The sequence below is a fragment of the Astyanax mexicanus genome, chromosome 6 (genome assembly GCF_023375975.1).
Source record: "Astyanax mexicanus isolate ESR-SI-001 chromosome 6, AstMex3_surface, whole genome shotgun sequence".
Lineage (NCBI taxonomy): Eukaryota > Metazoa > Chordata > Actinopteri > Characiformes > Acestrorhamphidae > Astyanax > Astyanax mexicanus.
The window spans coordinates 42,470,936-42,529,870 of NC_064413.1; the positions used below are offsets into that span (position 1 = coordinate 42,470,936).

The 58,935-nt window shown below is 38.0% G+C and overlaps 2 protein-coding genes across 2 annotated transcripts; both read left to right on the top strand.

The window, feature by feature from the left end:
- The first annotated feature begins 27,535 nt into the window (after positions 1-27,535).
- On the top strand, positions 27,536-31,803 carry cbx3b (chromobox homolog 3b). The gene is made up of 5 exons (XM_049480597.1): positions 27,536-27,771; positions 29,125-29,270; positions 29,548-29,713; positions 30,647-30,807; positions 31,002-31,803. The coding sequence occupies exons 2-5, from the start codon at positions 29,131-29,133 to the stop codon at positions 31,117-31,119; spliced, it is 585 nt and encodes a 194-aa protein (XP_049336554.1). The 5' UTR covers positions 27,536-27,771; positions 29,125-29,130; the 3' UTR covers positions 31,120-31,803.
- Positions 31,804-31,869: 66 nt separating this feature from the next.
- snx10b (sorting nexin 10b) lies at positions 31,870-35,796 on the top strand. The gene is made up of 4 exons (XM_049480598.1): positions 31,870-32,836; positions 32,972-33,072; positions 33,813-33,914; positions 34,796-35,796. The coding sequence occupies exons 1-4, from the start codon at positions 32,741-32,743 to the stop codon at positions 34,998-35,000; spliced, it is 504 nt and encodes a 167-aa protein (XP_049336555.1). The 5' UTR covers positions 31,870-32,740; the 3' UTR covers positions 35,001-35,796.
- The last annotated feature ends 23,139 nt before the right edge of the window (positions 35,797-58,935 follow it).

Here is a 58,935-nt window from a genome sequence, read left to right on the forward strand (position 1 = left end):
TTGTGTAATTTCTGTTTTTTTAGTGGTAAAATGAGCGTTTAATTTGGTAACACTCACCAACAGGGTTACTGCAGTCAAACCTCTTGCCTCCACTGGACATCCATCTAGACAAAGACAAAGACAGCAGCCACAGGGTTAATTATTTTACCATAGCTACACCACTGTCAATCACTGTGCTGTTTCACAACAGATTCACTTATCAATTATAATTAAGCAATGATGTTGCTCTAATTGAATTATACCTTAGAACTGCTAATTTAATAATTTTTAAAACTACTTTTACTGTCATTAAACATCTTTATGGCAGGGGCAGCCGTAGCTGCGGTGCTCTGGGAGCAATTGGGGGATGGGTGCAGACATTTGTTAAGGCTTTTCGCTCAATCAAGCTGATAGATAAAGCAATTAAAACTTTTGTTAAGTTGTTTTGTTAATATTTCTTAGAGATTGTATATGGTTACACATTACAATGGAACACTGCTGAGCTAGATTTTTAGTTTAGTAAAAGACAAAGGACAGTGCAAAGGCAATTAACAAGCAAAATGCAAGGATAGTAAATACAATAAAAGTATGCACATACAGTACCAGTATGTTTGGACACACCTTAAATGTATTTTTTTCATTATTTAAAAAAAATCAGCATTGCAGTTTATTACTAATGTCATCCAAACTATGAACCAAAACTTAAGTGTGGTAATTTCTACTCAAGATTTTTTAATAGAGCACTTGTACCTTTACTCAAGTCTGTGTATCTAGTACTTTATACATGTCTGAAACAGATCTGCATTTTGTACTACATTTAAATCAAGCAAATTCAGTGCATCACATTTATCCCCAATGCTTCCATTACATCATTTTATTTCAGAGGGAGATAAGTAGGGCTTTCCTTCTGCTTTCTTGGACTGGCCTTGCTGCTCCGAGACTGAGAAGCACTTGAGTTGCAGAGTCACGCATGCAGCCCATGAGCCGAGAGGCCACAGAACGCGCCCATTCCCAAGGTTTATTATTACAAATAACCACTTCCATCTGCAGCCTGACACTCAGTGAGGCACAGGGCCAGGGTAGATGCATGCCAGCCTCCAGCTCTGCTCCAGTCTGGAGAGAGGCTCTGTCAGCAAACCCCGCCCTTCAGTTCTTCACTATCAAAACCCTGGGGCCAATGTGTATGCAATGGTTGGGTGCACAATTTGTTCATGGAGGTTAAGTAGCTTTCATTGTGATGTACTGATTGGAAAAAGTGATGAGCTTAAGTATGTGCATCATCTCACTTACAGTTTAGTTAATCTACTGTATATTTTGACAATAACTGCACTGCACTGATGTCATATTTTTATCCATGGAAACTATGTACATTAACATATGTATGCATCACGTAAACTTTTCAGTGCATTTGCAGAAGGACACTTCAAAAGTTCTTGCTGTTCAATCAGGTAAGAAAAATATAGTAGTAATATAATATAATATAATTTAATATAATATAATATACCGGTAATATAATATAATATAATATAATAATATTAAACATTGATCAACAATAACTAATATAAACAGATGGGTAAGGAATTATGTTAAACCTACATTAAGATTCCCAAAAGTGGGCTCATGTTCTCTTTGAAGCATGTAGAAGCATCTAGAATGGACCATAAATATTAAATATTAAATATGTAAATATTGTGGCATCAGTATTCCAGATTTTTTTTTTTTTTGCAGAAATGATGAGCCAGGGTCTGTCATGTCAATGCAGAAAAGTACATTGAGACCTTAAAGGTGTAACTTCGCTAGAAACCATTTAGTTCACTCCGAGTTGCACATACATGCTGCACAAAAAAAACATTCTACCACTACTGTCTGCATTACCAATAAAAGACAAGAAAAAAGACCCTGGACTGATATCAATCTATAAATTAGGATTCATGGCCTCGCCCACCTTGCCCAGCGAATCCCCCCCCCCCCCCCCCCCCCGCAGAGCCATGGAGGGACCATCACAGTGCTGTAAGCCAATCAGAGACAATATGTTTGCACGTCGTGAATATTCATAAATAAGAGCCGAAATTCTGTCCTTCTTCTCAGCCCACTCCTTCACTAAACTAAAACAGCACGAAACAGCCCGAACAGAACTTTCTCAAGAAACTGGCTCACAAAGCATTCATTCAAACTAGAGACCACTGCAAAAAAATCCTTTTAAAAGAAAATATGCTACCTTTAGGATTACATCTTTTCCAAGGTCATCTGTGTGTTTTTCAACAAGACAATGCAAACCCATATACTGCCCAAATTACAAAGGCATGCCTGAAGAAGAAGGGGATATGAGTACAGGTACTGCGCTGGCCTTACTGGAGTCCTGCACAGTCCCCAATAAAGATTTTTTTTAAACAAATACAAGACAATACTGGCAATGATGTTCATACCCTCAAAGATGCTTGGAGGAAGAATAGGACAAAAAAACAACCGAAACACTTTTTTTTTTGTATCTTTGGTGCCATAACACTTGTTTTATCTTTTAGTTCATAGTGTCTACAAACTGACAAAAATAAAGTCAAAGTAAATAAAAAGTGTTTTGCACAGTCTTTTACATACTGTCCCAAGTTTTTCTGATTTGGCGTTGTAATTATGAAACAGTCTAAAAAGTGGTACCATACATCCTAATGTAACTTTATCTCTCAGTATATTTCATTCACTTTCTCTTTTGCCTTCACTACTGTCTCTCTCTCTCTCTCTCTCTCTCTCTCTTTCCATGAGTCCACTCATTCTACCCTGACCCTAACCTTCCACCCTTAGCCCCTGAAGGGAGGGGGAGCTGTCAGAGAGTGCCTCAGCTCCTGAACTGTGATTGGCAGTCTTTAAGGGAAGCTCTTGAGGCAGAGTGGAGGAGGCCCTGCTACAAAAGGGAGTCACCCCAGAGCAAACAGGCTGATAGAAGCACACAGAGCTCCTTCAGCTCATAACTCAATGCACAAGAGACTAGAGCAGGGGGCTCAGGGACCAAGACAGCAAAGCAGCAAATATAGGGAAGTTTAGAGTAGTTTAAAGCGTTTAATCCTATAAAATGTCTGAAGATTGGTTTGGTGTTTGGTTTGGATTCATATGAATGATGGGCATAACTTCATTAAAAATTACTGGGCACTACACATGCACAGTACTGTAAAATATGATTTATAGGTAAGCTGCAGATTTGTGAGATGGTGAAATGGTGCATAGTGGCCTGCGAGTGACCCTGTGGTGGGTCAAGCCTTTCTGTAGGCCTCCCAGATGCCTCCCTACACCTCCACCCACACACTGCTCCCTCTCTCTCTTTCCCTCTAAACTCTCTCCTCCCACCTTCATTTTCCGTACTCTCTGCTCCTACCCCACTCTCTACCTCCACCCACTATCTACTCCCTCTCTCCTTCTCCTCTTATCCTTTCCGCACCCCACCGTCCCCGCTCCCTACTCTCTCTGCCTCTCTCAGTCACTCCTCTTCTCCACGCCTCTGTTTTTTCCTCTCCCTGTTCCAGCAGAGCTGACAGCTCCAAACAAAACAGGGCCAATGAGCTGACTGACACGTCGTGCTGGTTGAAAGGCAAGCATTTAACACGCCTGACTCTCTCTCCACTCTGCCCACCACCACACACTCCCACCGAAAACAAAACGCTGCCGAGGAGAATGGAGCACAGCAGCCAGGAGGTCAGGGGGAACATGCACCTTGAGGAGAGAAAGAGGGAGAAAAGGGTCGAGAGAAAGGGAGGAAAAAGATTCTTTTCAGGTTCAAAGGCGGCCCATTCTCCCGCCCGCACCCTGTCACTCACTGCCAGCCGGCTTGGCCCGCAGGATAGTGGGCCATTCTCATTGGTGTCATTCACCCGTCTGTCAGCCCGATGGCAGCTCCAATGGGCTTCGTGTTGTGCTACGGAAACTTCCTGTCAGCCGCTGCCATGGGATCAACACCTGTTGGAGTGAAAGAGGACTCACTGTTTCCCACTAGAGCGCTCCTATCCACAGCCAGTTCCTTTTACACCCCCCTCCACACAAACACACACACACTCGCACCTAAAATAATATTTCAGTAACTTTAGCAAATCGTGTTTTTTTTATTGGCCATTCAGCCCCTAAGCGAAACCATTGCCATGCCGAAGATTTCACTGACGGCTCAAAACCAAAAACACATTGTGTGTGACTGTGGAGATCCACTTTCTGCTTTCTGAGTTGCAGAAACTGATTTATTTATTATTTTTAAAGAGATAGTCAACAGTAGATTTGGGGGATTTGAAGGATTTAGGGATTTAAAGACACTCTGGTAATTACACAGAGTATGTATCTTTTTTTTTTTTTTCAAAACATATTAGGCCCTACCTTACATCCTGCGCAAGGCAAGTCGTAATGCTAATTATTATCTCACACCCCATGGCAAGTCTATTTTCACAACTTATGCCTGCATCATTTAAATAGCAACAGAGTTTTAGAAATATATCTACTCTGATGGGCATGGTGGTCTGAAAGTGATGTGTGTTCAGGTAAATTTCTGGAATATTGCTATCTTGGCAACTGAAAACACAGGTGTGCCAATGACTGAAATTATCCTAGACAACAGTCAACAGACATTTATTGCTATCTTGGCAACGGTACACCCTGCTTGTTACACACGCCAAGACATGCAGCAGTGCACAAGCCCAACTTTTACGTCAACTATAAATAGAATTCAAACTGAGTCACGTGACGACGTACATGGACTCGGTCGTAGCTAGCTAGAGCTCTCGGTGCGACATCCCTCATTTTTATGATTTATCGAGTTGAGTCCTGATTTTGTTGCCGTGTTTGAGCCACCAGCAGAGCTAAGGATGTCTTTGAGCAGAAAACAGCTGCCCTTTTCCCCGAATTCATCGCCGACAAAAAAGAAGGTGAAATCTAACTTGCCGTCGCCTCAGTACAACATGGCGGATCCCCTCGTGCGGCTGGAGCAGACGATAATGGCGGAGTTTTCTGCTATGCGGGAAGAATTCTCTACGCACATGACTACTTTTCAAAGTGTGTGTTCAAAGTTAGACTACCTCATGGGCGAGCAAAGAGAGCAGAAGAAACTTCTGTTGGAGCATTCTGAGCGTCTAGTCACCCTCGAACGGATGGTGGTTGATCTGCAGGACCGGAGCCGCCGGAACAACCTACGCATTCTCGGTCTACCGGAGGGTGCGGAGAAGGACGACCCTATCGGCTTCGTCAAAAAACATCTCCAGGTCTGGCTACCAGGGTTATCCGGCCGGGAGTTTGAAGTTGAGCGTGCCCACCGTATCTACTCCAGGGTCTCGATGGATCGCGGAAGACCCCGCGCCTTTATATTCCGCCTGCTCAGGTACAACGACCGAGACCTCATACTTAAAGAAAGTAGGAGCGCGGGTCGTCCGACCTGGAACGGCGCGCATCTGAGTTTTTTCCCGGATTTCTCTCCGGCGACGGCCAGGAAACGCAGCGCTTTTACCACAGTGAGGAAGGCTCTGAGGGAGGCAGGAGTTCAGTCTTTCCTCCTGTACCCAGCGGTTCTGAAGGTGATTCAAAACGGAGAATCGCATTTATTGCAGTCTCCTGAGGAAGCCCAGCGATTCCTGCCGGCTGCCCCTGCATCTTCTTGACTCAGGCTGGTACCCAGTTGTCAGCAGCGGTGTGCGCTGATATGTTACCGATAGTTATTTTGGTTTCTTTTTATATGATCTCTTTACCTTTATAGATGGGACTCACTCCTTCTGTTTATATTTGAGGCATTAAGAGGGATGGTCGTGTTGAACCAGCCTGGCGGCTAGCTAGGTCAATGTCGCTGCCACGGACCTTAAGTTGGGGAGGGGGTTGTGGACGTGGGTCTGTTCGATACCCAGTCCTACTCTGTTCGGGTTCTCAGGGGGATATGGGTTGTGTTGATCTTAATGTTCCTGAAAGGTGTGTAGTTGGGCAGTACGTCTGTAATTGTTTGATATTAATCCTTGTTTGTTTCTTATGGAGATCATTTATTAAGGATCTGTCTTTTCAGTATTTATGGCTTTGAATATTTTGAGCTGGAACATTAATGGTCTAAATGAGCCTCTTAAACGCGCTAGTTTTTTAGATCTACTTCAAAGAAAGCAAATTGACATTGGTCTGATCCAGGAATCTCATTTAAGAGCTGCTGATATTTCTAAATGCAATAATAAATTCTTTAGAGTTGCTGCCTATGCATCGGCTAATAATTCAACAAAGGGTGTTCTTATTTTAGTAAGGAGGAGCTTACAGATTACGATTTTAAACCAGGGAAGTGATGAAGATGGGAGAATTACGTATATAACTACAACAGTGGGAAACCGGAAGATAGCTTTTGTATCAGTTTATGCTCCCACTCCTAGAGATCCCGGTTTTTTTCCTTTTCTGTTAAATTTTCTAAATAACCTAGTTGACTTTGAGCTTGTGGTGGGAGCTGACATGAATGCAGTGATTGATTGCCATTTAGATAGATCAAGAAGCGACCTCTCTCATAATCAGTTAGCTTCTAGTTTAGAACTTAAGCATTGTATATCCACTCTATCTCTGCTCGATTGCTGGCGACACTTTAACTCGACTGCTAGGCAATATACGTTTTTTTCTGCAAGACATAAATCCTATTCTAGAATCGATTTTTTGTTCATATCCAGCACCCTCGTCTCAGAGATTAGTACTACATGTATCTGGCCAATGTCTCTCTCTGATCATAATAGTGTTTTTGCTAGGCTGCGTATTCCTACGTTACATGGTCGAGCGGCTAGATGGCGCTTTAATACAAATTTGTTATATGATGAGGATTTTTGCTCTCAATTTAGGAGTAAGTTGTCCGAATTCCTTCATTTTAACCAGGGCTCAGTGGACGATCCAAGAGTTTTGTGGGGAGTGCTGAAAGGATTTATTAGAGATAATTCTATTGCTTATGCCTCGTGGCGGCAGAAATGGCGCAGACAGATGATATCCGAATTTGAAATGAAACTTGATGCTCTAGAAAAGTCCAATCAATACTCCTTCTCTGATGTTAGGTCAAAACAAATAGTTGTCATTAAAAACGAGCTAAACATTTTACTGAGGGAAAGAGCAGAATTCCTTATCAAGCGAGTCAGACAAAATTACTATTTTAATGGAAGTAGGCCAAGTCATCTGTTAGCCCAGAAGCTCAGGAGTAATGAAAAACTCTCAAGTATAACAACAATAAAGTCGCATGATGGAGTCTTTGTTACGGATCAAACACAAATTAATAATGTTTTCTGTAGTTTCTTTTCAAAGCTATATGCATCTGAAATCTCAAGTGAAGCTCTGGATTTTGCCTCCTTTTTTCAATCCTTAGATTTACCACATTTGTCCATGGAACAGACATCTTTCTTAGATCAAGATATCTCTCTTTCGGAATTGAAAAAGGCCCTCTATCAGATGAATAAAGGGAAGTCACCAGGTTTGGATGGGATACCAGCCGAGTTTTATTTATTTTTCTGGGAGGAGCTGGGAACTTTGATGTTAGAAATGTTTAACTATTCTTTAAATGAGGGTGAATTTCATAAAGATGTAAACATAGCTTTAATTTCATTACTGCTTAAAAAAGATAAAGATCCAACATTTTGCAGCAGCTATCGACCAGTATCTCTTATAAACGTAGACATCAAGTCATTTGCAAAGATATTGGCCAGTCGTTTAGAATCTCTTATGCCCGTAATAATTAACTGTGATCAGACAGGCTTTATAAAGACACGCTCAGCGGCTGACAATATTAGACGCCTTCTGCACATTATTCACGCTGCAGACACATCAATGACGGATTGGGCCATATTATCACTTGATGCTATGAAGGCCTTTGACAGGCTGGAATGGCCTTATTTGTGGTCTGCATTGGAGCATTTTGGCTTTGGGGCGCGCTTTATCTCTATGATCAAAATATTATATGCAAACCCTTCTGCAATGGTCCTTACAGGTAATAAATGTTCTTCTCCGTTCTCTTTAGGGAGGGGCACACGTCAAGGGTGCCCTTTGTCAGCCCTTCTCTTTACAATATCACTAGAACCCCTCGCTCAAGCAGTGCGCAAATTGATACCTAGCTCACCTATTACCGTAAAGGATTCCCATCATTATATTTCCCTTTATGCTGACGATATTTTGTTATTTTTGGACAGGCCTATTTTGTCAATTCCAGCCCTGCTTGATTTGTTTAATGATTTCGGAAAGATTTCAGGCTACAAAATAAATTGGGATAAATCTTCGCTCCTTCCCTTGAACTTTGATCTCGAACCTAGCACACTACCAACTCACATTCCTGTGGTGAAACATTTTAGGTATTTGGGGATAGACATATATCCCTGTGTAAATAAGATAGTCCTTAAAAATTTTAGCAAGATACTTAAACAAATTAAGATAGATACGCTTAATTGGGCACATTTGCCTACCTCTTTGCATGCTAGGATTGCAGTGGTAAAAATGAATATTTTGCCTAGATTAAATTTCTTTAGTTATATGCTGCCTCTGCCCGCCCCCATAAACTACTGGGATACACTGTCAAAGATATTGTCTACTTATATTTGGAATGGCAAAAGACCTCGAATAAAGCTGTCCACTTTACAGAGATGTAAGTCAGATGGTGGTCTTGCTTTTCCAGATTTCAAGAAATATGCTCAAGCCTTTACTTTAAAACCTTTGTCAACATGGTTGAACCCGCAAGCACAGAGTTCTTGGCGCTCGGTAGAAGAGGCTCTCATAGCTCCCTATAAGTTACAGGATCTTATATTCTCTGAAATTCCAACTAGACATTGTAGATTATATTTTGGACCGGTAATCTCTCACCTTATATTAACCTGGCGAACAACTGTTAGGCAATCAAACTTGCATGTGAAATGGCACAAGCACTCGCCACTCTTTCGTAATCACAATTTGTTAATAGGAAATGCTCCTTTTGTTTGTCCCCAATGGGAGAGCAGGGGAGTTTCTACGCTTGGAGATATCTGTGATGAAAATGGCTTAAGGTCTTTCCAAGACATCAGTGAGCAATTTAATCTACCTAGATCCACTTTCTTTAGGTATCTGCAACTTAAATCGGCTCTTTGGCCACACAGAACCTCTCTAAACTGTGTACTAAAGCCCCACCCAATGCTTGAAGTGATCTATCCCAGTAGCCAATCTTGTTCTGCTTCAAATATTTATACCTTTTTAATTAGAGCCTCATATAAGCAGCTTGCGCTGGCTGCTATTTGGGCAAAGGATCTAGATTTAGAAGACCCGGAATTTTTTGAGAATTCGGCGTGGGAAGTTATCAGTCTATCTTCAAAGAATCCTGATCACCAAATAATACATTGGAAATTTTTACATAGATTCTACCTTACACCAAAAAGACGATTTCATATGCATTTATCGCAGTCTCCAATTTGTAATTTATGCTCTTCAGGGGAGCTTGGTACTTTTTTGCATTATTTTTGGTTTTGTAATGAAGTCAATAAATTCTGGCGTCGGATCTCCATGGATCTCACAGCTCTATTGAACCATAATGTTCCATGCTCCGCGCTTGTTTTTCTTTTGAATGATTTTTCCTCACTTACCATTTCAGTGCAACAGAAGAGACTTTTACTTTGTGCTCTAACAGCAGCGAAAAAGGTGCTGGTAAATAGATGGAACCCTCCACATCATGTCTCACGCCATCAGTGGATTTTGACGGCGCTTGATATAATTTCAATGGAGTTGTCGGTTGCCCGCATGCATGGTGCCAAACAAAGAACTATTATTGCCTGGAAAGATGCACTACAAGCTATGGAGGCTTTATTAGTCTCTTAATGGCTTATATGAATATTTTCCTTCTATATTGTACTGTCCGTTAAGTTGATATTCTCTGTTTTGTATGATGATCCATCAACACACCCAGGGAAGGGAAGGGGCGGTAAGGGGAGGGTGAGGGGTCGGGGAGGGTGGTTTTGTTTGCTGTTTTCTTTTTTCTTGTCTTGTTAACTCATTGTAAAACGGTATCAAAACTAATAAAAAATTGGTCACAAAAAAAAAATAGAATTCAAACTAAAATAAAATTGCTGTTCTCGTAAATGACCTGCTCGTGCAGCTTCACAGAATGAACATGCAGAAGCCCTGCACCATTAAAATAACAATCCGCCAAAGTCGAAGCACACAACTTGATGATAGCATAGATACACTGACATGATAAGATGTTGCATGGATGCTTGTACCAGGACACTGATACCACTAATTACTATATTTTGTCCACTCACAATTCAAGAATACTACTTCTTTTACATCTAAAGCACTTACCTATTGGAAATGTTTCTATACAACTAGTTTTCTTCATTAAAATTCCATATGTGCAACACAAAGATAAGAAGTACAACGAACGCATCTCCAAAAAAACATTCTTCTGAAAACAAGGGTATTATTCAGCAGATCACACAGCCTCCTTGCAGCAATAACATACCATACACTGGTATTCCAACATTAGAAGCTGAAACAGTTCTGTAAATGATAGATTACATTCATTTACAGCAGCATTACTGAGGTCAGGAACTGATTTGGGGTAATTAGCTCTGAATCACAAACACCACTCCAACAAACCCCAGAGGTGCTGAAAAGAGCTCCATCACTCCAGAGAACCCAGTGCCACTGCTTCACAGACCAAACATGAGAGGCCTTATAACCCTCCAGCTGAAGCCTGTGCTGTGCTTGTTGTGATCTTAGGTTGATGTGCAGCTGTTCCAGAGCATCCTATTCTAGAAGCAGGGGGCTTTTCTGTAGATGGATAAGTGAGAATAAACAATTGAAGGTGTTCAGTGGAAGGTTAAAGAATATTAAGCTTAATGGGTATAACAGTGTGTGCATGCCTGAATAATTATAAGTCTCTGATTAATGTATATTTAAGATAAATGTAGGTCCCTTACATTTATACATGTGAATAGTTAATAAAACTGGATTGTTTAAGAAAATTAAATTTGAACATAACCTGAGATTTAAAAATGTAAAGCAATTCATATGTCGTAAATATGGGGATGACAAATATGGGGAGGTTATTATGCCCTGATTGCTTCACCATCAATGGTGAAGATATGAAAAAAATTATAATTTTAGTTATGATAAGAAGAAAATATATCATCCTTGAAAAATTGAAAGTAAAAAAAGGAAGAAGATGAGCAGCAAAAAGAAGGATGAATTATAATAAAAAAAAACAACAAAAAAAAAAACAAGCCATTAAGAAGGGAGAAGACAGGATATTCTAGAGAAACACTATCAGTGTGATTTCTAGTGTTGTAACTGGTTTGATGGTATATGGAAAAGTACCAAAGACACAATTTAACTAGTTATCTAACTCTATTAGAGAACACTCTTTCCATTGTGAGATTTACACTATGTGTCTAAATGTGTGAGGACACCCATTCTATTAAATGCATTTAGCTAGATATAGTTGCACCCACTGTAGTCCTTGCAGAGAAATACTGCCACTAGAATATGACTCTCTGGAGCAGATAATCACAAACCTAATGCAAGGCATGGCATGCAGGGGTATTAATCCGCCAAGTATTGAGCTGTGAAGCAGTGGGATTGTGTTCTCTGAAAAGAGGGTGCTCCATCTAATACTTTTAAGATGAGTTGGGCTGGTGATAATTCAACATCCCTTTGAATCTCACCGTAGTTCCTCATTTATACAATAAAATCCTCACAGCAGTGTTCCAATATCTAGTAGAAAGTCATTCCTGGACAGTATGTCAACAAAAGCAGGATAAACTATTTTTACTACCCTTGATTTTAAAAAGAAACAATGAGTAACAAAGAGGAATTGTTCTTAGGTGTTTTTTTTAAATAAATATCAAAGTTACGAAGTTACAAACCCTAACATGATACTAAAGCCCAACAAACCCTAGAAATAGTGAAAAACACAACTGTCTTAGTCTTTATTCATTCGTAATTCACAGTGTTATTCACATAACCTCCACATTAACCACGCTAAACATTATATTTCCTGAATCTGTGACCTCTGCAATCTGAACCCTGTGAGTTGTCATGCAGCAATCCGCCACAGGTGATATGAAGATTAATGTGCACGGTGACCGCAGTGGTCCGCTCAGGTGCTTTCAGAGAGCCCATTAAGCGGCCTTTCCCCCGGGGCGAGACTGTGAATAATGCAGGCTGTGTGGGAGCAGATCCTGTCGCAGACCCTGGGTCTGGTTTCTTCTCAGAGAATATCCTGCAGTCACAGGTCAATACAGCGTCCTGCTCGACAGTGTCATGCGGCGCGTACATGACCACACATATCACAGCTTCAAAAGCGGAGTAGACTTACAGCAAGTAATCATAGACCTCCCGGAACAGATTGAAAAAGGAAAAGATAATTGTGGGCCTGTGTGTAACAGCCCTCCCTTCTCCTGTTCACTCCCTCCCCCCAGTCACTTTTTCCATTTTCTATTTTAGCCTACCCACTGGTCAGTCAGTCCCTGTCCAGCTCCCATTACTCTGTCTGTACCACACTACTATATGCATACTTAAAAGCACACAGGTAAGTTTTCATTTAATTGTTCCATATGTATTATATACACATGTATGCATCTATAGACTGTCCATTTACTGGCTGTGTGTGAGAGACATAGCATGTGTCTATGTTCAGAAACTGTGAAAAAAAGAGTCCCTATGCTCCAGTGATTCCTAGCTGCCAACACACTTGCAGTCCAAGCAGTGCAGATCTTCTAAGATGTCCTTGTCCTATTTAAGATTTTGATATTTGAGCACATCCTCATAATCTTAAAGTATGCGAATGACTCGCCATCATGCACACATCTCAGCTATAGCAGATGCTAACAGGAAAAAAATATTAAACAGTGATCCACAGGAGAATTTACAGAAATTACGGAACAAATGGGCAGCATTGTTAATTTACTGCAATCAGGAAACATAATTTTGCAATTTATGGTGTTTTCACACCAGCACTGTATGATCCGGATAAAATGGACGTGCGCCTTTGGTGTAGTTCATGTCGGCAGGTGTAAAGACAGTAACTCTGGAGCAGTTTGTTTGTGGCGAGAATATGATCCGATGATTTGATAATGTTTGAGCTAAAGAGCTGTTTAGGTGTAGTTTAACAGTATTTATTACCCAAATATATACTAAAGTCTTGTACTTAGCTGCAATCTAAGCTGTTTTCACACTATATGTGGTATGTACTGCACTCTGCGTTAACAGACATGCAACTGAACAGACATCTGCTCAAAATAATTCAGCACAAAAAAGAACTTAAAATAGTTAAAAGCACAGTGGCAAATTTCTGCATTTAATGTAAAACAGCTTTACACTGCACAAACACACATGTTGGTCCAGTACAGAGAACCTTCCTGTGTTTACTGACTTGCTTCCACCCCAGACAGCCCTGACCAATTGGCTAAGATTACGAGACTCTGTGTTCTTGTTGTTCATTGACACATTTTGTTGTACTAGCAATTTTCAATGTGTGAAACTAACCAATCCAAATCAAAATTGACCAAACCAAGGGGAAAAAATGCTTCAAGTAAACTTTGGACTACATGCGTGAAAACACCCTTAAAGATACTTTTATCCCAGAAAAGCTTTAGTCAAGTGCACTAATACAGTAATACAGTAAATGTTAAAATGGCATATGTGAATAATATATGAACAATATGTGAACTGAATAAGGTTTTTGCAGTGTCATCTGACGGACTGGACATCACAGGGGTTCGGCTAAGGCTTGAGTCCTGCCCTTTACACACTGAAATTACTCTTGGTATAATATGGTATTAGCATATAGTGGTAGCGCCCTATATGCTACACACTAAGAAAAGTAAGTACAGATTTGTACTTAAAAAAGTACAATGCTTGTCGCTGGGGCTGTACCTTATATCGAGGTACAAAAAAGTACCTTTTAGTGAAAGTCCTTTTTTGTACCCATGTTTTTGTGCCAGTAAAGATTATAAAGATTAGAAACATTATCATCAACTAAATATGTGCCAAAAACTTCATGATCCAAAATTGTCTGGCTTTCAAATAAAAAAAAATGCAAATAAAGTATATATTGTTTATTAGTACAGTGATACAGAATACTGAATGTACCTTTTGTCTGGTTAAATGGTACAAATCTGTACTTATTGCTGAAAGTACTTCAGAGGGCACAAATCTGACCCTGTAAAGACTAATATTGTACCTTTGAGGGTACAATTATGAAGAGTGTACCTTTGAGTACAAAAAAGTACTTGTATCGTACCTCTGTTTTTTAGAGTGTAATTAGGAATGCAAAGGTTCAGTTCCTCCTTAAATGCTGCAACTATATTCACACAATCACACTAACCTCCCTTGCTTTTGTTACACCTTAAACAGTGAAGACATTACAGTTAACTGGATGAAACTGCTGCACCATTTAAGGTGACACAAAACTGCAAGCTGGAGAATGAACAACTATGTTGGTTTCTTTTTCTCCTGCTGCTGTTATAAAATTAGTATTCGCCAGCTGCTCATTTGTTTTTTCCTGTTCCATCTTAAATAATAAAACTATATTCAGGAACTATAATTTGGAACTTACTGGTATTGTTATTCCACCTTAAATTGTACAACTGAATCATTTAATGCATTCATATTCGTGTGAATCTCAAACACAATATAAAACCCTTGCACTTTAAAGACAGTGTATGAATGTGATGTGCAATTATTACTACAGCACTTATCTATACAAATTATTACCATGAAACATTCAGATAATGAAGTATTTCAAAAATGATACATCCAAAATAAAGTACAATTCAAATAATAATCAATTCTGTCACCATATATTAAATTAACTTAGGTTAATATAATGTTGTTTTTCATAAAGTTCAGAGATAAACAGTAATGGAGTTTAAATACCCACATGAAATAAAAGTGTGCTTAGAATAATCTTAAACCTAATCTTTAAGTTAGATTTAAAACATGTCACTTATTGGTTCTTTTGGGTTAGTGCTGTTTTTTTTTTGTTTTTTTCTAAAATGCTTTAAAACATATGCACATATAAAACTTCCAACCACGCACGCACACACACACACACACACACACACACATACACAGTTCTGTCTTAATTAGCGTGAGTGAGGGGCTTGTGTGTGGCCTGGAGGGGGAAATAGGTGGAGCACTGTGCTGAATGTGATCCCTGTCAGATGCAGGATGTCTGCACACTCTCTCACAGGCACTAACACACACACACACACACACACTTACACACACACAACATAGACTTGCTACTTCCTCATATATGTTAAGTACCTGAACCAGCTGAGAACATACTGCTAAAACACTAGATACTCCTCTGACCGACAACAGAGAGAGAGACCAAGAGACAAAGAGAGACAGACAGAGAGAGAGACAGACAGTGTGACACAGAGTGAGCTATGTGCTGATTCCTACTTGTTCTGTTCTGTACTGAATGGTATTCCATTCATGTATGTAAAGTGACGAAAGTTGGCCAGAGTGGGCAGAAAGGCCTTTATCAGCCTGCAGACTCGCCAACACATCTCTCTTTGTTGGTATTTTCACACCCATTCACACGGCTGTATTGCAAGAGAGGCCCTCCTGTCAAAGAAAGAGAAACAACCCTTCACACACGTGCGCGCGCACACACACACACATATACGCAAAGTTCTCACACATTCATCCAGGTCTCTGTAAAAACATCACAGGAACCATCAAACAGCCTTTCAACAGTGGCCACAACATGTCAGCAATGACGTGAAAAGTGTTTTGTTCTTTTTTTTAAGAAAATGCAGATTTTCAACGATGATTGATACGATACACAAAGACAATATTTGTATATAAAAAAGAATAATGTTTTTTTTGCCAGACCGCCTAGTGTGCTTTCTGCTGAATGACTTACTGAATAAGTGACTGATGATCTTTTTAAAAGTACTGTTTTTTCTGCCAAGCTTTAGTGATGAGAGGTACTGTTATCATTGTTCTATTGTATGGATTGCCTAAATCTTTAACAGCAGCAACATTAGCGGCATTTACAGCAGGCCACTGAGCTCGTCCAGCATAACTACTCTACTACTTAGCATCACTACACCAGTGTTAGTCCCAAGCCATGTTTTTCAGGGCCCTTTACCACTAAAAAATAGTAAAAAATAGTAACAAAAAAAACAATATATATACATATATATATATATATATACGTATATATATATATATATATATACGTATATATATATATATATATACGTATATATATATATATATATATATATATATATATATATATATATATATTTTTTTTTTTTTTTTTTTTTTTTTCATCTGAAGGCTCTGAAAGCAAGACTTGAGTTCTTTACTAGTCAGAGTTATATACACTGGAGCAAAAAACATAATAGATATACAGTAGCTATATTTTATGCCACAGCATGCTACATTTAAATTTTCCCACATAAAAAGGTTAAAAACCCATATCATATTGCTGTGACCAGAGAAAACCATGTTAAATGAAACAAATGCAAGCATTAGACTTACTTATGGCATGTTATTTTCCCTTTTGAGATGATGAAAAACCTTGTGTAATTGATGCCCTGGTACTCACTAGTTGAATTAAAGAGCCTTTAAACTCTAAACAATATTTTTTCCATTAAAAGCTGAAATGTGTTCCTTTAAAAAAAATAAACTTACCAGTCCTGCTTACAATTTTATAAACATACCTAAACAATAAAATATTATTTTATTTTAATAGCTTCCATCTCATGTTTAGCAGTGCTATACGCGTTGATGATTTGTCCATGTACTTTGGTACGCAGATACTCACAATATGTAGTTCAGCCTATTAATAATACCGCCCCCTGCTGACTTCCAACCATCTGCATCTCACCGCTATCTATCAGAGGCACACTGCTGTTGCTGCAGCTCAGCCAATCAGCTCTGCCTCCCCGCCTCTAAACCCATACTTCACCCAGTGCCCCTCCCAAACCACACCTTATCTTTTTTAGCCTTTTTTTTTTAAGCTGAGGGTGGAGTCAGTAAATATTGGGGGCTTTAGTGCCTCTTTAATAATACAATTATTATTATAACAATTTAAAAATATGTTAATTAAGTTCACAACTTTCATATAATAATAGTCACAACCCTAAAACCAGTCACACGAAGCATAGCAAGCTAAACTAAGTAGCAAAATCTATCTGTTCTCAAGTTTGTCATTGCTTGGGCAATTCCAGAATTTTTCAGAAGCTTTTTTTAACTTTTTTAATTTTTTAACCGGTACAGTCATTTGCACACATAACGAATAACATAAAAGATGAAAAACAAAATTATGCAAATAATGAACTAACCACATTAATATTCCGTCACACTCACATTAAGTAAGACTGGCTAAAAGTAGGATGTTTTGCCTCCTTTTATTCCTGGGCTTTTTCTGTATTAAAGTTTAGATTTTTGATAAGAAACATGTTGTCTGCCACATACACAATACATATTTAAATTATTTCTGACACAGCACACGCATAGCTCGTCTAATCAGTGTAAGAGAAGTACTGCCAATATAATAGACTCTCTGAAGCTGAGGAACATGAACCTATTGGCACAATGTCTAATCTCAGGCTTGGTCTGGAGTGGTATATAAGCCCTCAGCATTGAGCTGTGGAGCAGTGGAACTGTGCTCTATGAAATAATTGTGCTCCATCCAAATACTTTTGGCATGAGCTGGTGAGCTGTGATTTGGGATGGTTGTGATCATCCAAAATCCTGATCTTACTAACGCTAACAACAATGTTTCATGGGGTGTCCAGAGACATCCTGTAACAGAGAGGTCAGAAAAAAAGTGGAATGGAATGGAAGAGAGTGTGCTTAAAAATATAGTTTGCCAAAATGTTTTTTTTTTGTTTTTTTTTCTTGTAGAACAGATATCTGAAGGACTATTCAATTGGTTTGAATGTTTAAAAATAAAATGTACAAGAAGAACGTGTGAAGAACTTCCATTTAAGGTTTAAAGAACTTCCACAAGTAAAGATGACATACCGAATTGAAAGCTTTAACCAGAACCTTACATTCAAGCCAAGAACCATTTAGGAACCTTTTTTAAGAGCTCATGACTAAATGGCATTGGGTTGCAGAAGACAGATTTTTGAAAGCTAACTTCGGTGGTCTTTCTTCATCCACTCCCACCCTCTCCCTCCAGGATGTCAGTTCCAATCTAAACCAATTCCCTGGCCTCCGACCCAAATCATCGCCCGGGCCGCAGATTGCTTGAATATGGGCCCGTGAATCTGATACTCTGTTGGGTTTGGGGCTTGACAGAGGTGCTGAGCGTTAGGTGATGAGGGGGCCCAGCCGGCCGCCATATTGCCGCCCAGTATGCAGTGTCATGTTCACCCAACAATCGCCCGTGTCCCTGCAGCAGGGTAAACAACAGAGGCTGTCAGTCGGTGTCAGGTTCGGCCTTTTCAAAGCAAAGCGGGGCAGAATGACAGATGAGGGCTCTAAGTGTGGCTGACATGCCGCTGATAATGGCGATTTGAGTGCTGATATGGAAAGGCAAAGTGAGATGTGTGAGGCAGATATTCTCCCCCAAAACACACACACCGCTATTACAAACACACTGCTGTGAGGACTGTGAGGTGCTTTCACTGAGGGTCACCCATGTGCTGGATTCAGAGATTCAGGTGGAATTTTTACAGCCGTTATGATCGTGCAAACTTTAATTTTGAAAGTGCAAGTTTGCACTTATAACAAGCTGAATGTCTGATTGTTTGATTGGAAAAAGCAAATGCAAAAAACTTTTGCATAGAATAGAAGAGAGCAGAACATGGCCTGTTTGGGAGGGGGGAGCTTTTGATCTATTAATATAATCCACAAATAATCATTTTTTGAATTACCAAGTCACCAACACATGTGCAACAACTGATCACATTACTGACGGTGACAAAATTCTGAAAAGTCACCAGATAGCACAATAAAAACTGATCATGAAGTACTAGCTTGGGGACAGCTTGGGAATGCCCACTCCTGTATATGTTATGAGGTGTTCTCTTGTGAGTAAGGCTGAACACTGGCTAGTATGCTAAGTGTACAGTGGACAGTGGACAGGGTGGTAATGTTTGTTACTAGCGCCATCTGCCATAACTGGTCTGAGACACACCCACAGCCATCCTTTAGCTTTCAAATGAAGCTCTAAAATGGCTCTTAGCAAACAGTCCAATATCAGCAAAGTCCCACACAAAGTGCAGGTAAGAGGTCTTAAGTTTTAAGTTACCGTACACTTTCTCCAACCACTGACCAGTCCACCACTATCACTCACTCACTGGCTCTCACTGTCAGCTCCAGTGCCCCCTCCCTACATTTCCCAGCCAGAGCCTCCCGACTGGCTGGACTTGTAATTTTGAGTACAGTCATAGCACTTAGTAACCCCTCCCCACTGATATTTCCATTTTCACCACTAACTTATTCAATCTGTCACCCAAAATTGTCCAACTCTGGATCACACCACTTCTGACACCAATATGGCATAGATGACTACATAAAGCACTTAGCAAAAGAAGCTCTTTATTGTGAATCAAAGCAAAACGCCTCACATGAGTCAGTTAATGAATCAAGGAGTGAATAATTCATTCAGCAGCAGTATAACTCTTAGAGCTTCCACAAACACACAGCCCAGTCAAAGCCAACAACCACAAGTTGTCCACAGTGATGACACAACTGACACAATGTCTGTGCCCCCATGTCAAATGGCACCCAAATAAACATGCAACACATGCAAGACTTATAGAAACAAGCAAAACACATTAAACAAGCATGAAACCCTTGCTTAACAGCAACACAACCCTGTTTGCATGTGATAAATTACAAGATGCTTATGTGATATACTACAGCCAAGTGAGTGATTAACACAATATAAGAGTGAGTTTTCAGTTTAACAAAAACAACAGCCTTAAAATCATCAGTCATAAACTCACAAGGCAGTGAATTAGATGACTATACACATTGCTGTAAATATTATGCTTTAACTGGCAGATGACTTCACTATGGGAATAGTTGAAGAGAGCCAAGTATGTTCTACTTAAATCAGACCAGTTACCAGATAGCAAGAGTCATTTCTATATATACACTATGTCGCAGTTTCCCAGACAGGGATTAAGCCCAGTCTTGGACTACACAGCATTTTGAATAGAGATTTCCATTGAAAGGAAAATATAGTCTATGACTAGGCTTAATCCATGTCTGGGAAACTGGCCTTATATGCCCAAATGTTAGTGGGCACCTCTTCTAATAAAGCACACACAGCTTGTCTAGTCTTGCCCTGTAGTATTGTAGTATTGCCAATACAATAGGGCTATTTGTAGCATATAAACACATATAAACTTATATGCACCATGCCTAATGCCTGGTGTGGGATGGAGTATTGAGCTGGGGGACAGTAAAACTGTGAAATCTCTCTGGAATGATGGTTTACAAAACTTTTGTCCTGACCCCACTAATCATAGCCTCACAGAAATGCTTTAAAATCTAGTATAAAGCCTTTTCTGGACAGTAGAAACTGTGACTCCAACAAAAGCGGAATATAGTACTTTTTAATACCCTTGACTGCTGTATGGTTTGCTACCCTTTAAGTGAAGTTAAAGATTAGGGTGTCCAGGCTGATACAAATTTTCCCAAAAATTGTAGGACAGTCCCTAGAGGATCAATTTAACACAGCTAATGGTAAAGAAATAGAAGCATTAGCGAGTATCACATTGTCTGATCCAACACATGTGCAATTTATATGTCCTTTTACCTTCAAATAGGCGATTTATTCCACAGTCAGTTAATATGCAGCTTAATCAAGGGTGTAAATCAATGGAAAGAACATATGGTGTGAATGTTTTATTTGTGTGTGTGTGAGGGGTGTTTTTTTGTGTTGTTTGTATAATGCAATGTGTATGAGACTGATGATTCTGTACTTGTAAAAGAGCTGTTGTGGGACCCAAGACAAATTTCAGAGAACTCTGACAAAAAAAATGTACTGTATTGTATTGATTGTGGAAGAATGATATAGTATACATGTATAAATAATGGGTTATTAAACAAATAAAATGGATAAAATGTTACACAGTCATCATTCTTTAGCGTGTAAATCCTCTCTTAATCTGCTCACATTCAGTGGTATTAATCTTCAAACCTTTTTACACGACTTTAGCCGTAATCAAATACCACATTTCATAAGTGAGCTACTGCATAATGTGAGTGGAAATGTACTGAGCATGACTTATGTATATATGAGAAGAAACAGCAGAATGTACTCTGCGAGATCTTAACCACCCTCAGGATCTGCTCACTGTAAATCAGTTGACCCTTTCAGAAACCTCTCCATGAATTAACTTAGCCTGCAACACACTCATTAAATCAACTCCGTCTAATCTGGCCCGGGTTCACGGGGTTGACACGCTGCAAAAACAACATGTCTGACACGGACGGCACGAGCGTGCCCGTAACCTGAGCTGAGTGGCTCTGGCCTGCCAGGGTCTGAGAGCCCTGCGCGGGGAGAGAAAAGAAAAAGCTTCAGTCAGAGCAGACCCCTGGCCCAAGGATCAACTCTCCGGACCCCCAGAGTGCCGGCCAGCCACGCACAGCAGGGTCCCTCCATCTGGACACATTTCCAGCCTGACAGGGCCCATGGCTGCAAGTAAAGAGCACATTCAGCCACGGAGCACTCCAGAACTGCCACTAGATATAGAGCAGACCGGGGGAGAGGGGACTGCGAGAAAATAGCCAGTGCTGGACTCTTAAACACAGGAGCACTTACACACCGCAGCCCATCTGTCAGCCATTATACACACAGCCTGTAGGCTGACCAACACCTCCACAGTGCACAGGAAGAACCCAAAGCCTCTGTTTTAAAACCCCCAGTGTGGGTCTGGGTTCAGAGTGAGCATATACCATCAGGCAGGGGGGTGTTAAATAGCCTCAACCTAAACCTTAGTAAAAGAAATCGTAACTGGAAGAAATAATGAAGAAATAAACAAGACATATTAGTTTAAGATTTTTTTTAAATATTACATATAGTTCAAAAAACCTCTCTGAATACTGTGCTCCCTCAAGCAGAGGTTGTCAAATTTGTCCTCAGCACCTCAGTAACTCAATATGCATGGAACATCTGCAATGCCCCGAGGAACAGCTTGAGAACCCTCTCCTCATAAAACTGCAACTTAATTTGTTTAAAATAAGATGCGGAACCTCAAAAAGTAATATAGAGAGAAGAAAATGAATAAAATAAGCCTTTCCTAAACTATATAATATAGCATGAATCTAAATAATAAATCACTACTTAATGCTTCCCAAATGTATATTGACTACTGATCAAGTAAATAGTTTCAGTGGAAGTCAATGTACAAAATATTTTATTTCAAGTTATGTTGGATAATTTATTCTGGCTTATTAATCCTTTTAAATCAATGTAAAGGAAAACTACTTTAAAATACTAAAATGACAACAAAAAAATAGGTTCCATGTTATAATAAGTGTCTCTAATAACTGTGTAATTACACATTAACAATCCATGCAATAACAGTTTTATACTTAAGTATGCATTGTTACAGATTTATAACAGCTGTACAGGTTATGTAATTACAGATGTGTATAAAGGACAGTTAGACATAGCAGAATATATGTGTCCATCTTCCCATAATGAAAAAAGACATTTATTATTAAGTGGGATCAAATAATACATACCACATTGTACTACGCTATATGTTCTATGTCACAGAAACAAAACATTTCTTACAAAAAAAAAATACTAGTGTTGTTTAGTCTCGTTTCTTACTTTTAAACAATAGAACAGGCAAATGAATGTATTCGGTTTGTCCTAAAATGAATATATTGAAACAAAAATAACTATTATGTGCAAAACTGTATTCGATTTCCACTACAAATTATTTACTGTTTAGTAAAACATTTTAGTACTTACTTTTTGTAGTTTTCATATTTATTTTAAAATGCTGTACTTCTTGCTGGTAGACTTCTGGAACAAAAGAAAACAAAACACAAATCAATTAGAAAAAATTAAAGCAGTGACATAGAAAAGGTTTTAAAACAGCATCCTCTTGTGGACAATGATGAAATTACAATGTGAGAAATCCCAATAACTCGAAGGTATAAACTGTGCAAAAATATTTATTTTTTCTTATTTGTCCGTTTTTTTATTTTTTTGTTTTTACTTTTATAAGCACTAACATTGCATTTCATTGTAAATATTGCACAGGCAGGAGCTGGTGTAAATGGTTTTGTGATATGGACTGATGTAAATTTGTTTGTCTAAAAGACTAGGTTTCAAATCAAAGTTTTTCACTGAGCTTACGAATCTAACAAAAAAACAGTTTATTGTGATTTTTTACTCATGAAACGTTTTATGTAGCTTGAATTGATATATTCTAAATATTTTACAGTCAAAATATTTATTGTTACACATACATGATCTTTTTTATTGTTTGCACTGTTAATAGTACTACTTTAAGTACTTATTAAGTAAGTATTTTTATTCTGAAGTGCTCTCCATATAATAAATTAGTAAAACTGATTATAAATATTAAAAGCAAGAAACTAAGTTTAAGAAAATGTAAGTACATTAGTGTTTCTTTTTTTTTAAGTAAAGAACACAGTTCTTACAGGACCTAAAGAAAACATATAACCCAATCAGAGTCACCGTCCCCTCTGATTGGACACTGGGAGACTGTCAATCATGTTGTGAGGTCATCATTAGGGAGGAGCCTCAACTCCACAGAAGATTTTCTGCTCAGTTGCTTCAGAGAGAGCTGAGGGAAGGAGCTTGCTCCAACAGCCAACTAGACCTCCCTCAGTTCACTTCAGTTCAGTTCAGACTCCAAACCTGAGTGACAGCTGTTAAATTCATTTACATAAATTTCAATACAATTATACACATATGTATTTTAAATTATATTTAATTATTTTCATTTGTAATATTATATATTATATTATTTAGCATCACTACTAATGTATTATTAATATTATGTATTATTCATTTTAAAATATTTACATATTTGCAACTAGTTAAACAAATACAAAATACAAAGCCAATTTAAAATCACAGCCTCTTAACATTATGATTAAATACTTTTTTCTTTTTTTATATTTTTAAGAAGACAGCTTTGCAATTAACTGCAATTAAACAAAGGCAAATACAGTAAAAGTAATATATATATATATATAGGACTGTTAATCTGAACAAGAAGAACCTCAACCACAAACAATAATTAGACAACTCTTATTTCTTTTTTCTTGAAAAAGATTCTTCAGCATGTTTTTTCAGTGAACAATTACCATTAGACATGCATAGGCAGAGTAGCCCAAACCTTGTTAACTAAGAACTAAGAAAAGGAATTATTTAATTAGGTTAATTAAGTTCAATTAGCTCATGTACATAAAATACAGTATTATTATCCGAAAATTCCTTAAGTTCGTAGTGCTCCCCAAGGAAATGGTAATGGTGCTCAAGATTTTTTTTTCTCTACATTAGCTCCTAACATGCCTAACCTGATCTTTAAAGAACGCTGAATACATGGTGAAGAAGTAAATGTCGAACATCTGTGGGGTTCTAAGGACCACTTACCCATAGAACTGCAGCTCTCAACATCAGAACTTATTAAATTTAATAGGTTTATTATGAGCTGCTCTTTTGTTTTGTTTTTTTCTCTTTAAACATTTTATTTGAACCTAACAAGAGCAGACATACTACAAGCAAATATATTCTATTTTAGCATTAAACATTATTTAAATTAGCATTCATAAAAAATAGACTGATTAATAATAATCACAAAACATAACAATTTTTTTCTAGTGCGCAACATAAAGAATTACTGAATATAATGCAAATATACTGCTTTGCTTTCACCCATTCTTAATCAGAAAATTTAACCACACATTAAAATTTTAATTAATACATAAAATAACACCAGCCAAAACTGACAATTAAAATGAAAATCTACTGTTCTGTCAATGTTTATACTGTTGCTGTTCAAAATAAATCATTACAGTAGAAGGAAAAAACTTAAAATTTTGATGGAAGTCAAAGTAAAAAAATATATATTTCAAGTCATTTTTTTATATATCTGTTCACTGTGATATTCCGACAATGTGAAATACAGCTGCTGTCCAAATGACTAGGTAAACTAAACATTTACTAAATGTAAATGCATACTTCTTTTTGGTGAAAATTATGAAAATATATTACATACAATATTAACAAAAACTGTCTGCATTTAGAGAAAATTAATTTATTTATTTTATATATTAGATACACATATATCTTAAAGAAGAAAACATACAAATGAATAATTACATTCTAAAGCTCAGCAGATGAGTCCCCTCTAGTGGCCACAGTATGTTGAAGTCTGTAAAGTCTCTATTCAAACAGACAGATACCAATCATCAGATGACATGGGGGATTAATATATACTGAGACAATGTTCCCCAAACAAAGGAGCACCATTAAGATTATCAGTGTTTTATACAGTAGAACAGTCTGTCACAGTTTATACTGTCATCTGCTTTGGTAAAAGTGATAGAAACCACTGTCTGTATGAGCACACTGCTGTCTCCCTGCTGGGCTGAGACATGGAGTTAGACATGGAGTCAGTTTACTTTGTTTTCAGGTTAAACAAGTAATCCAGACAGTACTCATGCACAGCAGAGAGGACACTGTAACATTATCCTGAAACACATCACTTTACTGCAGACAGACATGCTCTTTATTATCAGCTCTGAGCAGAATGAGTCAGTTTCTCTTTTGGAAGTACCGTGTTCTTGTTTAGTGGCTTGGATGACACTGACTCACTGCTGTGATCTCTGGTTTAAATAACAATTGTGTCTTATCTTGATTGGTTGATTTAAATGAAAAAATAAAATAAAATTAAATTAACCTTTTAATATAAGTGGTTGCGATAGGGAAATTGAGATTTTGCAATTGCATTTTCTTTACATTTGCAATTTCATTTATATATGGGAAACTGTATGTTTTATTTATGAAAAAAACTGTATCTACAATACCAGTCAAAGGTTTGGACACACATCTTGTCATTCTCATTGTTTTCTTTTTTGTCTTTTTTTTTTTCATTTTATATTTACCATTGAAAACATTAAAGCTATACAGAAACATGTGGAAAGATTTTGTTAAGAAAAAATGGTAAAAACGTTATGTTTTGCTAGTTTGAAACATACCATCAGCTTATGACTATTTGGGAAAAGGAGATGTGAGGGAAAATAACTCAGATAACAATGGACTATTTACAGGTTTTGCTTGTTGTAGGAAGCCAGTCCCTTTTCAGTCAGCTGGGAAAAAGTATTTGTCCCTATTCAAATTTCTTTAGTTTTTGCTTTTTTGTCATTTTAATATCAGACAAAGATAACCTCAGTAAACACAAAAAGCACTTTTAAATGATGATTTCATTTATTAAAAGAAAAAATCTGTCCAAACAAACCTGGCCCTGTGTGAAAAAGTTTAAAAAAAAATACATTTTCTGTGTCTGTTACTCTGTAACAAAAAAAAATACAAATGTAACAAAAAAAAAATCTTTAGGGGCAAATACTTTTTTTATGCCACTGTACTGAAGTGCAAAGTATATGTAGGATGTTTGAAGGGAAAAGGGAGAAGCTTCAAGCATGTTCCTGCTCCCAAAAAGGTTATTTTTTTAATGTTAATATTAGAAATTAAGTTATAAATGTAGTATTATCATCATCAATGATCACCATCACTCAGCGTGGAAACTTCACACTGGACCTAAAGCAGCTTTCTCTGTGTGTCTCTCCACTATTCCTCCAGACTCTGCTCTCTTGATTTACAAATTAAATGTAAAATGGTTTGGAGAGACATGTCATCTGCTGGTGTTGATCCACTGTGTTGTATCAAGTCCAAAGTCAGTGCAGTGTTTTCCCAGAAAATCTTACAGAACCTCATGCTTCCCTCTACTGACAACTTTTATTGAGATACGAATTTTATTTTCCAGCAGGACTTTTCACACTGCTCACACTGCTGTTTATTGAAATATTTTGAGTGAAAGATGACGAGAAAATATGATCTGTTTGGTTATAAACTATCTGTGAGTTGAAATAGTTCCATTGCTGCTCTGTTTGAAGCTGCTCTGTTTGGCATGTAAGCACTGCATCGTTGCTAGGTTACCTGTATGTGGCGTAGTAATACATGGAGAGCTTCGGTTACAGTACATTACCAGCTGATAACAGCCCTAATAAAACGCCTCTCAGTCAATAACATTTCAAGGTCGGAACTAACTATGGTATATTACTAATATAATATTATACTTTTCTGATATATATTTTTTACTAGCTGTAAACCATAATCATCAACAATCAAATAAAATACCCCTCAAAATAGTATTATTTGTGTGAAATATATCTATATAATATATGAGTTTCACATTTTGAACTGAATTACTGAAATAAATGAACTTTTCTATGACATTATAATTGTTTGAGGTGGACTAGTATTTAGTTGAAATGTATGTAAACAGAGAGAGCCCGCCTGCGGTGTCTAATCTGTAACCCTGCCGCTTTAAGACCCCCAATCTCCCTCCCTGCACTTCCGCCGCGACTCCCAATCGGCCATTTTAAATTTCACTCATTCATGAAAAGTTATGTAAACACGACAAAAGAGGCTGAAAGCAGTCGGGTTGTCGGTGCGAGCTGACCGCGGGGATGATAGCGACGCGGACACACGGCGAGTGCCGCCGCCGCCACCGCTGCTGAGAGCTAACGACCGCCGCCGGTCCGCCTGCGTGTTTACAGTCCTGCACTCCGGGATTATTTTAAACAGAAAAGCACCTGATAAAGAGTGGCCGTGTCAGTCAGGTGGGCTAACAGAGACCTCCTGCGAGCTTCAGGGAAGCCCTGGGTTCACCGTTCCTCCTGCTTCAGGCGTTTAAACGCGATTACAGTACTTTCTCGGGGACGGGTCGCCAGCAGTGTAACTCGTGGTTGTGTTTGAGTGAGGGATCAGTTAGCTGTAGAGGCTACACAGAAGCTAGAGCTGGAAAATCCAGGTCCAGAAACACGGATCCGCTCCGGGGTTTCATTCCAACCGCCTGGGCGGCCCCGTTACCGTGCTGCAGCCCACGGTGGACAAGCCGGTTGGAAGGAAATCCCGGAGCTATTCTATGTTTCTAGACCTGGATTTTCCAGCTTGAGCTCTGTTTACATTGGTCCTCCTCACACTGTCTTTGTTTATATAATATGTATATACATATAATATATAATTGATAGAAAAATATATGTATTAGAACATTTATTTTATATAGTTTATATAGTGTTAATATTTTGTTTAGTTAAAAAAATAAAAATAAAAAGTAATCCAATGCAATTATTAAACATGAGTACCCACACACAAACAAACACACCTGTCTTGGGTTAATTCTTTTACTGGCAATATGAACATATTTTATCATATATCACATAATATCACTATGATGGCTACATTTTTATTGTATCAAAAATATGTTTTAAAATATAATAAATAGCATTTTCTACACTATATATTTTCCTCTTATATAAAAAAAGATTAAAGAATAAAACAAGCAAATGTATTCTTGTCTTGGCTGCTTCAGCTGTCTTTTTTGACTACAGCACTGTTTATAATGTTGCTGGATGATGGCATACGTCACTGATGATGGCTTTTGTACTGTTTAAATCAGTATCAGAATTATATTGTATCGACTGAGACCAATAAATCTTGATATCAATTTTGCACATATTGTCCCACCCTACTTTTAAACCAAATTTAACTTATTTTTTTGTGAGTCCATTCTTCATTGAATTTTGACACTGAAAAGAACAACTGCCAAATGTAAACTATATCGAGTTAAAAAAAATACAGAAATTGAGATACAAGGCTGTTGTGTAGGGATGTATCAGTTTGAAAAATTATGTATAAATTCAGTTGGAATCACACCGAATGCACAGAATGTTTGGCACTAAAATAATTTGGCCTAAAAGACACTTTTGTGTGATGGTGACTTTATGCAATCCTATATAGAACAGAAAAGTAATATTGCACTGCATTGTTCTTATGTGTTGGCAGTTTAGCCCAGCTTCATGAGTCGGTGACGAGTGCAAAATGGACCTTCTGAAACTCAGAAATTCCAGGCTTATCACATCTGAAGGCCTCTTTGAAGGACTGTTTTTAAATATCTTTTGTATGTGTTTCAGTGAAATATGAGGAAAAAGCAGAATGTGAAAAACAGGAAGGCAGAGGAGACGACAGTTGTCCAGGAGTTTGCAGTGGAAAAAATTATCCGAAGAAGAGTCAACGATGGAAAAGTAGAGTACTACCTGAAGTGGAAAGGCTTCACTGAGTGAGTGTCAAGGAATGTTTGACCGTGTGCCTATTTACGCCCAAGCTCCTTTTCCAGAACATAGATCTTTCAGGCTGAAGAAAAAATCTGTGATGCACTAGTCAGATGATTTAGAAATGGCTCAGACATCTTCAATTTATATAAAAAATAAAAGATCTGGCTCAGAACAGAAATAAGATCCATAGTTTGTGTTTATTGATAATGCTTCTGTGTTCAGTATGAGCACATACAGTTAAAATACCAACATAATGCTAGTTCTCCTGCTTCTCTTTCACAGTGCTGAAAACACCTGGGAGCCAGAAGACAATCTGGACTGCCCTGAGCTGATAGAGGAGTTTCTCAGGAACATGGCTGTTTCAGGCGAAACTGAGAAGGATGACAGTCCCTCTCTGGAGCCTGTTTTCCAACCCAAAGAAGAACTGACTGAAATGGATGCTGACACAGTAAGTGTCTACACCAATGTCAGGATGGTCATACTAAACCGTAAAATAAACTTCCTTAATTAAAAATCTTGTGTCAGTGCTGTGCACATGGTTTCATCTCACGTGTTTTTCACAGTTGGTCGGGAACATACATCCTCAAAAGTTACGGGACTAAATGGTTTCAGTTTTAACGCATGCCGTAATAAACATTACTACATTATGAACTGTAATATGTTTAATAAATGTTTACTTTTAATGGAATAGGCTATTATTTCACTTAGGAATATATTAGGGGGATTCCTGAGCTTTTATAGGGTTTTGGGATTGAAAGAAGACATGTAAAACAACTTTATATTACAGAGCTTATTTAAATTAAGAAAACAGTCAAGATAAATGGAAAATAAAATGAATAAAATTAAGTAAAATAAGATAAAATATAATAAGATTTAATTGAAAGAACCAATGAAATTAATAAAAACAGGAATTTTGTTTACAGGAAAAAAACGAACAAATAAATAAAATAGTTTGACAAAATGGATAATATTTTAAATGAATAAATTAAGTTGGGTAAAACAACCAACAAGTAATAAAAGTCAAATAATGACAGTTACAGGTTGTAACGCAGATTATTAAGAGTTTAGAAGTTCAAACTGGTCCTGTAGTGAATGTCCTGCAGTAAACTGCAGATCGCTGATGCACTGTAAGAGATAGCAGATTTTACTCACTCACTTCTTTACTCATTTTTGGCACCTGACAAATGATCTCATCACTGAAGGGATTCTGATAAATACTGTTATTTATAGTAATAAAAAAATAGCTAGTTTCCTGTTGTGCGGCTAATGAGGACCAAGGTAACATGGCTCATTTTCATCCTTAAGCAGAAATAATTGGATTTAATTTGATCTAAACTTTATAACATATGTATGAATTCTTCTTCTGTATTTTTGTTGACAGGCTCATCAACAGCTGTGTCAGAGTGAGCAGACAGTGAACAACACTGGGAGACCCGGTGATCATAACACGGCACCTGTGGATGACCCGTCGACATCCCCTGAGCCAGAGCACATCATCGGCTCTACTGATCGAAATGGAGAGCTCATGTTTCTTATCAAATGGCATGTTTTTCTCTAATCTCGTATTTAAGCACTTTTTGTAGTCTGCTTTGCTTTTAACCTTTCTAGCAGGGGTTTTAGACCTTGCTGTTGGTTTTTTGCAGCCACACTGGCCATTTGCAGATGAGGTTCATCACCCTGCTTTATAGTAATTTTAGCAAGCACTAATCAATTCTCAAATCATTGTACCATTACAGGAAAGGCACAGATGACGTTGCCCTGCTGTCTGCGAGGGAGGCCAGTGCAAGATGGCCCCAGATGGTCATCGGTTTCTATGAAGACAAGCTGACTTGGCATGCGGAAGAGGAACCGTGATAGTGAAAGTGGATTATACCTCGTAGCTTTTAACAGTTCCCCTCATGCACACTTAAAATGTGTTAGTCTGACTTACTTTGTTGTGAAAGTGTGTGAATTCCCACACCACTGTGAAGCTTGTCTCGACACACTGAACCTGTAGAAGTGTTGAATAGTCTGTAGAGATGCACTGTTAAGTCATTGTTTTAATTATAGAAGTTGACCGGTTAATCAGTACTGAATTTTAACTGTAGGGCTGCTGTTTTTGTATTTGTTACTCTATTAGGAATTTGACTGGATATAAGTGAGAACAGCATGTGCGCTGACCCTGGTCTGATCAAGCATTTCCTGATAAATGGTATATGGACTGTAGTCATTTATTGTCTGTTTCTGTAAGCCCCTAGTTAGCACTTACTATACTGTGATTAAGACCAATGATCTGTGAGGTTTAAGCTGTAGGATTCTTCATTTCAAATTAGAAATGGAAATGTAGCTGTTCAAATAAGTTCTCCTTTAAAAGAACCAGCAGTAATATGTGCATTTTGTTTTATTTCATCTCTGTTGTGTCAGTGCTTTATAAAGGGCATTTGTATGTTGAGTGTGTTTTTTTTTTTTTTGTTCTGTCTGGTTCACATTCATGTTCTCATTGTAGCCCACAAGTGGGCAAAAACAGGTGCTTTAATAAATGTTAACTTACCTCAAAAAGTCAGTCTCACTCCTGTCACTGAATTATTATACGGTATATTACTGTCTTAGACTATAAATATACACCACTATACCAATATAAGTCATGGGATAGCAGTATTCAAAATGATCAGGAAGTGTTACCTCTGTGGAGGGCTTGGGAATGTATGCACTGAGTGAATTTGTAAGGTGTTATCTTGTGAGTAAAGTTAAACACTGGCCAGCCTGCATTATATGAGACTACGAGCAAGGTATCTGATTACGAGTGAGGCCTGGTAGCGGGTGCCATATGTATAAAACATCACATTTCTATAGTTAAGTTCCTCAATTCACAGTGTCATGTGTGTACCGGGGATATGTTATAGAAGTGGTTGCCACTTACTATGAAAAGCACAGAGAGTGGCAATGATCTTGACCAAGTGATTACAATTGTCTGTGTAAACTCTACAAGCTTAGGACGTGGCAAAAGTCATGGGACATGATAACAATACCTGTCCAATGATGTAACAAATACTGTATCAGTGTATCTACATGTCAGCCTATGTAAAGTTGTAAAAGTTGAGTTTGACAGTGTCTGGCAGTGTAAAGTGTACACATTTCAGGGTACGGTGGAACAGTGTTCTTTGAAGCTTTATAGGCTTGTGATGGTAATAAATGTTAATAATGGGACTAATAAAACTACGTTCATTGTATTCACAGCATTTTATTGCTTTCTCTCCAATTTGCAGCAACTGTAAAAACTCCAGCAGGTTTGAGTGTCAGTGACTCAGTGCGAGAAGAACTGTTGCTTCAGAAATGGAAACTCCACTGAGACAGCCCAGATGATCCCACAAGCGCTATTAAACTTCCCTATAATTTCTCAACTTCCTACTTTGTTTCAGACAATATTCTGCTCTGATCTCTGTAACATACCTTCCTTTGTTGCTCTGTCGCTCTATAGCTGGAGCTTATTTCTCCTATGCAGGAGGAGTTTATCAGTGTGTGGGTGCGGGACCCTCGCATTCAGAAAGAGGACTTCTGGCATGCCTATATGGATTATGAAATCTGCTTACATGTAAGCATGCTTATTATATTTTATATATATTTTTTAAATATAACACTGCCTGTACTGCTTTTAAGGACAACTTTACATCCTCAATTGTTCACTTGTTAAGTGGCACTAAATGTATGACTCTCACTCTTCTCCTAGACCAACAGTTTGGCCTTCAATAAGAAAAGTTCTTGTGTGCGGAGGAGATACAGCGAGTTTGTGTGGCTGAGGCAGAAACTGCATGATAATGCCTTGCTCTTGTATGTATCCAGTGAATCTCTTTATGACAATATATGCATTTACATTTATGGCGTTTGTTTGATGCCCTTATCCAACACAACCTTACAACTGAATCATGTTACACTGGTAGGTAGTGAAAAAAAGAATTATGCTCAAAGACTCTTATTGGTAAAGTGAGGTGTGCTCATCTACCTGTGTAACATGATTAAAATCTTTGTTACTCTGTATAAAAAGAGTGTCAGTCAGAAGCCACAAATGAAAATTAACAGATTCTATACAATAGATTGTATAATTGTGTGCTATACTGTTTTTCACTGGTAACACCCATTATTTAGATACCCGTGATAAAAGTGTGCTGTATAAAAAGACAGTTTTAACTAAATATTTAATGATTTACCTTTATCATTCTTTGAACAACATCATATATAGACGATTTATTCAATTTTTTTCTTTTAAAATGTAAAAAAAAGATACGTGCTTCATTTTGACTAATGATTATTTAATAATGTGGGCAAATGAAATAACTTACAGCATGAAAGAGAAAATATATAGAAATGGTTCCATTGTCAACCTACAAGACTGGCATTAGTTTTAAAAATATATCTATCTGACTAAACTATTATACAGTGATACAACCACTGATATTTTGGTATATCGTATGTGAAATTTTATGTATCTCAAATATGGTATTACAGTTGATATACAGTAAATGTGAGCTATTCTTCTGTGCTAACTCTTTGACCTGTTTTGTGTCATTCAGAGCACACATACCAGAGCTTCCTCCAAAGAACCCCTTCTTCAGCCTCAACAATGCCAGACAGATCACTGCCCGCATGGAGGGACTGAGATTTTTCCTGGAAGAGTAAGTCAGAACAGATTTTGGAATATTGTGAAGGAAAATGCCCCAATGTTTTGGCAGCTCCCAATGTTGGTAGCCTGAGGTGTCCACTAGGAATAAGATCTTACAATCTTATTAAATGATTTATGGTTTTTAAAGAGTCTACATTTTGAATCATAATAATACTGTTTATATGTGACACAACATTCTGTTTTAATTGGTCTGCTTTGTGGCTACAGATTAACGCTTGTATACCGTATTACTCCTGTTTACATACATGTTTCAAACCACGCAACTGTCAGTGGCTACATACATCTAGTCATCCTTTACATTATCATCGATGCTTAGCAATACATCCAGTACGGGGCAGTTTGGAGTCTGAAAACAACAAACTTGGTGATAGTGGACAAGACATAGTAGTGTAAATGGATGTTAAAGGTGTAAAAATGGTTATTGTTATTCATTTTATAGTAATCATTTCCAGTAGAACTGCTCTATTTTGTTCATATCCATAATTTTTAGAAAACATACACAAATATGGGTGGGCAAATATGAACAGAAGGCTATCTGTATGTATCCATGTTTAGCGTAATTTGAAGCTTTTAGTGTTAAAATTAAATTTATTTATATACAGTATCTTCCCACAACATACAGAGCATCCCTAAAACATTGGAATTTCCATTTCATCTTAAAAGGTGAAGAAATTACAGAAAAAGAACTCACTCTGAATTTACCATTACAGTTAATCAGAACTTACTGTACTTATAAAAGGCAAATTCAAGTTCCTCAATTACATTTTTAAGGAACCAAAAGTAATTCTTCTGCAAAACTGTCACCTTTGTCTTTTAAGAGAGTGTACCAATATGATTCTCATTACTGTGTGTGTGTGTCTGTGTGTTCTGTAGGATTGTACGCTGTCCGGTGCTGCTGTCTGACAGTTGCCTGCACCTGTTCCTGCAGTCTCAGCTGAGTGTGAAGAAGATCGAGGCGTGTGCCGAGGGCAGGAGCCGCTACACTGTTGCTGAGGCCATTCAGAGCTCAGGCTGCCGGGTCCAGCGGTTCTGCTCTGAGGAGCATTCACAGGAGGAGGGAGAGACTGACTCAGAGTGACTGGGCTTATTTATTTTGGTCCATAACATAATAATTTTAATACACTTTTAATAAATGTGTGTGGAATCCCATTCATCATAGTCATAGTGCAGTGCATCTGCCACAACAGCTTGTATTAAGGTTATGAATTAAGAAAGAATAGAAGAACATGCTAATCCTTTCCAGTTTTAAATTGTGTGTCCATTTCCAAAAGCTGCTCCACAGTGGGCCTATTGTCTTGGATGCTTTCCTCCAATGTGAAGATGCATATCTCAATATAAAATGTATAAATGATTAATGTTATTACTCTTCACAGAGCCTGGCTGAATTTGTGTAGGCACATTCAGAATGCAGGCTCTGTATGCACTGTTTTGTTGTTAGAACCACAGATGGGCCTAGAGAGGTTTATTGGAAGTAATTTACTGTAGGCTATGCCTGTAAATGATGTCCCTAAACTGTAATGTGCTGAATTAAGTGGGCCTTCGGAGAACTGAATTCCAATTCCTTTGCAGAATGTGTGTGTATATATGTGTGTGGTATTTTATTGCAGATTTAGAGGAGATCATAATGTAGATTGTCCAATTTCTCCATTGTTCATTTTTTTTCTTGATGTTTTTCTACATGTTCAAATGGTGCATGTTTGTAGCCAGTAGATGGCGCCGCTGCTATACGCTTGATGTGTTCTTTCCCTATGGCCTGTTCTCTAACATTCAGTTCTTTGTTTTTGTTCAGCTTGGGAAAACACTGAATGGGTTGCACTATGTAAATATGTGTAGATAAATGATTTACAAACACATTAAAAACAATACTGAACTGAGATGAGTGGTTTGTTGTAATGCGAAAAATCCCCATACAAAAGACAAAGCAACACCATTTAGATGATACTTCTTCATTTTGTAACCTCTACAGTTAACCTGTAGACTAACCAGTGGAGGCAAGTGAGAAACTGCATTAGCACCTGCCTATTAACCCCTTACAACCTAGGTTTATTGTTCAGTTATTATATGGGTCACCAACCTTAGGCATTACGAGCCGGTGTAGCTGCAGGTTATCATTCCTAACAATATCTAACCAGCTATTTAAAGACTAAGCAGAAGTCTTCCAGACAGTGATTAAGAGTAGTCTTGGACTACACAGATATTCCATTATAATGGACATATAGTCTATGACTAGGCTTAATCCCTGTCTGGATTAAACAGAGCCTGAGATTAGTTTATTAAACAAGTAGAATTGGGTGAGTTTCTGCTTTACTGGAATGAAAATCTGCAATCTCATTGGAAAAAATTGAGGGGTTAATTCTAAAGCAGAAACTATATAGAGTTATGAATATTTGGAGACTGTTAGCTCAAACAAATTGTCAAAAAAAAACCTTTAAAAAAAGGTACAATTATAGCATTAAGGAAAAAAACTCTTTAAATTGTCAATGGAAATCAATATAAAATGTCTTAATGCTTAAATAATTTTGAAGCATTTCTATTGGTACATTAATCATGACATTTATATTTTATCAAAATAACAACTGTCCGACTGTGATGTCCAAAAGTAAAAATTCCAAAAATGGAGAAGGTTTGCAAGTTCTTCACAGAAGAGAGAAGATATCTATCGGAGGCACAGTGGGTTCTATTTTGGGTCATATAAAATGAATGTTAATTATGATAGTAATGTCGTTACGAGAGTGGTAAAGCATGGACTTTATTATCAGGTCCAATGGTGTTAACATCCACTGTAAGCACGTCTTGGAATTACTGGCTGTGAATCTCAATCATACACCCTTCAAGTGATGCAATAAAAACACTTGTTTTCATAAAGAACCATGTTTCAAATACATGTTTTAACCATGTTTCCTCACACTTGCATTATTTTTCTATTCAGTATTTGCACAAGAAGTACCTTTCATTAATCATAAAAGAGAGAATTAATATTGTATAAATTAACAAACATATAAAATCACAAAACCACAAACACATAATTGAGGCTAGTCATTTCCAAACATGGTTCCTTAAAGAAACAAAAGCACATATTCTCAAAATGGTTCTGCTCAAAAAAAAAAAAACATTTGAAGGAGTATTTTTAAGAGTGTAGCTGTGTTTCTTTTTTTCTCTTATTCCACTTGTTTGTGAGAAGATTCAGCCAGCGAGATACAGCCTTTGACTCTACTGTCTTCTCCTGTACTGTCCTGTCCTGTCCTGTTAAAGGCGTGTATCTTCAGGTTTGCCCAACAGGTTGAGATGTTCCTCTAATCCCCTGATCCCTGAACATCATTCTCACTTCCAGACACTCCAGTAAGGAGTGTGTCACTGTCCACCGCTGCCTCTCTAACGATGGAGAGTGTCTTAATAGGCTCCCCGTGAAGTCAGCTGCCTTTTAGCAAAATTGGCAGCCTGGAGACCCAGGAGCTCCCAGTGGACTACCACATTGCACACACTCGCTCTGGTACAGCTGTGTGTATGTGTGTGATGGTGGTGACGCTGTGCAGTGTCTGTGTTATAGTCTGAATGAACGTGTGCTTGTATTTATACTTACTGAGGACAAAAAATGTCAACACCAACACATCCTGACTTAAAATGATACGTAGCTTCTGCTAAAAACAAATAGCTGAAAGGGTGAAAAAAGTTGTTTTTCCATTGTTAAGGTTAAACCTCACATTGAGTTATGGTTGGATTTAATTCATAATGGTTGTATATATGGTTAATACCTAATTAACTTACAAAATAAGGCATCAAGATATTAAGAGCTGTTGGAATTGAATTCAACTACATCTATCTTTACTGCCTGAATGCAATAATGATATATGTAAGTGATAGCCACTCATAGCTGCACACTCGTAGGATGCCGAACCTGGCACCCCAGCTTGTCTCATAAATTCTCACTTGCTAATAAATCTGGTGACAAGGAAAGCAAAGGAAGGAAGTTGCAAATTAGCAGAGACAGTCCTGGGAATCCCTTGCTGTGTGTGGGTGAGCATTACCCTGCTGAAAAATGCTCTCTCATTCAAATACTGCTAACTGGCCAAAATCTAAAATTTTAATTTTGTTATACTTACATTTTTCAGATTATCAAACAAACCTTAATATTAAATAAATATAACCTAAGTTAATATAAAAAGCACCTTTTAAATTTATTTAATTTAATTTATTATGGGGAAAAATATCCAAAACAATCTAGCCCTTTGTGAAAAAGTGTTTGCTCCAATAAATTAACTGTGATTAATCCCATTTTTTGGAAAGCTTCTGGAAATCATTTAAATAAAACCTATTTAGCAACATAAAGCAGCTAAAAGATCTAAAGAAGCAACACATTATGCCCTGATCTGAAGAAATTCAAAAACAGATAAGAAAACAATGAAAAATAACAAATAAAATTATAATTTAAAAAAGTGCTTTTTACATTGACTCAGGTCATCTTTGTCTAAATCTGAAGTTTGTTTGATAATCAGAAAAATATCAGTATGACAAAAGCAAAAACAAAACAAATCTGTAGGGGGGAGCAATACTGTTTAACACCACTGTATATCTTGTTTGCAGTTTTAATGTTGCAGTTCTTCTTTACATTGTGTCAAAATTTCACCACAAATGAACCAATAAAATACTAAAAAATTTACTTCCAGAACAGAAAACTTCAACCTTCTGCATATCATCACCCCACATCCTGCTACTATACAAAAACAAACCTGTGCCTGTGTGTGTGTGTCAGACAGGACAGCAGCTCCAGCAGCAGTGTGAGTGGCCCACCACGCTGACAGGCCTGCTCCCAGTGCGGTTACGGTGTGTGTTGGTTAATGTCATTAAGCTGTCATTCTGTCCACCTACCGGGCTGACACAGCCGGCCCCTCCACCGACTCCTTCATGAGCTGGATTAGTCATTCTGCAGCCCAGTCAGAGCAGGTGACATTTGAGTCATACTGCTACATCCACAGCGTTCGTCCTCCCACCGGCCTCCGTCCACTGCTCAGCGCAGTTATAACTCAAACTGGCAAAAGGACAGAAAAACTAGGAAAGAAACAGAGCGAGATCTTTAGTTTATAATGTACTCTGCGTGAATTAGGGCTTTCCGCGTGGTTCAAGATGCTGAGTTGATTCATATTCCCTTTTCTTACTACTATTTTTACTGGATGGCATGAAAACAGTGACACATTCCAACTAGAAATGAAAAACTAGAAGTCAATGCACTTCTTGTGTCTTTTATTTAAGATTTAGTAATTTAAACACTCTTCAAACATTTCTGAGTAGCTTGTAAAGTAGAATGGTGATTGGTTATTCTTGGTCCTGGATGCCCTTTCTAACACACAGATTCAACTAATTATCAAGCCTTTCCTGGGACAATCTCATCTTATCTGGGACGAGTATATTGGAAAGAACATCATACAAAATACCACATGAATCCTGCAGCAACAGCAGCCTTCTTACTCTGAATAAACAGCCCAGTTGAATACATCTGGTTTGAGTGCCTGTTTCTAATAAGCCTCTTCATAATAAGCCTCTGCTTACAATACCTCTTCCCAACAACCACCCCCATCAACACTCTTCACTCCTCTAGTCTATATATAAGTTCATCCTTGTTTGTCCCTATTTGCTATCTATTATCTAACTAATTTGTACTTTACACCTTGAGCTCACCTTTATTTTATTCTCTCTCTTTTTCCCAGGTGTAATCTGTAATACTCTGGTTCCTTTAGCTACTTTAGTTAGAATTTTATGCACTTATAATGCATACAATTCTATTATTGAGCTTGAGTGATATCAGAAACTGGGAAATACAGTTTTTATGACCTGTAAAATCTACATTAATATGTTTAACATTAACATAACATTATTTTTTTAAACTCAGGATCCTAAACAATGAAGTTTACAAGATGTTACAGAGATGTCACAAAATCTTATTGTAACCATCTGACTGAAAATGTTCATTTTAATGTAATTATACTCCTTTGCTTTGTTTGTAGATAAGTTAATGTCATTGTTCTACAGATCTCTATTTTTATTGGTCAAATCTTCCAGCAAACTCCTGGAAAAAGTGATGTTATACTAACTAATTAACCATCTAATGTACAACCTTATGACGAGCATTTAAACACAGCATAATATTTTGTCTTTTTAAGCACGGCCTTTGAAAAAGTAGTGGGTGGAGCTACTCAGACAGCAGGTGGGTGTAATTCTGATACAACAGCTTGTCACATGAAAAGCAAAATCTAAATGGTTGAATGCTCTGGTTTGGGACCAGTCTTAAAAAAAGAAGAAAAAAAAGTAAAGCAGACAGGGCTGTCTCATTTGACAGCTTGTAAGTTGGCAGGCACTCCACATATAGCCAAATATACTGTAAGTGGATCAACACTGAAATTTGAAGCAATTCAGATATCTATATATTCTTAATAATAGAGCACAATTAAAAGCAATGCATTTTAATATCATAACCACTATCATAACCATTGAAAAATAGGGGAAAATGTATAATTTGCATTAAGAAATTGAATGTAGATATTTTGCATGTACTCTTAAGCCCTTAAGTGTAAAAGCTCTGTGTATGGCTGTGGGTCTGTAGCGGAGACTGCACTATTGTAATGTCAAACGCCACAAGCTTTAACACGTCTGACACATTTGCTACATTAATTAGATTATTGTGTCGTCCTGAGGTGATGGTGATATTCATTATAAATTCATAATGAGGAGAAATAAAGGGCTCCTCTCCCCGTGACGGACAGGTAAAGGCACTTCTGGCCCTCTTCTGCTCACTACGGACTAGAAGGGCAGGGGCGAGCGCACCAAATTGGAAATGGGAGGGCTCTTTACTGAAGCTGTCTTATTAATCCTCTCAGGGTCTGTCGACTTGCTCAGAGAGAGAGAGAGAGCGAGAGAGAGAGAGAGAGAGAGAGAGAGAAAGATGGTGTGTGAGGTGTGTGTGTGTTGCTTGCATTACCCCTCCCGTCCCTTTCACGCACAGTGGTAATGAAGCTGTCATGGCTGCTGCTGTGTGGACATGGCTGATATTCAAATGCGAGAGCCGTCACCTGCCCGTGACAGAACTGTCCAATTAGAGGCAGAGGGCAGAGACCAGGGCCAGGCACTGGGCCGCCTACTGTAACCATCACCCAGAGCAGTACACACACTCTGACACTGTCTCAGGGTTCAGCGAGGACTAACACAATGGTCCAAGACCAGCACTTACAGCATAAACTCGCTTCTATGGTGCGTAGAATGTGTAACATTATAGCTACAGCTGAGGACTGGTACTGAAAATTAACCTTCTATGGCAAAGTGGTTTTAAATACTGCATTGTCATTTCAATGTGTTTATCCTTATTTTGTCTATTTTGTTTTCATTTTCTTACTAGAACAGTGTTGGCAATATTATGCAGTTACATAACAAGGCAATCATGGTAAGCAGTAGTTCTCATTTATTTAAAAATGTTTCCAATTTTAGCTACGCCCTTATCACTGGAGATGCCACAACACAAGGAGGGTGAAGAGTAGCACATGCATCCTCCGACACATGTAAAGTCAGCCACCACCTCTTTTTGAACTGCTGCTGATGCATGGCAGAGTAGCATCACAGCACGCTCGGAGGAAAGCGCAGTGACTCGGTTCCGATACATCAGCTCACAGACGCCTTGTGCTGATCGACATCACCCTGTGGAGTGATGAGGGGAAAGAGAGCTATCTACCATCCCAAAGAGAGAGCAAGGCCAATTGTTCTCTCACAGGGCTCTGGAAACTAATGGCAAGCTGCCTGACCAGGATTTAAATCAACGATCTCCCAATCATAGCGGCAGCACTTTAGACTGCTAGACCGCTCAGAGCTCCGTGGTTTTATTTTTTTGATAGATATATCAACAGGGACCCCCAAGCTTTCAAATAGTATGCAAAATATGTTTTTTCAACAAATATAAAAATCATGCTGTAGAGGGAATAAAATTACCTTATTTAATAAAATTACCTATTGTAAATAAATAAAATTTACATCAACCTATAGTTTTTGTATGCCAGCACTACTCACATTAGATAGACACACAAGATATTTTTCCAAGAACACTGACAAAAATATTGCACCAACAAAGAGCTTTGGAATATTATCCTGCTGAACAATTTATATTTATGGAGCACCACTATTCCAGATAACACAGCTCCACTGCTTCACAACTCAATGCTGGCGTCTTTATGCCCTTCTATTTCACACCTGACATTACTAACATTAGGCACGAGCAAATACGTTGTTTTATATGTTCAATATCGTCCTATACTATTGTCAACCATTCTCTACAGTGACTAGATAAGCTGTGTCTAGAACTCTTTGAAGCATCCTCATTCTTTGTCTTCCTGTTTTTTCTGTTCTTTATCCATGTTGTAGCTGTTTTTTTCTAAATGCACCCACACACATGATCCAGTGCATTTCTTGTTCATCACGTTTCCTAATACTCTCAGTGTATTTGTCACACTGTCCTCAGATTATCAGCTTTTTTAAAAACTCAATAGCTCAGTGAAGCAGAGGACTCGGTCACACGTTCGATTCAGGAATAAGATCAGAGCTCCTCCAGAAGGAGGTTCTGCTCCTCAGGATGTTCCGCTAATCTGAACTTTGACGCTAGCAGTATATTTCACAGGACAGTGGAGAACTATTGACTGCTTTGTAATTGTCTGCTTCACTCATCTATAGACAGTTAACCTTGAGCTGTCTGAAGAAGAGCAGAGAGCAGCTGAGACCTCGGCTGTTAACGCCAATCGGCTGCCATGACAACACTAAAACTCCTCCACAATCAATGCGGGAGGGATTCTGTCCAAAGAACACAGGAACAGAGACTCTAAAGGAAGCCCAGGATAACTGGTTCATGTTTGAGTGCAAGTAAGAACAGTTTACTCTGCACTATTTGTGTGTGGAGGGGATACCCTATGTAAAAAAGACATAAACGTGATAGCAAATCCTACAAACACAACATGGGAATTGAACCGGTAACCTTTCAATCCTGAGCCCAGTTTACTCATTTCAGACCACAGCTATCTGCATGGATTATGTCTGAAGTTTACTTTGTCTTTAGCCCTATCCGGAAAAGATTAGTTTCTCAGGGGGTCCTGGGGTAATTTTCTCTTTTAGGGGGGGTACTCTGTGATCCTCTAAGAAAATTACAGGCAGAATTACCTACTGTTTTTCGCTGAACTCCATGGTCCTCCGATAATTTTAATCCCGCCTGGACTCACATCTCTGAGTTTCGTCACCTCACGTTTAATACAAAAGCTATTTGTCCACTGCCACACACCGCCATTTCACTTTGAGAGATCCACGTAAACACAACAGTGAGTGAAAATGGAGGAGCTACTGAACCGATAAAGAGCTTTACCACTAAGTAGAAGAGTGAAATTGTTCAGAGACATACCCCTGAGAAACTAATCCCATCTGCATAGGCCTTTTGTCTTCAGCACCACCATCACCACCACCACCACCAGTTTTTACTACACCCCAAGGATTCCTACATGGTACATATACTGACATGCCAAAAGTCATTTGACAGCAGAATGTGAATTAATAAATAAAATGTTATTTCAGGGGACTGTTTGGGGACACCCACAGCTGAACATGTTCTGAGGTATTATCTTCTGAGTGTGCTGATTGCAAGGCACTGTAAATAACCAGAGTTTGAGCAAGACCTGATAGTGGGAGCTAGATGGATTGGGCATTTCGTTATCAAAGCTGTGTGGGCATTTCAGATTCCTCAATTCACAGTGTCACACCAGTACCAGAAATAAATCTTTAAAGGCATTACAATCCACAGTAAAGAGTGCAGTGGGTGGTAATGATCATGATTGGCAGCATCTAGCTGTATAAACAGACAAGCAATTCTGGCTGGAATCTCCACGTCCACATTCAATACAGGAGATTGAATAAGCATATCCAGCAGATTAGTGCAGTGTTCTTAAGCTTCAATGGAACATGACAAAAGTCATGAGATATGATACTAGTAGGATAGACCCAAGCGCAGAACCCCTTAATTATTTATTTGAGTTTAAAAAGAAATAAGTGCACCAAATGAAGAAATCAGTAATATGGAAAGTAGGCACGTGAAGGCAGATTCAAAATAGCACCCCCACCCTAAACAGAATTACATTTTTAGAATGTTCCCTTAGCATTATATTTTGGTTAACATTTAGGGATCTTTGACTGAGGTTGTGTAGCATTTTTTAGAACATTGGAATGATGTTATTGATGGAAAGTATTCTTGCAAAATTGGGGGAAATTTGAACAAGGTTTGAGCAAGTGTTTTTAGAAATGTTACATTACAGTTAGTCTGTACATTTTCTAACATTGGGGGAATGTAAAAAACATTTTTCTCCTAACATTAGAGGGAGCTTTAAACAAAGTCTTGTAAAGATTTTAAAACTTTCCATTGGTACTGCTAAAACATTTGCACCTAGCTTTGGGATAACTTTTATCCAAGGTTGAGTGAATCGAAGGGCAGTGTTTTTCCCACTGCACTACAGAGGAGGAGGGAAAAGAGGTGGATAAAATTACTCCCGGAATGTTGGGGGAAAAAAGGCGGGAATGGTAAACAAAGGACACACCAAACACACTGTGCTCAATGAAAGGTAGTCAATAGTTAAGTGAAAAAACAACAAACACAAAACCACCCTTACTTTAAGGGCTGAAAACAGTTTAAACTAAAACGCTTAAGCAACTGAAGATGACATAAAGACAGTGAGCTGAGCCCTTATGGACCTCTTTAGACCTCAGTTAATGTGCTTGCTAAAGTTTTAATATTTGATTCTGTTTTTCAGTTCTTTTCTCTCTTTTCTTTTACTTGTTTGATGCCATTTGCTGTTCGTTTTTTTTCACCTTGTTATACCATCTACTTCTGTACAAAGGTGCAGCAGTGAGCCACTGATTTGGAGCGCTTTCTTGCAGAGCTTAGCAGGTGGGTCTGATCAGCAGTGATGAGCAGTAATCACTGCTGGGGCTTCTGGGAAATGGAGTTCTGAGAGCTGCTCCTAGCTACCCTCCTACACACTGAGAAAAGTAAGTACAGATTTGTTCTAAAAAGAATACAAAGCTTGTTGCTGGGGTTGTACCTTATATTGAGGTACAACAGAATATCTTTCAGTAAAGGAATTGTTTTGTACTCATGTTTTTTGTACCAGTAAAGATTACAAAGATTTTAAACATTATCAGTGTCAGGAATATGATGATTCAAAATTGTCTGGCTTTCAAATGAAAAATGTATAATTAATATATGTATAATTAATATATGTAGTGATACAGAATTGTGATAATGTACCTTTTGTCTGGTCAAATGGTACAAATCTACAGGACTTGGACAATGAAACTCAAACACCTGGTTTTAGAGCACAATCATTTATTTTCCCGACGGTTCTGGTGGAAACAGGAGAGTTGAGGTGCACATTGAATTCTGCCGTGATTTGGGCAGCCGTGGTTTTATGTTTTTTTTGGATACAATCCGGGTTAGCACCCGAACATCCCTTTCAGACAGCTTTCTCTTGCGTCCACAGTTAATCCTGTTGGATGTGGTTTGTCATTCTTGGCAGTATGCTGACATTACCCTGGACACCGTGGCTCTTGATACATCACAAAGACTTGCTGTCTTGGTCACAGATGTGCCACCAAGACGTGCACCAACAATTTGTCCTCTTTTGAACTCTGGTATGTCACCCATAATGTTGTGTGCATTGCAATATTTTGAGCTAAACTGCTCTTACACTGCTAATTGAACCTTCACTCTCTTACTGGTGCAATGTGCAGTTAATGAAGATTGGCCACAAGGCTGATACAATTTAACCTCCCACACTAAAATGACAGGTGTTTCAGTTTCATTGTCCAACCCCTGTATACTTTATGCTGTTAGGAAAGACTATTTAATTTAGAGAAAACACATCTGATTCTCTAAAAAACAATATTATCCCTTCGAGTCTACAATTATTAAAAGTGTACTTTTGAGTAAGAAAGTACTTATATCGTACCTCTGTTTTTTTAGTGTATGGAGCAACATGCAAGACATAACAGAATCAAATATTTTGCACAGTCATCCTTTAAAACCATCTTCAAACGTTCAAACACTTCCCTTAATAGTGCCTTAACCCCACTGCTCCACTCTGAAAGCTCTGAAACAGCACTGCAAGCTTCTGAACTGCTTAGAAACAATGGAGTAGACAGTGGTGAATGCTGATAACACACAAAGCTTTTGTTCCACATTTGCAAAATATAGAAACTGTAGGCTGTACTTGTTACTCTGTAAAAGCTCTTGTGCTGAGACTTAGCCCATCATTACTCTTGTTTAAGCAGAATTGGAGCAACGTGTGCACAAAACAGAACTGTAAAAAAGGGCTTATTAAGGAGGCCACTGAGCTAATGACAGAAAAAGGTAATGAGCATTATAATTGCTTTAGTTTAAAAAAATGCTGGTTGTTTTCTTTAATATCAATTAATGCACTTAAATAGAGGGTAGAAATATGACAATATTGTATTGTATTGTGATAATTGTTCTTATTGTATAAACAAAATTTACTTTAAGCATATAGAGGAGATCATCAGTGTTTATAGAATGCTTACCCAAATGGACATTACATAGATTATACTGAAATTAATCCAGATTAATTGGAGAAATTGTTTTATATTTTGATTTTACATTTAAATTGTTAAATTAAGGAACTGTCACTATTGTCACTAATTGAATTGCTATAAATAACAACATTGTGTAACGTGAAAATGTCTTTAAATACTGCAATACAATATTTTTTACCGTATTGCTCAGCCCTACACACATATTCAACAAAACTAGGGGTAAGTGTAGCGAAACTAAGAGCCAGTAATATAGGTGAGGTTAAAGAAAAAATGCTTTATTTATTTACTGGACAAAACGTATGTGTTAGTATGTGTCGTTGATTCAAGTCAACATTTATGCCAGATTAAGACATTTTTGTTATAAGTTATTTATTGTGTTTAGGTGTGTGTGTGTGTGTTGGTGAGGTGCAGTTTGTGGAGGTCATTGGTTAGTGCTGAACGAGCGGAATGCTTCTCCAACAGAAGCTGCAGAAGGTGAGAGAGAAGAGAAAGACTCCACAGGGGACTCAACCATCTGCTGCAGGGCACATCAGCACTGCAGTCCATTCCAATCACAAATCAGCACACACACACACATCTTGCATTTGACCTTTACTTTGTCATAAGCTATAAAACGTATATAAATTGTGACGTCTTTTTTGTGCTTTACATTCAGTACTGTCACTATTCTCAGATTTGCCAGAATTTATAATAGTGAAACTTCACAAAAGGAAACTGTCACTCTAAATGCAATATAATGGAAATAGACCTTATAAGGTTTTGTGGTTTAATCTTAGGATATTTTAATATATGCTATGCAATATGTGCATGTAGTCTCATAGTAGGGCATATAAGGTCAATCGATCAATCAGTCAAACTATCATTCAGTAAGCTTTAAATGTTTAAACCCCAGAACAATTAGCATGAAACTACTGGATATTATAAACACTGTAGACCCACAGTTAGTTTGAAGTCTGTTTTATGTAAAATTAGATATTTCTAAACATTACTCAGATAATTAATAAAGAGTTTGGAGAACATGTTGCCACATATAAGTACATCTTTGCTATGTTGAATCACTTTAAAATAACTGAGTGTACTCTGTTGCCATTTATTGCAACATTTCTATTGACTTTTGGCACCATATATAAGCATATTGGGCATGTATTTGAGTCTCTGATACTCACTGTCAGTGTATAGTCATTCCATCAGGCTACCTTGTAAATATGTAGACCATATATTATGATTATTAACTGACTGGCTTTAATGTTGTACACTCTAAGAAATATAAGTACAGATTTGTACTTAAAAGAGTACAAAGCTTGTCGCTGGGGCTGTACCTTATATTGAGGCACAAAAAAGTACCTTTCAGTGAAAGTCCTTTTTTGTACCCATGGTTTTTGTGGCAGTAAAGATCATAAAGATTATAAACATTATCATCAACTAAATATGGCTCAAAAACTTATACAAAATTGTCTGGCTTTCAAATAAAAAATGTGCAATTTAAATATATATTGTTCATTAGTACAGTGATGCAGAATACTGAATGTACCCTTAGGCTGGTTAAATGGTACAAATTTGTACTTATTGCTGTTAGAAATGACTTTGTACTTCAGAGGGAACAAATCTGACCCCGTAAAGACCAATATTGTACCTTTGAGGGTACAATTATAAAGAATGTACCTTCGAGTACAAAAAAGTACTCGTTTCGTACCTCTGTTTTTTAGAGTGTAGGCTTTAAGAGCAAGCATCATTTTTTGAGATTTTTCCTGATTTTAATATTTTAAGGCAACATGTTTCCTAAAGCTATTTAAGCTTTTTCAACTTATCCATGCTTACAGTGTAGCAGATATTAAAACGTTTTAAGACTAATCAATTAACTCATCTTTCAACTATGAAGTTGACAAAGTTCCAAAAGACAAAGCTTAAAAACAGCCCAATCCATGGATAAACAGTCAGGTACATAAATATTAAGACACATCTGTCCATCTGTCAAACATGGTCCAGGAAGTGCTATGTAGAGTAGAAGTTGGCACATGGTGTCTATTAACCTATTAAATAAAAAAAAACTTGTGGGTTCTGGAGATTTTCCCCACTGATATAACATAAGAACACATCTGGCAGTTTGCATTGCTTTGTACACATTAACCAATAAAAAAATCTTTGGGTTGCAATAATGGTCAGGAAGAAGAAAGGAGTTAATAACAGTGTGACAGTAAACAGGATGCATTATAAAGTGTAAACAGTTATACTTTCTGCTCAGATTGAGTGAAACGCTGCAAAAAAAAAAAAAAATAGGAAAAGTGCTCTCGTGTAGCTTTTTCAAAAGTTTCTAAAGACAAAACTGCAGCAAAAACTGAAAAAAAAACATTCTGAATCAGTTTCTCTGATTTTGCTATTTATAGGTATACGTTTGAATAAAATGAACATTGTTATTTTATTCTTTAAACTAGGGACAACATTTCTCCCAAATTCCAAATAAAAATATTGTCATTTAGAGCATTTATTTGCAGAAAATGAGAAATGGCTGAAACAACAAAAAAGACGCAGAGCTTTCAGACCTCAAATAATGCAAAGAAAAAAGTTAATATTCATAAAGTTTTATAGTTTAAGTTCAGAAATCAATATTTGTAGGAATAACCTTGGTTTTTAATCACAGTTTTCATGCATCTTGGCATGTTCTCCTCCACCAGTCTTTCACACTGCTTTTGAATAACATTATGCCACTCCTGGTGCAAAAATCTCAGTTTGGTTTGATGGCTTTTGGTCATCCATCTTCCTCTTTATTATATTCCAGAGGTTTTTAAATTGGTAAAATCAAAGAAACTCATCATTTTTAAGTGGTCTCATTTTTTTTTTTCAGAGCTGTATATGCGCTTGCACACAAAGAGGGAAAGTTAGATGCAGAGTTAAGAAAACATGATCTACAGCAAAATCCTCCCCATCTCCGGCTCCTATCGCTACAGAAAATGTATGTCGTCCCAGTGCAATAACTCATTTGTCTTTCATCAGAAGGAAGACTGCGCTGCTATAGAGAGATGTGTAGGGGGAGGGGTGGGGTGTGTGTATGTGTCCTGTCTCTGTGTGTCCTGTCTCTGCATTCAGCTCAGCCTGAGAAACAGCTCTCTCTGCCACTGCTACCAGAGCCAGACATTTTCCCGCTGTCAATCACACGTCGGGCGGGAAATGAATCTGGATGTAGCTTGTCGCTCGTTCATCAAAGCCTGACAGGCTACCTTTGCCTGGTTCCGCTTGGGTGGGGCCGCAGTATGGAGCAGACAGCGATGGCACATTGCTGCCTGAGATGAAGAAATTATGGAGAAATGATGTAGGGCAGATCGCAGGCGCAGTGTCGTTTCGTCGGGTGTTAAATGTCATCAGCGAACTGTATTTTCCAGCTCATAGATGATCCTGAAGTGTGAATCATCCATACAGGCTGCTTCTCTGTGTTATTGGCATCTTTCTGAAAGCATAGGTGTGGTTGATGAAGTGTGATAACCTTCAAAAAAATGTAAAGACAACTAAACTTGTCAATAGCAACGTTATGAAGCCATCTTATGTTAAAGGAGACACATTATATCTCTTTTTACACAACTTAAGACCAGGTCTACGGTCTATACAAAGCAAATTCTTTGCATTCCAGCTATATTCTTGCCAGTTTTTAGTCCCTTTAAGAATGAGCCGTTTTAAACTAGTTCATGCTAGTTCAACTGTGACAAAAACACAAAATGCATTATTTGAAAAAAAATAAAAGAACCCACTGATGATGAGTTGCTTTGATTTTACCAAATTGAAAAGCTCTGGAATATAATCAAGAGGAAGATGGATGATCAAAAGCCATCAAACCAAGCTGAACTGCTTGAATTTTTGCACCAGGAGTGGCATAAAGTTATCCAAAAGCAGTGTGTAAGACTGGTGGAGGAGAACATGACGAAATGCATGAACTGTTATTAAAAACCAGGGTTATTCCACCAAATATTAATTTCTGAACTCTTAAAACTTGAGGTCTGAAAGCTTTGCATCTTTTTTGTTATTTCAGCCATTTCTCATTCTCTGCAAATAAATGCTCTAAATTACAAAATTTCTATTTGTAATTTGGGAGAAATGTTGTCTGTAGTTTATAGAATAAAACAACAATGTTCATTTTACTCAAACATATACCTATAAAAGAGAAACTGAAGTGGTCTCTTAATTGTTTCCAGTGTCAGTGACTGTCAACGAGTGCAGACCTTCATTTATTACTCACTCCTGTGACTGCACACATTACATATTAACCAAATTATATAGCAACCAAATAGATTTTTTTACCGTATTTTTATTACAGTACACTAATATCTAATAACGGTATATTATGCTTGAGTTTTAAGGGGTTAACCAATAAATGGCTGATGGTTCCTGAAGAGACAATGAGGAGATAAATAAATCATCAGTAGAAGCCGCCTCAGGGTCATATCTACTGAATATGCTCATAAGCAAGTCATAAACTTAAAGCCCTTCACCTCTAGAGTCTGTCCTCCTCAAATCTAAAGGGTTAAACTGAAATGGATGCAGCTGCTTTGCTGTCCCTTATTTTTATAACAGATCTAGTGCCTGGATTCTTCCTGGGTTTAGTCTTTAATCACACTTGTTATCAACTTTTTGATAGTTATCTCCACTGACTTTGCAACCTTCCAGGCTATGAATTCACCAGCATTGCATCGTGGGTTTGCGTGATACCTTCTCTAGGTCGCTGCACCAGCAAGGACAAAGCTCTGTTCAGGAGCTCAGAGCAGAGCACACAAAAATGGCTTCATTATACCCTGCACTGGAATCAGCGGGTGTCCGTGAATTCCTCTGCCACATTTTAAATGGGTTTGCGTGCTTGCCTTTAAGGAGCACGGTTTCCTGCAAGTCCTCACCCAGGGCTGAATAACAGCACCAGGCTAATATCTTGTTAGAAGCAGGAAATACAGAACAGGGCTGGGCTGGGGGGTTGGAAGAGGGTAGGTGTGCACTAGGTGAGCTTTCTATGAGTGTGTGTGTATGTGTGTGTGTGAAAGAGAGGAAGGGGGTGCCTGGGAGAGGGCTGGGTCTCTCGAGGGCCCCTTGTATCCCTGCCAGGTCATATAAATCAGCATGCAGCTTGCGGCCGCAATGAGCTAGAAAATAAAAAAAGCATAAAAGTGTCGGAGTGAAATAGAGGGAGGGAGAATTCTTTTATGATGAGACTAAATTCTCCTTACTCGGCAATAGATCCACTGCCCTGGTCTGATTGTTTACTCCAGACGCCATTCATCATCGCACTGCCACAAATGACTCAAATTACCACACCTGCTCCTCATATAATACTCTTACTATGCGTACTTCACACTCAGGTAATTGTTTAGGCTGAAATTCCAAAAGAACAACCTAACGTTACATGCGGCACATGGGCAGCAAAAGAGCTGCAATAATACACAAAGGAATACCAGCACTGAATATAGCTATATCCTATATAGAATATAGATTGTTCTTGGCTTCAGTGTATGGTTCTAATTGGTAATAATTGGTACAGAACTGTTACATTATGTGTGTAGCCTCATAAAACTTTCAAAAAAAGATTCTTTGTTATTTAACTCCAAATTTAATTCAATTTAAGGTTACTGACATTATTCATGTACACAGGTGTACATGAACATGATGAACGGGCATTCAGGTACTCAGAGGTATGTGTCAATAAAACAGTGGCATGTGAAGGAAATTGCGAATTCTTGGTCTTAATTTATGTTACTGTAAATAGCAAACCGAGTAAAAGGTGACCTTATTTAAGTCACAAAAATTAAAGATGGCAAATTTCTTGAATATTAATATTTGGAATTGAAGCACGCTTATGCTTTTTTATATCCATATTCTACCATTTCAAAATAACAACACAGGAAATAGTAGCAGCTTAGTAACATCATATTTCAGATTTGTATTTATCTGAGTCACAATGGAGGCCCATAAATTTCCATTTTGGTCTTCTTTATAAGAGGTACAAATGTTTCTTGAACTGGTGGTAAACAAAAGAATCCGTCAAGAGCTGCAACATCACCAGTTACATTTTGAGGGGGGAGGGTTGTGATCGTGGAAAATTGACTAGATACCAGGCACCAAAAAAAAAGTTGAATAGAGTTGAATAGTGTAGGTACCATGCAATGGAAAGTGCCATAAGAGTATTTCAGTTCTTGTTTAGCCGATGACTGTCCATTAATCTCTGCAAGAATCATCCATGTGTAGATTAGGGGACTGTGATGGTATTGGAAAAAAAACTCCAGCTTGTGGCTTCTAAGATGCTTAAATGTGGATTTTTAGATGTGTTTGAGATCATTATCCTGCTATATGATGCCTCGTTAGATCCTCTTTACAATCTTAGCTTTAGGTGCTGTGAGGATTTGTACCAGAACTGCTATTTTCTTTTTCTTTTTTTACTGTATCAGTGAAATGTTCCCTAAGCCACTGGCCAGACATCATGCTCTTGTTTGACCTGTATGGTTAGCGCAATTAGGAACTAAAACGTTTTGTCCACAGGTTTTATTTTTATTTATTTTTAATAAGAAAGCCCTTTAGGACTGTACACTGCACCCATTTGGGACCTATATGAGATTAACGTAGGCAGTTACGATTGGACCTAATTGGGACGCCCACATGGGTCCCAGTAAAAAACATGTGCAAATATACTCAGAGCCCATGCCCAAATGAAATCCCCCTAGCCTACGTTCCACCCATGTGAGCCCAGCAAGAGAATGTTGATTGGGTGGCAGCCACGCAAGTGCAAAGCTTAATCCTCATGATTAATCAGTTTTTTTTTCTTATAATTGGTGAACTATCTTTTCTTTTTCATGATATTCTGCACCTCTTTTCTCCAAATTTCTTTTGGTAATTGCAGCCACAAATACTGTCTTTCTGTTTTTTTTTCTTCAAAATGCATCAGGCTTCTTTAGATGTTCTGTTCAATACTTCTGATGCTGTATTTAGTAGTGAAGATAAAGGAAACTAAAGTTAATATTTGTCCAGTACTGTTGCACAATGTAACAGTGCAATGGAACAGTCTTTTTGTCAAAAGAATCAATCCTACAAGCAATTTGTGCAGTTTTCCTGATTTTACAGAATTTTGATTGACCTCTACTACTCCAGATGACTGCCATTTATAAAATAATTGACTTTTTCAGTTTGAAAAGTTTGAAAAATTATTCTTTGCCTGTATTATCTAATGTCCAATTTACACAACTCAATAGTGTTTCCAATCTGTTTATTTGAACCTGTTTCCTAAACAGTAAAATTAAATATTTTGACTGCTACATGGCAAGAGGCCTGGAAGTAATCCCTGACTCAGAGAGCCTCCCTCAGTGCATGTCAGTCATACCAATGCATACATCAAAGCCATAGCTCATCCCTTTGCCTCATTGAGTTCTTGACCTGGCCATGGCCTGAGTCGGCACCCGGCACCTTTCCAGCGACCTCCAACAGATGCTAACTCTCCTGGCCTTGGGGTGCTAAATCACCCCGGGTCACTTGGCAGCTAGTCGGAGGAACCCTGCCCTGACCATGAATGAAGTTTGAACCTGGCAGGAATGCTGCTAAGCTCAACACTTCTACCCTACACACGGCTGCAGGATCCTGCACTTCCGCACAGTGCGTGGGATTTTTTAACGCAGCTATATTGAGCAGCATGACATTCAGTGTGACTCTGGATTTGGGGTTAGTTCTAGCTTGACACCTTGGGGCATTTGTGAGAGTGTGAGCATGCATGTATGTGTGAGTTTTACAGCCATTCCAGCTAAGACCGAGTTAGGCAGCTGATCCCCTGTCTCAGATAACTCTAGTATCATCTGACATTTCAGACAAGTCCTCGTGTTGGCAAGCTTCACTACATGGGCATGCAAGACCATCAGTCATCTACTAACAAGCGTTAGGCCTCTAAGCTGGACAGCTGGCATGCAATCAGATTTGGGGACATCGTAAGAGTAAACAGGACCGTAGCCCAGTAAATAATCACGCCGTGATGGGCCGGCCGAGAGCACGGGCGAGATGTTTATAGCAGGTGGACAAACACCTGTCATACTTATAGCTCTGATTTATTCTGGGAGAAACTTCAGCACATATGTCTCCTTTGACTGCCAAGTCCATTCATTTCTCTCTCTCTTACTCTCTCACTCTTTCACAAAGCTGTGTTAGGATTTCCTCAAGAGTGAGAATGATGAAATGTCCTTCTTCCAGAAACTGAACCACAGGGAAACCTTTCTGCTGTTAAGCTGCAACCTTGTATTTAATATGCCAAGTGCAGTTTGAGCAGGTCCTCCAACTGCTTTGCAAAAACGTACTTGGCCAGAAACATGTCTTACCTCTGTTCCAAAGCATGAGTTGTGAAACTGAAAAAACGTGGCCTTTTCTTGAACAATTCCCTTTGCAAGACAAACTCTGGCTGTAGTACTTGCTGTAAGAGTTACTGCCGGGGTCATATGTTGGGCTTGCCAGACGTAGAGGACTGTTCCACAAGCTCAAGCTGTGGTCAGGTCTCCCCGTATCTGTGATAAATGTAGTGCTGCTATAATTGCTCATCCATTCTCTTAGCATCGCTGCCCAGACAGAATAAGAGTCCCTGATATGAAACAAAGGCGCTGACTGCAGTCGGTGGCTCATAAAATGATTGTTCCTCAAAGCACCTTCAAGGTCAGGCATTGTGGAAATTAGGCTTCATTCCTGTCTCCTTCAAATCCTTCACACGTGATGAATGGTTTCAGGCCTTGTTTTCTTTCAGAGAAGTGTAACACATCTCAAAATAAAGATACATGTTCTCAAAATAATGTGAAAGGACTAAAACAATAAGAAATCATCCAAAAATATCAAGAAAATACCTCAAAATAATGAAAAATCATGTCGAAATTATGACTTAGGCATTTTCAGGTCAAAAAAGTCTAGACCAGAGTATGAATCAACGTTCATGTCTTTTTCACATTGTGTACATTTAGTCCAATTAGCTGTGGTTTTACACTGCAGTTTAATTAGCACATTACAGAGAGTAAGTATTGCGTCCACACTGCATGAAGCGCATGCACATAATGAGGAGTCAGATTTTGGCACAACACCAGTTCTTTTTCTTCTTTTATTGTTAATGGGTGATGATAGCTTGCCTCAAATTCATGTAGTTGGTGTGAAAGTCCAAACCACCTATAGAAGTGCCTTCAAAATGTTGGTCTTTTGGTCTGGACTGTAGTTCATGTCACTTCTTACACCTGCTAGTTTGGTCTGGACCAAAATGAAAGGTCAGAAAGTCCAAACCAAATAAGGTAGCCTTGAAAGCTCCCTACTATCTTAAAATAATGTCCTAGTGTCTAAAACTAATTAGAAATCATGTCAATATAATTACTTAGCTTCTCCAAGTAATGGCCTAACAATTCACCTAATAATAAAAAAATAGTTGCTGGATTTTTTCATTATTATATAAAGTGGTGGGAATAGGCTTCTATACAAAATAACCTCTCCTGTAATGATAATAATCCCAAACCGTTTTCAGCAGCTGTAGTTTAAAGGTTATTGGAGCTAAAGGGCAGTCGCTGACAGATGAAGATTGTAGTTCAATATATCTGCCTTAATATGAGCAGGTAATATAATAGACAGGTCACAGCAAGTCAGTTGCATAAGTCTGAAGTGAAAGGTTTTAAGTCACGAGGATACCACTCCTAAGCATTTCTTCTTAATTGATAAAACACTCAGCAGGTAAAATATGAAGGTCGGGTGCAGTGGTCACTATGAATCATCACAGCTGTGGCCAGCTTTCATGAGAAATGTAATGCATCAGCATCCCTGTCTGTATCACCGCGGCCCTATCAAGGGACTTTACATTAGTCGGCCGCTTGAGTTGCGTCTATGGATGATGACCCCAATTAATATTTGCTTATATTTCCGCAGCATCCGTGTCAGATTTAGTGGGGGGAAATAAAGACAGCGCCTTAATGGTATGCTGATAGAAGGCCAGTAAGAGAAGTAACATATTTCCCAGAGGAATGCCCCTGGATACAACATAAATACATTCCTGCTATCCCTGAGAGCGGCTGCCTGCGTGATGGGGAAAAAAATGAACATAGCTCAACAAAAGACAAAGAATAAACAAGGTATCTCTTTTTTTGGATCGTCCATTATAGATGCCTCTAAGATGCTTCCCTTTACTTAAACCTAATTTACCTGTGAACCAACCCTAATATTAACCTAAGCCTTAAAAAGTACTGTTAAGGTTGGTGGTTCACTTTCATTTATTACACATCAAACTGAATGTAAGTTGAGCATCTATGTGGCATCAACAAAGGGCCAATAAAAAAAAAAAAAAAAAAAAAACTAACCTTACATTTTTGTGCAAATACACACACAAACAGTTTGTCTAGTCCTTGTAGAGAAGCACAGTCAATAAAATAAAACAACACCATGCCTAATTTCAGACATGGACTATAGGGGTATAAAACCCCCCCTTAGTATTGGCCCGTGGAGCAGTGGAGCTCCATTGTCACTAGTAAACCTCCAATTGTAACTTTAGGACAATGCTCATTGAATGCAATCAAATTCTCACAGCAATGCAGCGGTAAAACGTAGTAGAAGTCTTCCCTGGACAGCATAGACAGTTAATCCAGCAAAAGCAGAATAAAATGCTTTTTGATCGCATTGATTTCAGAAGAAACTATGGATGAGCATGTGTCACAATACTTTATGTACATAACCAATTAAATGTATTGCAATCAGGGCCTAATAAATACAGCACGAAAAAGCACTTCTTTCGGAAAACTTGGTCTGAACTCGCTGTTCTTTTTCTTCTTCTTTTTTCAGACCGATCAAACTTATCCTTTTATAGTTGGCGGTTTTAATTAACAGCTCTTCAGAATCATTAATGGAATTTAGTGCCCACAAGATTAATAGTTTAATGGCATTTATCTATAAAACCTTATATTTTAGGATAAAATTGTAATAAAAGAGTCAGAGACTGAGCCATCCAAAGCTGGGCCCAGGACAGGGTGCGAATCCATTAACAAAATCATTTATTAGCATCATAAAACTGAGGGGCAATATTTAGCCAAACGGCCTTTGACAGTGTAGTTCTCTCAGTATCGAGCAAAGTTTCCTGAGGGGGTGAAGGGATGAGTGTGTCACACTGCCCCCTGTCATCAGGAGGTCTTTGGGAATTGCATATGCCATTAAACAGGTTACACTGGTTTTACATGTGTGATTAATATAAATAGAATATGTCTCTAGCTGAATTGCCACACATTTATATTCACATTTGTGATCCATTTTTATGTTTTGAATGACCTACAGAACATGCATCAAACCACACGGCGAGCTGCACTTAAAATGATTCTGACCAGTGTGATCAATACACATCGCTCATTTAATGTAACTCCTGTTTCATTTATAATTCATATTGAACAAACAAAAGAAAATCAAAGATTTTGCTTCGACCCCAATCTAAACCAAACTAATCATTAGAAAGAGAGAAAAAGGCTGATATCAGATCAGCAGGTTGGCTCAAATTCTACCAACACCTCAATTATGCAGGAACACAGTGCTCCCTCTGCCATGATGGACTAGTCCCTGCGGCACACACACCCTCCTTTTAATGTAATATTGCCTATGACTAATTATGGTAATTCATTACACCTCCAATTAGACTGTGGGATTTATGGCAAGCTGGACCCATAAAGTTGAGGATTTATAGAGGCTTTGAATGTCACCCAGAGAACAGCGGGCCGGCTCCTCATCATTCAGCCTCCAAGCCTGGAGCTCCGTATATCATCAGAGAAAGACACAAAGACTCCCCATCCTGCTCCACTCAACCCCAAACTTACCCATCCCCACACAGACAAGACCATGATTATAGGCCTACCTATCATGTTTAAGTACCTATGTGCCTGAATACATGCATGCATTGACTTACACTACTGATCAAAATTGTAAAATTACTGCCTTAAAATTGCAATAAGTGTTTTTTTGTGACATAAAAACAATATTTGAAAAAAAAAACTATTGGTTTGTTTCATTGGTTTAAAATCATTTGTGGACAAATAGAAAGCATAATAGACAATAGATAATTATAGGCCCACTTACCATGTCTAGGTACCATTTTTGACATACACTCCTGGCCAAAATAAAAAAAAAATCACTGCCTAAAAATGTTATAATTATTTATTTTATAACATAAAATCAATATAAAAAATAGGCCAGTATTCTTCTATTTTATTGGTTTAAAATTATTTGTAGATTAATGGAAAGCACAACAGTGACTAAAATGACGGACAGATGATTATAGGCCTATGTACCATGTCTAAGTACCATTTTTCACATACACTTCTGTCTGGAGAAATCACTGCCTTAAAACTGTAATAACTGTTTATTGTGTAATATAAAACCAGTATTTAAACCACCTATATGCATGAATG

What these genes read in the sequence shown, in the direction of transcription:
- cbx3b (XM_049480597.1), top strand. Translation starts at nt 29,131, where the DNA reads ATGAGGAAAAAGCAGAATGTGAAAAACAGGAAGGCAGAGGAGACGACA. An exon ending in CTGAAATGGATGCTGACACA is followed by an intron (nt 29,714 to 30,646) that starts GTAAGTGTCTAC and finishes TTTTGTTGACAG; the next exon opens with GCTCATCAACAGCTGTGTCA. An exon ending in CTCATGTTTCTTATCAAATG is followed by an intron (nt 30,808 to 31,001) that starts GCATGTTTTTCT and finishes GTACCATTACAG; the next exon opens with GAAAGGCACAGATGACGTTG.
- snx10b (XM_049480598.1), top strand. Translation starts at nt 32,741, where the DNA reads ATGCAGGAGGAGTTTATCAGTGTGTGGGTGCGGGACCCTCGCATTCAG. An exon ending in ATTATGAAATCTGCTTACAT is followed by an intron (nt 32,837 to 32,971) that starts GTAAGCATGCTT and finishes CTCTTCTCCTAG; the next exon opens with ACCAACAGTTTGGCCTTCAA. An exon ending in CTGAGATTTTTCCTGGAAGA is followed by an intron (nt 33,915 to 34,795) that starts GTAAGTCAGAAC and finishes TGTGTTCTGTAG; the next exon opens with GATTGTACGCTGTCCGGTGC.